The sequence below is a fragment of the Gossypium arboreum genome, chromosome 13 (genome assembly GCF_025698485.1).
Source record: "Gossypium arboreum isolate Shixiya-1 chromosome 13, ASM2569848v2, whole genome shotgun sequence".
NCBI lineage: Eukaryota > Viridiplantae > Streptophyta > Magnoliopsida > Malvales > Malvaceae > Gossypium > Gossypium arboreum.
The window spans coordinates 19,539,166-19,611,254 of NC_069082.1; positions in this window are offsets into that span (position 1 = coordinate 19,539,166).

Below are 72,089 nucleotides of genomic sequence, written 5' to 3' on the forward strand. Positions count from 1 at the left end.
TGAAATCCCTACTATATAAAAGGTACAGTCAGTCATATAAAAGAATTAAAAGTCTGGCCCCAGCCCTACTTACAGTTTCAGTATCAACTGGGCCTTAACCCATTATAATAGACAGTACCAGATAGGCTTTAGCCCATTACAGAATAAGAAACATTATCAGAACTAGAATCAAACCACAGAATCAAATTCAGAATGAAGCCCATAGGCCCATAACAGATACAGAACAAATATTTCATGTATACAGAAAACCCAACCCATGTCCAGCCGTGTACACCCCAGTACCAACCTTATACCATGTGGGGAGACAACTCGACCCACCCATCCGCTACATGCCACAGAATTTGCAGTATGGCTGCCAGAACTGATATTTTGACAGAGTCACCAGATACAGATATTGTGGCAGAGCCACCAAAATCAAATAATGTGGCAAAGCCACTTAACAGAATACGTGGCACAAAGCCATCGATAACGGGTCTATAATTGGGACGAAGCCCATAATATTGATACGAAGCCCACAATAACGGCACACAGCCTTTGGTAACATGATCGGCACTCAGCCATTGATAATGGGTCTATAATCAGCATGAAGCCTACAATAACGGCACACAGCCTTCGATAACATGATCGGCACTCAGCCATCGATCAGTCAATAGATATTGTGACAAAGTCACCAAATACAGATATTGTGGCAGAGCCACCAGAACAGATATTTGTGGCATAGCCACCAGAACGCTTCCTCCATCAATATAACCCATATCCCATGCAACAGATATACATGTCATGGCAAACAACATACAGAATCAGAATATCATGCCCATATTTGAATCAAACAATCACAGTCAAGCCATTCATATCACCAACAAATATTCACAATCAAATCCGTCAACCACACTGTAACACCCCGTACCCGAGATCGTTGCCGGAGTCGAACACGAGGTGCTAACAGACTTAATTCATTTATTTTCTCATCCATTTTAAAATTTCGGACAAGTGGCTAATCTGCGTCCTTGTCACCTTAAAAATCATATCTTGAGTTCCAAAACTCCAAAACCAGTTTCGTAAATGTTTCCTGAAACTATACTCATATATCCATCTACAAATTTTTTTCTAGAATCTTTGGTCGAGCTAATTAGTACAGTTTATTAGTTAAAGTCTCCCCTGATTCAGGGTTCGACTACTCTGACCTTCATGCATTACGACTTAGATATCTCCTTGTACAGGCTTCAATACTTATGCAATTTGTTTCTAAAGAAACTAGACTCAAAAAGGAATCTATACATATAAGGCATGACTTCTAATTATCTCCGGTTGATTTATAGTGAATTTTCTAAGTCCAAACAGGGGATCCAGAAACCGTTCTGGCCCTGTTTCACGAAAACTTTAAAATCTCATAAAATACTGTTCATATGATCATTTCATTACTTTCCTATGAAAATATATTCATCAAGGTTCAATTACATAATTCATTCACTATTTAAATCCATCCCTACTATTTTTAGTGATTTTTCAAATCCACACCACTTCTTCTTGTCAAGATCTTTTTAAGGTAAACTTTACCTATTTCATGGTTTTCCATGAATCAACTAGAGTTTGTCATACATAGCATCACAATAATCATAATTAACCATTCCCAATGGCTAATCGTTACCAAACATTTCCATACCTCTCAATGAACAACATACAAAATGATTATAATGCTATGCTCAAAGTGTATATAAGCCATTTTCGCATGGCTATCCAAATTTATACAAAACCAAAGGGTACATGACCAACAACAAAAGGGTAGTCCTATACATGCCATTTTAGAGTTCAACCAAAAGTGTACCAAAAGGGCTTTGATAGTGTGGACGACTTCGACTTTGACAATCCCGAGTCCGATAGCTGACGAACCAAAATCTATAAAACAGAGAATCAAAGAAACGAAATAAGCATTGAATGCTTAGTAAGTTTTGAGCAGTGTCAACAGATAACAATCAAATTATAACCTAGTCGTTCGTATTTTTATTTCACTCTTACCGAATATGCCCATCTCATCATATATAATAGGCAGATAAATTCTCACTTGATAGTGATCTCTTATAAACATAGGTACATTACATATTTTCGCCTAACTTTCCACATTGACCAAACGCACAATAATCATAGAACAGTCTTATTGCTTTACTTACATATGCATCACATAACGACCTTGTGATTTAGTCCAAATCACGCTTAAATATAATCTCAAAATACATATATAATCTCAAAATACATACCTGACCAACTTAACGCATTGAACGTATTTATTACTAGTTGATACTGTGAAGTCGTATAATCCTATGCTTTACTCGAATCTTCAGCGAAACCTTTAGCTCGAATAGTCCCCACACGTAGTTATCGGGTCTTACCCGGACAAAATCTCCACACGTAGTCATCGGGTCTTACCCGAACAAAATCTCCACACGTAGTCATCGGGTCTTACCCGGAATACATTTCCAAGTTTCATGTACATTTAATCACATGTTACAACATTCACATTAGCCATTCGGCTTTACCACATATACATATCTCATACATATTTCACATTCGCCATTCGGCTTTACCACATATACATATCTCATATATATTTCACATTAGCCATTCGGCTTTACCACATATACATATCACACATATATTTCACATTAGCCATTCAGCTTTACCACATATACATATCTCATACATATTTCACATTCGCCATTCGGCTTTACCACATATACATATCCCATATATATTTCACATTAGCCATTCGGCTTTACCACATATGCATATCACACATATATTTCACATTAGCCATTCGGCTTTACCACATATACATATCTCATATATATTTCACATTAGCCATTCGGCTTTACCACATATACATATCTCACATATATTTCACATTAGCCATTCGGCTTTACCACATATACATATCACACATATATTTCACATTAGCCATTCGGCTTTACCACATATACATATCTCATACATATTTCACATTCGCCATTCGGCTTTACCACATATACATATCTCATACATATTTCACATTAGCCATTCGGCTTTACCACATATGCATATCACACATATATTTCACATTAGCCATTCGGCTTTACCACATATACATATCTCATATATATTTCACATTAGCCATTCGGCTTTACCACATATACATATCTCATACATATTTCACATTCGCCATTCGCCTTTACCACATATACATATCACACATATATTTCACTTTAGCCATTCGGCTTTACCACATATTCATATCTCATATATATTTCACATTCGCCATTCGGCTTTACCACATACACATATCACACATATATTTCACATTAGCCATTCGGCTTCACCACACATATATATATTTATCTTGTACATCAATTTCAGCCATAGCTTATAAGCAACTCAAATAGTTTCATCAATGTTTACAACAAATTCACATATTCACCACAAGCTGTTTTCCTGAGCAATAGTCACTAAATTATTTATAACTGGAGCTACAAAACTCAAAATCAATTTCCGTTAATTTTCCCTGAATATAGACTCATATATCTTCCATCCATAAAATTTTCAGAATTTTAGGTTTGGCCAATCAATACCAGATTTTTCTTAAAGTTTCCCCTGTTTCACTGTTTGACTAACCTGACCACTCTTCACTACGAATCAAATTTATCATTGCAAAGAATTCAAAATATGTTATATTTGATTTGCATTTGAAACTAGACTCATTAAGGAGTCTAAGCACATAAATTTTATCTTATAACCATTTTTTTACAAATTATAATGATTTTCTAAAAATAGAACAGGGGATTTCGGAGTCATTCTGACACTGTCTCACACAACTTTAAAAATCTCTTTATAGGAAGTTTCTTTGCTTACACGCTCTCTTTTATAAGAGACTAGACTAATTAAGCTTTGATTACATATTTTTTTCAGCCTATAATTCCACACCAACAATTTATAGTGATTTTCTAAAATCATGTTACTGCTACTGTCCTAAGCAAATTATTACAATTTGCTCTTAAATTTCCAAGTCCAAACACTTATGAACTTACCATTTGAGTTTAAGACATATCATGGCCACATCATATCTTATTAAATCAACTCATTAAGTCCTATTATGACTGAATTTACTCAACGTGTAATCACTTAAAACTTACCTCGGATGCTGTTGAACGATTTCAACGGCTATTCGATCACCCTTTTCCTTTTCTTTATCGGATTTAGTTCCCCTTTGCTCTTGAGCTTAATATCAACAAATAAATTGATTTAATCATTTTGAACATCAAAGAGGAATTCAAGGTACTTAGCCCTTATATATTAGGCATTAGAGTCATATATGCATGAAATCACGAATCAAATTCAACATATTAGCCAATATTCTCCTTAGCCGAATTTTCTAAGTCGAGATAAAGCCATCAATATGCTTACCTATGGCCGAACATACACATCAACCTATGTAATCATTCATGTGGACGAATATGCATGTCTATGTTGAGGCCGATTGTATACTTAATACATTCTACAAATATGGTCACTTGTATTGACTAAATACCATTTTGTTTCAAGTTCAAAACTCGACTAATACACATATATATACACTAGTAATCAAATACTAACATTTGCACTTCACCTTAATAGCTAGCTTAGCAAACCTTGATTTAACATATAATTGTTCATAATACAATTTAAGCATACTCTCCATTCCATCAATTTCAAAACACATACATTACTCAATAATGTTCAAAATTATATTCGGCCTTAGCACACAACTTGCTAGCCGATTCTTCTCCATCTAGCAACTAATGCACATATGAGCTCATTTGTTAGACTCTACTTCATCTAACAACAACCATATTTCTCTTCTACCTCCTACCATGGCCGAATACTCAAAATACCTCAATACCTAAACTTTTAACTTGGGTTGCTTAAAGAACTTGGTGATGAGTTCAAATTTATCTAACACCTCAAGCATCATAACACATCCATATAGCTAACATGCTAATGGTATCAAGGCTTCAACTAAAACTTTTGAAGCCTCTTAGTCGAATACTAACTCTCTAATAACCCCAAATCCATCCATAAGATAGTTAGAATTTAAACTAATCACCCAAGGGATGTATGAACTTTCAAAGCAACACTAAACATACCTTAATCTAGTGAACCACCATAGCCGATTTTCTCCAAGCTTTTTCCCTTCCTTTCTTTCCTCTATTCGGCCAACTTGAGCAACATGATAACTTTTTTCTTTTTTTTTTTTTAATCATTTTCCTTTTTCCCTTTCTTTATTACTAACTTTTTTTTATTTTATTGTTTCCTACATACCACATTAACACAAAGTGTTTATAATATGGTTAATCCCATAGCATGGCCGGCCACTAGTTCATTTTTTGGGTATTTTGACATGCAAGGACAACATTTTCTAACATGCATCAATAGGCCACTTTAATATTTGCCTAGCACATTTCTAAATTTTCTCACACAAGTCCTATTTAGCAAAATTCACTTACAATTAACAAAATTCAAACATGAAATTTTCACACATGCCTATATACATATAATAAGCATCAAATATAATGGTTAATTATTTTTATGACTCGGTTTTGTGGTCCCGAAACCACTTTCTGACTAGGGTCAATTTAGGGCTATCACAACTCTTCCCCCCCCCCCTTTAGGGATTTTCGTCCCCGAAAATTTCTACCGATGCATAGTTTAGGATAACGTCCTCTTATTGAATTATATTCATATAAACATTAGCTCATCGATAGCAATTGTAATTCATTTAGCACATTCAATCACCGTTAACAATACCCGTATACGATCGACTTGGCATAAAGCCTCATATAGTATACCGGCATGGGATTTATTTTAGCACATAACCCATATATCCAAAATTATCAGCATTCATCAAAAATTCTTACAGACTTTCAAGTGTCGAACTTAATCGAAATAATTTCTTGAACATGATCAACAAAAACAAAAAAAATGGGGGTCATTTAGCAATAGCACATATGACTTCATATACCAAGCATCCCATAAACTAAATCTGTAACACATTTATAACATGAATTCATTTCTTAACAACATATCCACCATCTTAAATCAATGCCTTCGTTCCATACGAGGTCTTACATGAATCTTGTTTTACTCACTTAATGTCTACTGACCGATCTCGCACACATAGTGCTCGGTTGAAGAACTCGCACTCTCAATGCCTCTAATCATTTGCACACATAGTGCCCCTATTCATTTGTTGTTACACATTGAAATGACTTAACCAAGTCTATAAACATCATGTATGTATACTTTTAAACATATCCTCTCATTTAAATTTGAATCCGTATAATAATGAACACTTAAACTTTGCTCAAATTACCGGCACGAAGCCTACTAGGCACGAAGGCCCGAATACACATCACCAGCATGATTGCTCTTTGGGACCTAGCCCTGATATAACACCAGCATGAATGCTCTTTGGGGTTTAGCACGGATATATCACTAGCACGAATGCTCTTCGAAACTTAGCCCGGATATATCACTAGCACGAATGCTCCTCGGAACTTAGCCCGGATATATCACTAGCACGAATGCTCTTCGGGACTCAGCCCGGATATATCACTAGCACGAATGCTCTTCGGGACTTAGCCCGGATATATCACTAGCACGAATGCTCTTCGGAACTTAGCCCGGATATATCACTAGCACGAATGCTCTTCGGGACTTCGCCCGGCTATACAACTCTCAATTCTCATGTGCATATACATATATAACAATACACATTAGTATATCATTTACATTACTTGAATACAAACACAACATGCTTATCGGCTATTCAACTTTTAGTTCCATAGCCACATACAAAGATCACATTTACAGTCGTAACACTCTTTCAAAATTGCATCACTTATACCCTTATAATTCAATCCAAATCAAAATTCAAATACGGGTACATGATACGTACCTGATCAACTTAATGATTTAAGCATATCCAAGTGAAGTTATATCACAAATTCTCATAGTCAGAAGCTTGCTACAGCTCGATCAGGATCAAAATTCATTACAATACAACAAACACATTTTCAATTGTCAGAAATCACCACACTATCAAATAATCACATAATGGCATGTATAGCTAGACCCAAACGTATTACGGTAGTCCTAGAATCGACTAAACCGTAGCTCTAATACCAATAAAATTGTAACACCCCGTACCCGAGATCATTGCCGGAGTCGAACACGGGGTGCTAACAGACTTAATTCATTTATTTTCTCAGTCCATTTTAAAAATTTCCAGACAAGCTGGCTAACTGCGTCACTGTCACCTTAAAAATCATATCTTGAGTTCCAAAACTCCAAAACCAGTTTCGTAAATTTTTCCTGAAACTAGACTCATATATCCATCTACAAATTTTTTTGCTAGAATCTTTGGTCGAGCCAATTAGTACAGTTTATTAGTTAAAGTCTCCCCTGATTCAGGGTTCGACTACTCTGACCTTCATGCATTACAACTTAGATATCTCCTTGTACAGGGCTTCAATAATTGTGCAATTTTTTCTAAAGAAACTAGACTCAAAAAGGAATCTATACATATAAGGCATGACTTCTAATTATCTCTGGTTGATTTATAGTGAATTTCCTAAGTCCGAACAGGGGATCCAGAAACCGTTCTGGCCCTGTTTCATGAAAACTTTAAAATCTCATAAAATACTGTTCATATGATCGTTTCATTACTTTCCTATGAAAATATATTCATCAAGGTTCAATTACATAATTCATTCACTATTTAACTCGATCCCTACTATATTTAGTGATTTTTCAAATCCACACCACTGCTGCTGTCAGCATCTGTTTTTAAGGTAAACTTTACCTATTTCATGGTTTTCCATGAATCAACTAGAGTTTGTCATACATAGCATCACAATAATCATAATTAACCATTCCCAATGGCTAATCGTTACCAAACATTTCCATACCTCTCAATGAACAACATACAAAATGATTATAATGCTATGCTCAAAGTGTATATAAGCCATTTTCGCATGGCTATCCAAATTTATACAAAACCAAAGGGTACATGACCAACAACAAAAAGGGTAGTCCTATACATGCCATTTTTAGAGTTCAACCAAAAGTGTACCAAAAGCGCTTTGATAGTGTGGACGACTTCGACTTCGACAATCCCGAGTCCGATAGCTGGCGAACCAAAATCTATAAAACAGAGAATCAAAGAAACGAAATAAGCATTGAATGCTTAGTAAGTTTTGAGCAGTGTCAACAGATAACAATCAAATTATAACCTAGTCGTTCATATTTTTATTTCACTCTTACCGAATATGTCCATCTCATCATATATAATAGGCAGATAAATTCTCACTTGATAGTGATCTCTTATAAACATAGGTACATTACATATTTTCGACTAACTTTCCACATTGACCAAACGCACAATAATCATAGAACAGTCTTATTACTTTACTCACATATGCATCACATAACGACCTTCTGATTTAGTCCAAATCATGCTTAAATATAATCTCAAAATACATACTTGACCAACTTAACGCATTGAACGTATTTATTACCAGTTGATACTGTGAAGTCGTATAATCCTATGCTTTACTCGAATCTTCAACGAAACCTTTATCTCGAATAGTCCCCACACGTAGTTATCGGGTCTTACCCGGACAAAATCTCCACACGTAGTCATCGGGTCTTACCCGGAATACATTTCCAAGTTTCATGTACATTTAATCACATGTTACAACATTCACATTAGCCATTCGGCTTTACCACATATACATATCTCATACATATTTCACATTCGCCATTCGACTTTACCACATATACATATCTCATATATATTTCACATTAGCCATTCGGCTTTACCACATATACATATCTTATACATATTTCACATTTCACATTAGCCATTCGGTGTTACCACATATATATATCTCATATATATTTCACATTAGCCATTCGGCTTTACCACATATACATATCACACATATATTTCACATTAGCCATTCGGCTTTACCACATATATATATCTCATATATATTTCACATTAGCCATTCGGCTTTACCACCACATATACATATCTCATACATATTTCACATTCGCCATTCGGCTTTACCACATATACATATCACACATATATTTCACATTAGCCATTCGGCTTTACCACATATACATATCTCATATATATTTCACATTCGCCATTCGGCTTTACCACATACACATATCACACATATATTTCACATTAGCCATTCGGCTTCACCACACATATATATATTTATCTTGTACATCAATTTCAGCCATAGTTTATAAGCAACTCAAATAGTTTCATCAATGTTTACAACAAATTCACATATTCACCACAAGCTGTTTTCCTGAGCAATAGTCACTAAATTATTTATAACTGGAGCTACAAAACTCAAAATCAATTTCCGTTAATTTTCCTGAATATAGACTCATATATATTCCATCCATAAAATTTTCAGAATTTTAGGTTTGGCCAATCAATACCAGATTTTTCTTAAAGTTTCCCCTGCTTCACTATTTGACTAACCTGACTACTCTTCACTACGAATCAAATTTCTCATTGTACAGAATTCAAAATATGTTCTATTTGATTTCATTTGAAACTAGACTCATTAAGGAGTCTAAGCACATAAATTTTATCTTATAACCATTTTTGTACAAATTATAATGATTTTCTAAAAACAGAACAGGGGATTTCGGAGTCCTTCTGACACTGTCTCACACAACTTTAAATATCTCTTTATAGGAAGTTTCTTTGCTTACACCGTCTCTTTTATAAGAAACTAGACTAATTAAGCTTTGATTAAATATTTTATTCAGCCTATAATTCCACACCAACAATTTATAGTGATTTTCTAAAATCATGTTACTGCTGCTGTCCTAAGCAAATTATTACAATTTGCTCTTAAATTTCCAAGTCCAAACACTTATGAACTTACCATTTGAGTTTAAGACATATCATGGCCACATCATATCTTATTAAATCAACTCATTATGCCCTATTATGACTGAATTTACTCAACGTTTAATCACTTAAAACTTACCTCGGATGCTGTTGAACGATTTCAACGGCTATTCGATCACCCTTTTCCTTTTCTTTATCGGATTTAGTTCCCCTTTGCTCTTGAGCTTAATATCAACAAATAAATTGATTTAATCATTTTGAACATCAAAGAGGAATTCAAGGTACTTAGACCTTATATATTAGGCATTAGAGTCATATATGCATGAAATCACGAATCAAATTCAACATATTAACCAATATTCTCCTTAGCCGAATTTTCTAAGTCGAGATAAAGCCATCAATATGCTTACCTATGGCCGAACATACACATCAACCTATGTACTCATTCATGTGGCCGAATATGCATGTCTATGTTGAGGCCGATTGTATACTTAATACATTCTACAAATATGGTCACTTGTATTGACTAAATACCATTTTGTTTCAAGTTCAAAACTCGCTAATACACATATATATACACTAGTAATCAAATACTAACATTTGCACTTCACCTTAATAGCTAGCTTAGCAAACCTTGATTTAACATATAATTGTTCATAATACAATTTAAGCATACTCTCCATTCCATCAATTTCAAAACACATACATTACTCAATAATGTTCAAAATTATATTCGCCTTAGCACACAACTTGCTAGCCGATTCTTCTCCATCTAGCAACTAATGCACATATGAGCTCATTTGTTAGACTCTACTTCATCTAACAACAACCATATTTCTCTTCTACCTCCTACCATAGCCGAATGCTCAAAATACCTCAATACCGAAACTTTTAACTTGGGTTGCTTAAAGAACTTGGTGATGAGTTCAAATTTATCTAACACCTCAAGCATCATAACACATCCATATAGCTAACATGCTAATGGTATCAAGGCTTCAACTAAAACTTTTGAAACCTCTTAGTCGAATACTAACTCTCTAATAACCCCAAATCCATCCATAAGATAGTTAGAATTTAGACTAATCATCCAAGGGATGTATGAACTTTCAAAGCAACACTAAACATACCTTAATCTAGTGAACCACCGTAGACGATTTTCTCCAAGCTTTTTCCCTTCCTTTCTTTCCTCTATTCGGCCAACTTGAGCAACATGATAACTTTTTTCTTTTCTTTTTTTTTCATCATTTTCCTTTTTCCCTTTCTTTATTACTAACTTTTTTTTATTTTATTGTTTCCTACATACCACATTAACACAAAGTGTTTATAATATGGTTAATCCCATAGCATGGCCGGCCACTAGTTCATCTTTTGGGTATTTTGACATGCAAGGACAACATTTTCTAACATGCATCAATAGGCCACTTTAATTTTTGCCTAGCACATTTCTAAATTTTCTCACACAAGTCCTATTTAGCAAAATTCACTTACAATTAACAAAATTCAAACATGAAATTTTCACACATGCCTATATACATATAATAAGCATCAAATATAATGGTTAATTTTTTTATGACTCGGTTTTGTGGTCTCGAAACCACTTTCCAACTAGGGTCAATTTAGGGCTGTCACACACACAGTCCAAGTCAGCCACTTGCCCACAAGGGCAAAACAGTCATTTAACACCCTAAGGGTAAAATGGTAATTTTACCCTACGAGGGTATCTAGGTAATTCTACCCTACAGGGGTATTTCAATAATTCTACCCTACAAGGGTATTTCGGTAATTCTACCCTATAGGGGTATTTCAATAATTCTACCCTACAGGGGTATTGCGGTAATTCTACCCTATAAGGGTATTTCTGTAATTCTACCCTACAGGGGTATTTCAGTAATTCTACCCTACAGGGGTATTTCGGTAATTCTACCCTACAGGGGTATTTCGGTAATTTTACCCTATAGGGGTATTTCAGTAATTCTACCCTACAGGGGTATTTCGGTAATTCTACCCTACAGGGGTATTTCGGTAATTCTATCCTACAAGGGTATTTTAGTAATTCTACCATACAGGGGTATTTCGGTATTTCTACCCTACAGGGTATTTCAGTAATTCTACCCTATAGGGGTATTTTGGTAATTCTACCCTACAAGGGTATTCAGTAATTCTACTGTATAGGGGTATTTCGGTATTTCTACCCTACAAGGGTATTTCGATAATTCTACCCTACAGGGGTATTTTAGTAATTCTACCCTACAGGGGTATTTTAGTAATTTTACAAATCGAGGGTATTTCAGTAATTTTACAATCGACAGTGCTTCGATAATTTTATAAACCAGGGGTACTTGGTAATTTTACAAGTCGAGGGTATTTCAGTAATTTTGTAAACTAAAGTATTCTAAATAGGGATAACAATACGAATGGGCCTAAAGCCTATTCCCAGCCCAAATGGGCCCACACGCTTGTGTGGCCCTTTTAGCCCAAATCTAGCCACAGATATGAGATTCACCTAGCCTAGTCCAATATTTACTACACAATCAAACAACTTATCCAATTGGGCCCACATGACCCTTTCAATTATCATCGGCCCAAAGTAGCAGATCCCCATACCTAGAGTAGTGAGAAATACACACCTGATAGGAGACTGGAGTTAATCCGCACTTCGAGCACTCTTAGCTGACGCCCAACCCAAACGAGCACGCCATAAAGCGAAATGGATCAGCCAAGAAAGGTACCCTTACTCTCCTCATGGTTCTCTCTATTTAAAGCCAGCTTCGTATCCACTCTTATGTTAGCTTCCCGATGTGGGATCCCTCCATCATCAGAGTTTAAATTCAACACCAACTCTTGCCTCCCCCTGTTAGCAAAATAAATGCTCTTTGATTGCCATGAGTTTCGAACCCTGGACCTCCTTGCCAACTTTATGACGCCATCTTCCTGCCTCTTATGTGGCGCTACTTTGCCACTAGACCACAAGGCTTTTTTTTCTGGCACAATTTCTCCAACAATATTCTTAAGGCCTACCTACTACACCCAGGGTTGTTATTTACCTTAAACCAAAATTTTTGCTAGAGTCCAGGTTTGAACCCAGGACTTCTCCAACACTTCTTAGCACACTTAACCACTAAAACAAGCCTTCATTAACAAAATTTACATGCACAACAAAATATTATAAGTTGCCTTCAACATGCTCAAGGCCCAAAACTTCTAGGCCCAAATTCAAGGTGTTACAGGTTCAGACTTTTTACAACGGTGTGAATCCCTCAACAAGGCAACTTATCGACGCAGTTACCAGTGGTACTTTAAACAACAAAAAACCTGAAGAGGCTTACGAATTTATTGAAGAGATGTCACTGAATAACTATCAGTGGCAAGTCATAAGAACGAAGCTGACAAAAGCAGCTGGTGTTTTCAACCTCGACGCGGTCACTATGCTATCCAACTAGGTAGAACTTTTAAATAAAAAGTTTAATGGTTTGTATGGTTCTACTCAGGTACATCCAGTGATAAGGTGTGATTCAAATGAAGGAAGAGTACACAACACAGATTATCCATCCTTTAACCCTAGCACCGAGGAGGAACAAATCCACTATATGGGTAACAATTCTAGACCTCAAAATAACCCGTATAGTAACACTTATAATGCAGGTTGGAGGAATCATCCCAATTTCTCGTGGGGTGGTCAGGGAAATCAAAGGCCACAACATCCTCTAGGTTTTCGACAACCACCATACCAACAAGATAAGAAACCGAACCTTGAAGATAAGCTTACAAAATTCATCTCGGTGTCAGAAACTCATTTTCAGAATACCGAAATAGCAGTTAAAAATCAACAAGCGTCTATGCAAGGGCTCGAAACTCAAATAAGACAGCTTGCTAAGTTGATCTCTGAACGACCATAAGGTGACCTACCAAGTAACACTGAAACTAACCCAAGGGAGCAACTTCATGCCATTACTGTGCACAATGATGAAGGGTTAGTTGAAGCTGAACCGAAATTGAGGCAAGACAATGTGAAAGATAAAGGTAAGATTGATATAAGCAATGATAAATAGAAACTGGTAATCAATGAGTATAAACCTCGTGTGCCATACCCCAATGAGACAAGGAACGACCACACAGACGAAAAGTTCGGTAAATTGCTTAAATTGTTAAAAAAATTACATATTAAGTTACCATCTATTGAAAATCTTTCACAGATGCCAAACACAGTGAAATTTTTAAAGGAGCTTTTGGCTAATAAACGAAAGTTAGATGATGCGTCGCATGTGGAATTAAACACAGTTTGATCAGCCATTCTACAGAATAAGATACCGAACAAGTTGAAAGATCTAGGGAATTTTACGATTCCTTGCTTAATTGGAAGTTTAAATATTAATAATACGTTGGCTGATCTAGGGGCGAGCATTAATGTCATGCCCTATAAAATGTTTAAACTACTAGGTCTTGGGAAACCAAAACAAACTAGGATGAGCATTCAACTAGCAGATAAAACAATTAGATTTCCTAGGGGTATCATTGAAAATGTACTAGTTAAAAATTGATAAATTTATATTCCCAATTGATTTTGTTGTTCTAGATATGAAAGAGGATAATGACATACCTTTGATTTTAGGACAGTCTTTTTTAGCAACTGCTAGGACTATCATTGATGTTGGCACAGGAGAACTAATACTTCGTGTAGGAGATGACACGATTACTCTCCAAGCTCGTGATTCGACTAAGTTATCTAGTAAGCAAGATGGCTATACAAGTTCTGTTGATATGAATAACATTTTGGCTCAAACTTCTTTTCAGGAAACCCCTAGGAAGAACGTGATGGAGCCACATTCTAGTACATGTGACAAAAACAGAACGATTCACGAAAAACGAAGACTACAAATTAATCAACTAGATGAATGGCGGACACATGTTAAGGAGAAACCAAAAGTACGAAAGGAGTCAAAGCAACGCCATGATGAGTATAGGGTGAAACAAAGAAATTTAAGGTCGGGGAAAAGGTATTGTTAGATGAAAAGGACCCTCAAATTGCAACTTCAGAGCATAATACAAACGGAGCGATTTCCTTCACGATATTGAATACTTTACCACATGGTACAGTCGAGGTAACACATACTGAATTCGGAACTTTCAAGGTAAATAATACTCGACTCAGAACCTATTTTAATAAAATTGATAGCAGAGGTGAGGAGTTTCAACTCCTCAGTCCACTGTGACCACACGAAATTGAAGTCGAGCTTAGACTCTAAATAAGCACTTCTCGGGAGGCAACCCGAGCACTAACACTACTAACTAGTTTATTTTTAGCCATTTTTTGTGTTTTTTTTATGCAGGAATAGTGACCCACACTACTTGGACACACGGGCGTGTCCTTGGCCGTGTGGAAACAGGGCTAACAATCTCCAAGTATCGAGTCACACGGTGATAAATTCGATCCACACGGTCGTGTGAAACACACGGCATGGACACACGAGCGTATCCTAGGCTATGTGAAAACTGGAGAAAATTTTTTAAATTAGTCAGAGAGGTACACAAGCAAGGCACATGGCCGTGTGTTCAGACACACGGGAATGTGGGATACCACACGGGCGTGGAAGAAGCGAACAACGAAGAACACAGCCGTACGACACGACCGTTTGAACCACACGGCCTAGACACATGGGCGTGTCCCCAGGCCATGTGACGATTGGGCATTCAATTTTTCAGACAAACATAGGCTAAACTCGAGCCACACAGCCGTGTGGCCCAAAACGGGCCTCACACGACCGTGTCCCCTTTTTAACCCCCAAAACCTAACATTTCCTTCACTTTTTTTCTTCTTCCTCAAAGCCTCCCCTTAGCCACCACAGCCCTCAAACAACCCCACCCTGGTGCCCCCAAACGTCGACCCACCAGCAGCCGCCTCCCCCGCCGGCCGACCCCCTTCCCCCTGCCCTTTCCTTTCTCTTTCTTTCTTCCCCATCCTTTCTTCTTTTCCCTTCCCTTTCTTTTCCCCTTTTATCTTCTTCCTCTACCCCTAAACTTCCACCTCCATCACACGCACACCATCTCCGTCCACTGTCGTCCACACCTCTGACCATTGACCGTGGTTTCCTGTTTTACCTTTACCTCTATTTTATCTCATTTTACTTATTTACTCCTCTATTTCTTTATTTTTTTGTTATTTCTTAATTGTTATTTCATTTTGAGTTTAGTATATTTTTCGTTAATTATTTAGTTTTTGATAGTCTTCATTATTATTACTATTACTATTTAGGATTATTATGATTTTCACTTTTATTATTACTACTTTGTTTTAGTTTTCTGGCTTTTTCAATTTTTGCTTTAGCCTATTTTATTATTATTAGTACTTATATTCTCCTATATTTGCATCCATCTGTTTAGTTAGGTGTTGTCTTATTCCTTACTGTTATTGCTATGTCCCTATTACTCTAGTTTTTACTTTCATTAGTGTTAGGGTATACACATTTTATAACTACAGTTTTATTTTTACTTAGATTCTATTTTTTCCTTTGTCTTGTTTACTTTCATTAGTGTTAGGGTATACACTTTTTAGAACTATAGTTTTATTTTTACTTAGATTCTATTTTTTCCTTTGTCTTGTGGTTAAATACTTGGTGCTATTTGACTTATGTTATTTTCAAGAACACCATGATAAATACACGAGGCAAGAAGATTGCCATCCTCGCTTTGAAAAACCGAAAGGGTCCTAGCGCAACCTCCTCGAGCGCTTCGACTTAAGCTTGTCAACCGCTGCTTCAATTCTCCTCCAGCCCACAGAACGACTTGTTTCAGCTTTTGCGCGTGTGACCACTAGGTGTGGGCTGTTGTATTAATTGGGCCGCTTTGGAGCAGGTTCACCTTGCTCACCTTGTTCGATTCCATCTCGATACTGCCATGTGGGATCGGTTCTTTTCAATTATCGAGCCCATCTATTCGGAGCTAACCTTGGAGTTTTGCACTACGTTCCATCTACAGCATGTGATGAATACACATGACGAGGCTGGTACTATCATTTTGAAACTTGGTGGACTTGTAAGGCACATGAGTGTACCAGAGTTTGGAGCTACTTTAGGCCTTCACGAGGAGGAGTTCATGACTTCCGAGAATTTTTTACAACTTCACCGTCACATACACTACTCGCCCTCTTACTGTTGGACCAACCTTACGGAAAGTACTATTCCCTATAATGCAAGTCGCTCAAAGGTGACTTCTCTTCCTCTAGCACTATGCTACATCCATGCTATTTTGGCTCATACCTTGACTGGGAGGAGAAAGATCACCGGCATCGTTAGCACCACCGATGCTTACTTCTTATGGAGCATGGCAACTGGTCTTGTATTTGACTTGGCATATTTTATCGCCCTCGCTTTTCGCCACCAAACAGATCACCATAAGAGGGGCCCTATTTGCCTTGGTCCCTACGTGACTCACCTCGCTCGCCACTTTGGCCTCTTCGACACTCCAGAGATGTCATCGACACTCACACTAGTAGGCCAGATGTCTCCTCAAGGAATATCTAGCATGATTCACATGAGGATGATAGAGCGAAGCCGTGGATTCGACCCTCCTCAGTACAGACTCGATCAGTCTGATGATCAGGAAGAGCCAAAGGACATTACTAATAATGTCCCTCCCCTTCATGAGGACCCACCTCCACCATCATCACAGAGTCACCACCCCACTGCTGCCACTTTGATAGATATATCCGAACGACTCACTCGATTTGAGCAGCAGTGTTTAGAGCAGTTCGACAGCATCGATGCCACTCTTCGACAGATTTGCCACCACCTCCACATCTCTCCTTCAGCACCATCGACCCACGAGGCATCTAATGATGAGGACCTTTGAGTCTCTTTATTTATTTATTATTATTATTTTCATTTAAATTTTATTTTGACTTTTATCTATTTTTTAAAACTTATGTTTTATATTTTGAACTATATTTATCTTTATGGTTTTTCTTGAGTAACCCCTTGATCCTCTTCCACAGTTGTGTTTATTTTCTTACTATTAACTCAGACTCATGCCTTTCATTAGCCTTCTCTACAACTCTCGCTTTCGTTATTCCAAGAATTTCATCCAAAATTCAGGGCAGTTTCGCTTCTCTCCCTCTCTTTTGATATTATGCTTATATTGTTATTATCTATCTTTGTACATTGAGGGCAATGACATTTTATGTGTGGGGAGGTTATTTATGTGATTATCAGAAAATTCCTGAATTTTTATCTTGTTCTCAAATAATCTTCTCATATCACTATTAGAATGAATTTTGATTGATTTATGATTTTTATTGATGTGTTTTGAATTAAATCATAGGTAATTATGCATTGATTGTTTAAACTTTAAGACATTAGAGGATCAAGCATGATAAGTTGACTTTTGAGAATTAAAATTGCTAGGTTATTTCCCTGAATTGAGGTATTATCTTGAAGTTTTGAATTTACAAGATTGATATCAAATACCCATAATTTTCGTGAGACTTTGAGCCTTTTAGAGCATATATTCTTCTTGCTCACTTATTTTATTGGTTATGAGTGTGTCAACATTGATTTGCTATTATAGAACTTGCATCGATTATGCATGTCAAGACCACATCTTTGACTTGATATACTAAGATGATAGAGGCACTTATGTTTTAATCCACTTACTCCATCAAAAGCCTACCCACATAATTGATCCCTAGTGAACCCCTTTGAGCCTTAACCATTATTTCTTGATGTTCCCTTAATATTAACCCACAATTTAACCCTTTTTGATTCCTTAAGATTTCTCCCTTTTCATTGACTCCTTTTTATCGAGATTTGATTTGACTAGTTACCTAACTATGTTCGTTCATTCTAGTTGTTGAATTATTTCTTATTATGTATTACCCATTATTTCACTTGTTCTTTTTCTTAAAAAAAAAGTATATTTATATTCATTCAAATACATATTGTTCTAAAGAGATTGGATAAGTTAAAGTCATTATATTGAGAGAAAAGCTCATTTCATTAGTTTTGGTTAGTGTTAATTCTGGCACTTGTTTGTAATTCAGTAATTAGCTTTGTTTTTCTAAGTTTGGTAATTTATTAAATTAATCTTGATTCTAACCTTCTTTTTCAGCCTTCATCCACACCTTTAACCCAAGCCCCATTACAAACTTATTAAAGACCTTTTGATTTGTGTATCATCTCATTTATAGTGGTGGAGATTTGATTTTCATGCAAGTCTATGGTAATAACTTTTCATGTTTGACTATTGAGTGCTTAATTATTGAACCTTAAACACTTTGAGTGATTTGAGTGAATCATTAGTGAAGATGTCAATCTTGTCAATTTGGAATTAAAGGTGATTACTTAGACAAAGGGGGATAACTATGATTTTATGATTGAAATGCTTAATTTGGATTGTTTGAAACTTTAATGTTATTTTAGTTAAGCTCTTAACGTATGATTACTTGTGGATTATTTCGAACACTATTGATGAGAATTGTAAATGGAGAAGAAATTATTTTAATTGTGAGTTAAGGAGTTTGTTTGAGTACAAGCAAATGCTTAAGTGTGGGGATATTTGATAAACCATAATATATACATATTTTTACCCCATGCTTGGCATATTTATGGATGATTTTTCCTTGGTTTCATTGAATTTGATGCTTCTATTCCTTTAAATTCATGTTTTATACTTAGGCGAGCATTGGAAGGCGAAAAGAGCAAGAAACGGGCCAAAAAAAGACAAATTGGGCCTAATTCAGTGTTTTACATGGCCTAGGCACTTCCACATGGATGATCTACACGCCCGTGTGTGACACACGGATAGACCACACGCCCATGTGTCATGGCTGTGTCGACTAAAAACCAACTCAGAATTGCACACGGCTTGTGCACCTTCACACGGGCGTGGCACACGATCGTGTCCCTATTAAACCCAAGTCTAATTCTATTCGGAAAAGGCAAATTTTGGCCTATTTTGGGCATTCCAAAGTCTATATAAACACCCTAGAAGAGGATTAAGAGGGACACAGAGAATAGAAGGCAGAAAATACTTAAGAACAGCCATTGGGATCAGCTCAGAATGAGGATCTACATCAAGGCTGAAGTTTTTCATCCAATTTTTTAGAAGTTCTTTGGGTTTTTTTATGTTTTATTGTTTTCCAATTTTTGAGATGTTTTCCATTATTATGAACTAAACTCCCTAAATATCTAGGGGAGATAAAACCTAAGACGAATCTTATTACTATTTGAATTATATGATGAATACTTGTTCTTATTCTTAATTATGATTTAATCCTTGCTTTAATAATCCAGGATATTAATTCAGGTTTTTGATGTGCTTATTCAGTGGAGGAAAAGTCCCTGTTTAAGAGTAGATCATTCATAATTAAGCGGAGTTGCATACAATTCTCTTATATGAACTATGTTTCAATATTTAAGCATTTCAATTCCTTTTGCCTATACAAAAATTTTGAACCAAGCTATCAAATATCAAAACCAATTTGAACATATTTCATAATTACAAAATTCAAACCATATGGCCATCATTTCCATAACATTCGATTACCCAAGTCATAATCAAACATATTTCATTTCATATGCCGAGCATATATCAAAACATCCATTTGTATACATCTATTTCATAACAAGTTAATGATCATACCATTTTATAAACCTAAGTACAAACGCATACTAAGCCGTTTCAACCCATATCATTAGCTAAATAGCAAACATAACATTTAATAAACATTATACATGCGCTTGTTAAATCAATTTGGCCATATCTCACAGCTTAATATTCATTTGCACATAAAACATTAGGTAACTTTATAACATAACCAACTATACTTTTAACATTATCATATCATGCACATAACACCCAAAAGCCAAAAGCCAATTCTAAATACAATTACAAATCATAGCATTTTAAACATTATCACCTTATATGTATTATACCAAATCAAATTTAACCCTTTTTGGACACAAATGTTAAGTCATACCATACCTAATTCGCAAGCTAAATAACATATTTTACCATGTTATATTCATATCATAGTCAAACATCAACATTAAGTCCCTTTCTTAGGTCAATGAGACCATAAACATGCATTAGGAAGAGGTCGGGACTAAATCGAACACTTACAAAATTTTTTTGAAACTTAACAATTTCTCTTTAAGTTACAAAGATCACACGCCCGTGTAAACAGGCCATGTCCCTTACACAACATTTGACATGCCCGTGTATCTAGGCTGTGGCAAAACAGGGCATACATACTACTTATCCACACGGCCACAAGACACTTCCGTGTGTCTAGCCCGTGGTCGAAACTGACTTGGCCACACTGCCTGGCACACATCCATGTGTGTGCGACCATGTGGTCTGCCCAGGCTCATTTCAAAATGGCCCTCAAGCAACACGGCAGAGACACACACCCATTTCCCTGCCTGTATGGGCAAAAATAGGCCATTTACAAGACCAATATGCCACCCATTTGGGTCATCCCTACAATTCCAAAATCAAGAATCATATACCACTTTTTCAACCAATTTCAATCTCAAAACATACACCATTCAAGTCATGTAATCATCAATCTGTTTCATGCTCAATATCTATACTAAAACATACCAAAATCATACGCCAAATTCATTCAATCATACATTACCAACAACCCAATTTCTTATCCATCTTCTTGCCAAACTTATACCAAATTTAACAATTAAGCACATACCAAATTGACCATTTCATTTAATCATTCATATGCATCAAATCATACCATTTTCTCATCACATAAACCATAACAAAACCAAACTATATTCACATCCATTATCAAGCCATATCACTTGGCAAAACATATATTTACATCTTAAAATGTACTCACATACTTATAGCCTATACATGCCACATAATTAAATTTGAAAGCATTTATTTACCGAAGTGAAAACTGGATAGTGTGATGAGATATCCTACGACTTCCAACCTCAGAAAGTCTCTAAAACTCTATAAACATAGGAAAAACACACATAGTAAGCATTATAAGCTTAGTAAGCCATAAGCAAATAAATCAACTCAATGATATATATAATTCAATTTAACTAGGCTAAATTTAACAAAAATTAACCACATATACCTTCATCATACTCATAAATTCATATGATTACATTAAGTAACCTCACTTACCTCATTTCTCAGTGAACATATAAATCTCATACATACTTGATTCATCTAGCTCATTTTTTCATACTCACTTGCACAAAAGCACATCCCAATCTCATAAATTACATCTATTTTACTTACTCATAATTCATTTTCATACAGTCATCATTCATTGTCATGTATTTCACATATAGTCAATTAAAACATACTCACTTTTCAATTCTGAATTACATAAACAGATCACACGTACTTGAATTGGATACATTTTTTACATAATCATTCATTTCTCGATATTGCCTTTCAAACCATTTGGAATCAATAAGGATACTCGGATAACTCGGAAAGCTCGTACAATGCCAACGTCCCAGATCTGGTCTTACATGTAATCAAATATGGATGCCACTATCCCTACAGTGTCTTACACGAACTCATATACAATGCCAATGTCCTAGACATGATCTTACACGTAAATCAAAAATCGATGCCAACGTCCTAGACATGGTCTTACATGAAATCACATATCAGAATCCTATGTAATGACATATGTATCCTAACTATTCCTAAGGTTCGTATGGACTTTCGGACATCGTAACTTGATCGATTCGAGCTCGTAAATATTACTCCCATGCTTAATTCAATTCGGCATATGCATATACACAAGTAATAATTCAATTTGGCACTATTAAAATATATACAATTGAATTTACCGACATTTATTTACTTATGAACTTACCTTGTACAAACACGAACAGACCGGAATGATTATTCGATAATTTTCTACTTTTCCCGATCCAAATCCAATTTCCTCATTTCTTAATCTTAATTTGATCTCCAAGGTGCCAAACCTTAAACAAAGAAAATAGCTTCTTATTCTTTCTTACATTCGGCCAACAAGATGATAAACATGCATATTTACTTTATGTTTTATTTAATTACATATTAATGCATCATTTACCTTTTTAACCTTTATAAATTAATATGAAAATTTCATAATGGTTGTCCTTTACAGTCCATATCATTATTCAATGGCCAAATTTAACTTTAAGTACTTCAAAATTAAGAAACCATAGCAAATAAGCACCTTAACTTATAGCATGCTAATTTTGCATTTAACGCGATTAAGTCATTTTATCAAATCGGACACTCAAACGATAAAATTTTCATACGAGAATTTCACACATATCAATTCACATACTTTAAGCATGGAATATAATATCAAAATATTTTTCTGACTCAGATTCATTGCCCCAAAACCACTATTCTGACTAGGGTCTAAACCGAGCTGTCCCCGAAAATCTTACCAAAAAGTAGATTAAGGAATTGCTTCCACACAATACATTTCAAATTCACACATAACTTCGGATTTCAATCTCTTTAATCTCACAATTGAAATTTTGATCTGTCTTCCACTATATTGTATTGAATTACTTTCATTTTCTGCTTAATTTCTCTGATGATATTAATCCCGTGAATCATTTTCTCAGAAAGTTCGGTCCAGAAACAACGAAGTTCGAAAACTACAACCATACAATACCTCATACAATGTCGTTTTTATAATCACATGATAGCTTATCAAATAGCAATAATCTTTCTTAGTTGCTTTCAAACTCTAAAACATAGGGACAAATAAATATTTTGAGAATTTTCAAAACAACCTCTTACTCACAGCTTACTATAGTTTCTCCCAGAATTACCATATAAATTTTTAGATTTTAATCTGAAACAATGATGACTGGCACTATGTGCAAACTGACAGTCTCTGAAACAATAACTTAGTTGATTTAACAAAAGAGAAATCTATGCATACAGAAAGACTTATTCAGATAGTTAACAATAATTTAGATAACATCTATCCTTTTTCAATGATAAGAGATAATCTCGATGCAAAATTCATCAAAATTCTATTTCCTTATTACTTAGATATAAAAACATGCTGAAATAGTCCTGAAGACGCTTAATAATTAACTTTAACTTGTTTATATCTCAGACATTTAACACGAGGACAGAAGTATTACGTTTTATACCCATTTATTGATACCACTTTCTCAAATTATCATGCATCTTGTTACTCCTATATGAACAGCCTAACTGACACTGTGAGCCTCTTACAATAATGGTTATACAATCTTAGATTTTCTTGGTTTACACACTCTATTTCAAAGTAACAAGCAATCATCAATTTCACATATGAAATTCTGAATCAGAAATCAATTTATGCTGAACCCCTTTTTAACTTATAATTTGATAACACATTTCTAAGTTTCATGAATTCACTTAATAAGCATCCATTTAACTTCTAATCCAGCTAACATATAATCATCCACTGATAAGATCAATCACGTATTCATCGCTCGTAAAGCACACAAAAGTTTCTTATTCAGATCATTCGAAACTATAATAATTTCTCCCAGATAATAATAGTTACTTACAGACTCAAAAGTTTTTCGACGATTCGAACTAGCTCAGTTGTGCCAAGTTCGAATCTAGCTCTGCAACGTCAAACATTTTAAACTTTTGTAATCATCAAATATGTTACATAACTCTTTTCATGTAGCTTTAACCGTATGGAATTACATGATATCTCTATACACTCTATTATTAAAACACACTTCAAATCGTTCATTGACACAAGACTAAAGATCATAATTTTTTTTCATCAAATTAGACTGAACCAGTATTGATGTTTCGGTTGACAATATCTCCGTGCAAAAGGAAAAATTCAACAATCGAACTAACTTTAATTTACCACAACATTTTCTAGATAGAATTGTTCCGATAGATATAATTCTGTATCAAGTCTTCAAGAATACGAATTCTTCCTCCAGAATATCCCTCAATTCACACATGTGCGTTCAAAGTTTATTTTCAATCCAGTGGATAGATTCAAACGCACCTAATTAACTTTTCAATCAAATAATTTAGATTAGACTAAACTACTGAATCGGTCTTTTTGAAGAAATATTTTCCTCTTGTTAAAAGGATAACCTAGACATATCATTATACAAATGCCACAATCATTCAATAAAGATCATAATGTCATAATAAGACGACGTCTTACACATAACAATAGATAATAACCCAGCTGTTAATAAAGTATTTGAACCCAAAAGAAAATCAAATATGATTTGAACAGCCACCAATGTAGAAGCACAACTTTTATAACTCTGATAACTGTACTGCAGTACTTCCCAAATTTTAGAATAGAAATTATGATTATAGCAGATATAGCCATTTCTGTCAAATAAATATCTCTTATAGATAATCATATAGAATCATAAGAAAACCAGAATAGTGAAATTTTCAACACCTGTAGCTACACAGAATATCAGAAAATTACAACCCATATAGAATGATATCAACTCTGATGATATCCCAGAAAATGTCCAGAAAGAATAATATCACTCATAAATACTGGAATCCACAGTAACAGAAGCGATATAATCTTCACATATTTTTGATAGAACAATAGCCAGCAGAAACAGAGTATTAGCATCATACAGATTTCACTGTCGACTTTCATGTCGACACAATGGAATAAATACTAGAGAAAGACATAGCAATGTTGAACATAACTCAAATAGACCAACGGTACTTTCATCTGTTAGCATGTTTAGCTAATGTTGTCATACGATAAGAATTCCTTCTGAAACTAAACAGTCACATATACTTCTGCGGATAAATGTACACATAGATTGTCCAGAAGAAGTCATAGTAACTGGCCGACTATAACCACTACACTCAACCATCAATATAATTCAAACATTATTCAACTATCTAATTCTATCATGATTAAGTTCATATTATCCCATCAATAACAAAAATCAATCTAGAGAAGCTTTCAGTTAATACATTCCTTAGATAACTTACCTGAATAGGTCATTTAATCGAAGTTAACTTCTTCTGTAACAGTGACTTTACATAATCTGAATAGTCTCCAGAGCTATCCAATATCTCTTTTAATACTGTTTTCATTTGCTGATTCATTCACTTTTTTGACCACATTATTAATCTTCCAAACACGTACTTCTGTAACTCCACACTCATAAACTTATTCAACAAATCTTACAGATTTCATTTTAACATTTCACTAATAGGGGGTGAGGGTAGTAAAGCCTCAAATTTAACTTACACATAAATGCACATAACACATACTATCATAAATAGCCAGTTCATTTCTAGTTTCACATTCTCAAAGCATTTAATAAGCTTTTACTCACTTTTTTACTTATCACATAGTTCATATGTCAACTCAAATTACTAATTCACAATCAAAGTATTTCAGATAGCACTCATAACTCAAAAATCATATATCATATGCTCATATAATTATAACATTTATCAATAACAAAATGTCATACTCTTAACATTTATCAATAACAAAATGTCATACTCTTTGATCCATACCTTTATGATTTTCAACTCATAATCAACATATTTTTATTCAAACATTTGAGGATACATTATGTACTATCAGAATTAGCTCGGATGGAAAACTTTTCTGTCTCATCAAAATAATTTTTTTCAGAGTCGAGAGATATCACACTATCGCAAGTTAAATGTGGCATGTATAGTTAGACTCACATACGCTATGTTAGTCCTAAAACCAACTAAACCATAGCTCTGATACCAACCAAATGTAACACTCCTAACCCGTGTCTGTCACCCAACTAGGGTTAAGAGGCATTACCGGACATATCGAAACATAGTTCAGAACTGACATTCTTTACAATTCATGCACCCAGTAATGCATTATCCTTTATAATTTTTTTCTAAAATAAATTAATAAAGCAACCTCTTATTCATAAAATCAAATTCGTATATTTGAATCACATAGCCAGCCACACAAATCATGCTTTATCGAACATTCTCTTATATGAACTATGTTTCAATATTTAACCATTTCAATTCCTTTTGCCTATACAAAAATTTCAAACCAAGCTATCAAATATCAAAACCAATTTGAACATATTTCATAATTACAAAATTCAAACCATATGGCCATCATTTCCATAACATTCGATTACCCAAGTCATAATCAAACATATTTAATTTCATATACCGAGCATATATCAAAACATCCATTTGTATACTTCTATTTCATAACTAATTAACGATCATACCATTTTATAAACCTAAGTACAAATGCATACTAAGTCGTTTCAACCCATATTGTAACACCCCTAACCCGTGTAACACCCTAAACCCGACCTGGACGTTTTGGTTGAATCTGGTGATGTCATATTGAAGTGTTTTTTGCAAAGTACGATATTGTAAAAACCCATTCTCAAGTTATCCTCTTTTTGTGTTCTTATAGAGGCTTGTTTAGTTTAAAACTCAAGTCGTTTAGCAAAATGCTAATCATATTAAAATTTTTATTACTTTTTAAAACATTGTTTGTTGCGGAAGCTTTTAAAATATGTCGCGTAAACGTGGTGTTTTAGGAAAAACATTTATCTTTTTGAAAACACCCGTCTTATCCTATTGCTAGTAGTTATAAACCCAAGAAAATAAAAACCTAAATTTAAGATAAAATCCATAGAGGCCTTATTACATAAACAAATACCTAAATTAAATTACTTATAAATTAAAAATCAATAAGAAAGCAAGTGCAATTGTGTGGCCACCATTGTAACACCACAAACCCGCCTAGACGTTATGATGGATCGATGCGCCACATCAAGCGCTCAAAACATTCCAGACACTTAGTTGGAAAACTTAGTTGGTGTTGTAAAGACACTTTTAAAAGTAGGTTAAAGTGAATGGAAGTCGTGCACCGTGTAGGAAACCAGAAGAAGAGGAGGTGAGTCCGCTTGACCGCTAAGTACCAAGCTCCCTTCGGATCCAATCCTAGACATGCATACCGCCATTGCCACACTCTAACATCTCGTATAATTTTGAGAAAACCGCTTGATTATGTCCATCTTAAGAAAGTGATTAAGGTTGAAAACGCTTGCTTAGCGGAAGTCTTGCTCAGATTCATGTTATTTTGAAATCACTTAATGTTTTTGAAAACGCGTCCTAGAGCTAATCCATTTCGTTAGTTATCATAGTTCGTTTTATCATAATAGAATGAAATAATAAAGAAACAACCCAAACCATAAAAAGAAATTAAGCGGCCTTATTACAAAAAACCCAAAACCATAAACGAAAATATGGAAAATCTAGTTCACCGAAGAAAACGAATTTGCGAAAATGTGTGGCCATCTCGAATCCCGCCCACTCAAGTCCACCAACTAGGGCTCACCGCAAGGATGGAAGGAAAAGGGGTGAGTTTGGGAAAACTCAGTGCATACTGTAAACCCATCCAAAGCCCAAATCGGCTTGAGCCCATTGGGCCTAAGCCCTATTCAGAGATAAAGACACAATGGACCAAAGCCCTTTTCGAACACGATAGCAAGGCCTTAGCCCTTTTTAACATAACAAATGTGGCCCATAGGCCCGATTCAAGAACGTAAGTAACAATAGTAGTAATGAATGCAAGCCCAACTGGGAGACTACTCAACCCACCAACCGTTATAATCGCCTGCATCAAATTTCTACACTCCACACATTGCAAAGAACGCCGCTCAAATATCGAGAAGTTGAGGCAAAGCCTCCAAGACGTGGATGAACCACTTTCAATACTTCCTCCATCAATACCCCAATCCCATGCAATGATATTAATAAAGCATATCATGTACAATACAAGATTAATCAATCATGCGCTTTAGCCAATTTAAACCCTAGGGGTATTTCGATAATTATGCTCTTTAGGGGTAATTTCGTACTTACGCAACTACACAAGCTATTTTAGTAATTTTTAGCAGTTTTATGCAATTTGGTTCCACCATCTAACTAACAGGCTACTTTGCCCATCTCTTCCCCATATTGGTCCGTAAGCCCATTGGGCCCAGTTTTGGCCCATCTAGCCCCTTTTTCCGAAGTACGCTAAAATGTCACACAAACTTACTTACCACTTTGCGGTGCCAGATCTAACAATTACTCAATGTCTTGAGAGCATTCGCATACTCACAAGCCTATGAAATGCCAGAATTTCGACATTTCGGCTTTTGCCGAATTGAACTAAGGAAGGGTGTTCGGAGCACATGTTTCGCGACGACTGCTACTGAGATCTCTTCCGATGTCCTACAATTGATTAGCACAGTTCTTATTTAAAAACCATAATCACTAAACCCCAAAACTTACTCATCCATGCTCAAACCATGTCCCTAAAAGCCTTTGAAACCTTACCTTTTTGCCAAAATCGATAGCTAGCTCCGAATCCGATTGCTCTAACAACCCACGCCTTCAATTCAACACTTAAGAAGACACTAATCATTGACAAAAAACGTCAGTTAAAAACCCTTAGAGCCACATGCCCAAGTAGACAGCCTCCCTAGATTTTAGGGACTTCGGCTTTTCCTAACTTTGTAAAATATGACCAGATCTGAGATGATGAACACTTACCCCTTACTCCTTTTTGATCTCCACGCAATCTGATGCAGATTTATCTTTCAAACGACGGGAGAACTCGACTCCCAAAGTCTTGAAGTTTCAGCTATAAGCCCCCAAATCTATGGTTTTTCGACTTTTGGGGTGATGAAGGAGATGACAATATGGAACTATTACCTTGAAGTAAAATTGCCGTCAGGTAGCTAGGATTAAGAAAAGAAAATCGTAGATTAATAAAAACAAAAGAATGTAGAAGGACCTGGCTTTGAAGAAATCGGCACAAGCAATGATCACAGATTTCGCTTTTATGACTTGACAAAGGTGCCGATGAATAGGTGTTTGATGAATGGTTTTGAAGAAGAAAAATAGAAAAAGAAGAATAGGGAGGTGGTAGTTTTGCTAGAGAGGAAAAAGAAAAGAAAACCTTAAGGTGTTTAAGAAGAAAACGGCACCACTCAATACCCTAGGTGCCGAAATACTAACCTCATAACCTCTGCCGATTTTTCCCCTTCAATTCCCAATATTCGCCAACTCCTATCCTCTCTCCTAATCCCTTAAATCTCTCCCTTATCACTCCTTAATCCAAGCGTTTGGACTAATCCAAACTCTCCTTTAGCGTAATCCACTTGACTCCAACACTTACCCTCCCGCACTTAAAAATAAATGCATCTATTTGTCAACACAGGAATCGATCCCATGCCTCCTCAAAGCTCCACACGCCACCTTTTTAGGAGCCTAGTGGCGTCACCACCGCCACTTTACCAAGGCTCTTTTGTGATGCAATTTACCCATCACTCCACTTAAGGCCACTTAGCCGTAACCCCTAACCTTTAAGTCCAAAATTCAAAAATTCAACCGGTTTTGGCCAACACATGGGCCTTCTATAAGCCCATTTACCTACTCAAAATATTAATTCCACATCCAAATAAAAATTTTAAAATCTTTACAAAATATTGAAAACCGCTGAATAAATCCGAAAATCGGATGTTACAACTCTACCCTCCTTAAAGAAATTTCGACCTCAAATTTTACCTTATTAGAACAGTTGAGGGTACTGCTGACGATAGCCTCCTCGATCTCCCAAGTAGCTTCTTCTTTGCCATGGTTTCTCCAAAGTACTTTCACTAGTGGAACGATTTCCTTCTCAACACCTTGACGTCACGATCAAGTATTTGCACAGTTCCTCTTCGAAAGTTAAATCTGACTGTACCTCGATTTCTGCGACTGGTATGATATGAGTTGGGTCAGATCGATACCTCCTCAGCATGGATACATGAAAAACGTCATGGGTACGCTGCAGTTTTGGTGGTAACTCTAGCTGATAAGCCACTGGTCCAACCCGTTTAACAATTCGATAAGGCCCAATAAACCGTGGGGAAACCTTTAAGAAAACCATATCCCCAACAGCGAACTCAATCTCTTTGCACTTCAGATCCGCATACGACTTCTGTCTATCCGATGCCTTCTTTAACCGATCCCTTATCAGCTTAACCTTGTTTTCGATGTTCGCCACCAATTCCGGTCCAAGCACTCGTCGCTCACCCAACTCGTCCAACACGTCGGCGCATCGACATCTTCGCCCATAAAGCGCTTCATATGGTGCCATCTGAATACTTGCTTGGTAGTCTGTTATTGTAAGCAAACTCCGCCAATGGCAAGTAGTCCTCCCAACTTCCACGAAAATCAATGATACAACCTCTCAACATATCCTCCGAACTCGAATAACCCTTTTCGATCGTCCATCTGTCTCGTGGGTGAAAAGCGATGCTAAAATCCAATCGTACCCAACGCTTCCTCGCAACTTCCGCCAAAATCGAGATGTAAACCTAGGGTCTCGATCGAAATTATCGACACGGCACCCCATGCAACAGTATTTACTTCCGCCACATATAACTTGGCCAACTTTTGCAGTGAGTAGTCGGTACAAACAGGTATGAAATGAGCAGATTTTGTTAACCTATCCACAACCACCCACACCGAATCTTTCTTAGTGGGTGTCAAAGGTAACCCACTCACAAAGTCCATTGTCACTCTTTCCCACTTCCATAGCAGAATTTTCACAGGTTGCAGTAATCCCGAAGGCAATTGGTGCTCAGCCTTAACCTGCTGGCACGTCAGACATTTCCCAACAAATTTAGTCACCTCTCGTTTTAATCTGGGCCACCAAAGACACTTCTCGCAAGTCTCGATATAACTTATTCCTCCAGATGCATGGCACAGAGTCCACCATGAGCCTCTTTCGTAATTAATCGCCTCAATTCGTGGTCCTTTGGAATACCAACCCTTCCACGAAAGCACGTAACTCCTTCAAGATGTTCAACCCAAAATCCTCGTTCTCACCACTCTTAACTTGCTGGAACCGGAGAGCTAATGAATCGTCCTTCAACTGTTTTTTCTTAATCGCTCGGTCCAAGTAGGCCTCACTTGCGCTTCGCCAACAAGCTTCCATTGTCGTACAGACTTAAATCGTATAACAAGGCTCTCAAATCGGTGACAACCCTTCGACTCAACGATCCGCCACCACATTAGCCATTCCTGTGGTACTCTATCGAACGATCGTAGTCTTTAAGCAACTCCACCCATCTTCGTTGCCTAAGATTCAACTCCTTCTGAGTCAACAAATACTTTAAGCTCTTATGATCTGTGTATATAATGCACTTCTCCCCATATAAGTAATGTCTCCAAATTTTAACGCAAAAATCACCGCCGCTAGCTCCAAATCATGCGTAGGGTAATTCACCTCATGAGCCTTAAGTCGTCGAATGCATAAGCGACCACCTTGCCCTCTTGCATCAAGACGCTAACCTAACCCCACATGCGACGCATCGTCAGATACAAGAAAGTCCTTCCTGCACACCGTTGAATCAATACGGTGCTTTGGTCAATACCTTTTTCAACCGATCAAAAGATTTTTGTTGTTTCTCGGTCCAGACAAATGGTACTCCTTTCCTTATGAGTTTTGTCAAGGGTGCCGCCATCACCGAGAAACCTTCCACAAACCTTCTATAGTAACCTGCCAACCCTAGGAAACTCTGAATTTCCGATACTGACCTAGGTGGCTTCCATTCCAGAATCGCTTTAATTTTACGAGGATCCACCTTAATCCCCTCGGCAGAGACCACATGCCCTAGGAAGGTTACCTCCTTCAACCAGAATTCACACTTGCTGAATTTCATATAGAGCTCCTTTTCCCTTAACACTTGCAGCACAATACGGAGATGCTCATCATGCTTCGCCTCCATTTCAGAGTATACCAGGATATCATCGATAAAGACGACTACGAACCGATCCAAGTAAAGTTGGAATACTCGGTTCATCAGATCCATAAAAGCTGCAGGTGCATTCGTCAGCCCAAACGGCATGACCACAAACTCATAATGTCCATATCGAGTTCAAAATGTTGTTTTATGAATATCCCTTCTTTACCCTTAGCCGATGGTATCCGAATCTAAGATCGATTTTGGAGAATATCAAGCTCCCTCGATTGATCGAATGCATCGTCAATCCTTGGTAGTGGATACTTATTCTTAATCGCCGTTTGTTCAATCTGGCGATAATCGATGCACATGCGCATCGTCCGCCCTTTTCTTCACAAAGTGACCGTGCTCCCCAAGGAGACACACTAGGCCTAATGAAGCCTCTATCTAACAACTCTTGAATTTGAGCCTTCTCCACTAACTCCTTCTTGCCATCCTATAGGGTGCAATAGATACTGGAGTGTTCCAGCAACAAATTGATTCCAAACTCAACTTTCCGATTCGGAGGTAATCCAGAAGCTCTTCCGAAAAACATCCACGAATTCCTAACAGATTCGATGGTCTCCACAACAAATCCTCGATTTGACTTGGCTTACCAAAGTCGATATGCCTCGCACCCTTGCACATCGGGCCAAATTTCTCGCCGATACTACATTGGATAAGTAATCCTTCCGTTCTCCAATAATCATTACGTCTTCATCATTGACAGTCTTTAACACCATCCTCTTAGTTGCACAATCCAAAGTTGCCTTATGCTTGGTCAACCAATCCATCCCTAGTATCAAATTGAATTCTTCAAACGGTAACTTCATCAAATCCCCACAGAAAACCCTGCCTTGAATCTCCAGAGGCACCTCCTTGAAGAGTTTCTCTACCTTAACCGAATGACCTAAAGGACTTATCACAGACACCCCACATATAGTCTCCTGAGTGCATACCCAAAGGCCCCGTAAATGTTATATGCCACATATGAATGGGTTGATCCCACATCAATCGAGCAAAGACAAGATACACCATATACAAAAATGTACCGCTTATGACATCAAAAGGCCACCCTCCTCGGCGACGACGAGCAAAGATACACCAAAGTGGCCGACGAGCATCCGCGTTATTAATACCCTCTTTGGGTGCCCCACGCCCACGGCCATTACCACCGCGACCTTGTCCACGACCTCTTGGCGCGGCGATCCATCCTCACAAAGTTGAGCGGTCGCCCGACCTCTTGTTCGCCACCGAGCCCGAGTGGCCCTCCTAGGACAATCCTTAATCCTATGCTCCTTAGACCCACAACGAAGACAAGCCCGAACGCTTTCAAGACTCTCCTTGATGCATTCTCGCCGCAATCCCCACATGCTTGCGGTCTACCGTGTTCACCAAGACCGCCGAACCGGTTCCTCCATCCTAGCTCTCTTAACATTTCGATTTGCAAAGATCCGCTAGTCCAAAGATCCCTCCCGAATCGATTCCGATCCCTATCACGATTCTTCCGTTCGGTTTGTTTCACCTCCTCGGCAATCTTAGCCTTCTCTACCAGTGCAGCGAAATCTCACTCTCTCTGCAGAGCTATGAGCACCCTTAACTCATCTCGAGACCATCCTCAAAATGAACGCTATGCCAGATTATTCGGTGGAAATGATGCCTTTAGCATACCGACTCAATCGTAGAAACTCCGCCTCATATTCAAAGAATGGTCTTATTTCCCGAGTCGATTCAACAACTCCTTTTCGTGCATCCACATAGCTAGCTCCAACATATTTTGCCTTAAAGGTCCTGTTTGAACAGTTCCCATGTTACCCTCTCACCGGGGTACCTCTCTCACAAGAATCCACCATCGACACGCTTCATCCCGAAGCAACGACACCGCCCTTTTCAACTTCGTTTCTCTCGAAAGTCCCAGTCATCCATGATCCGCTCGTGGCTTCCAACCAAGATTTCACCACATTTGGGGCCACTCTAGATACGCCTAAAAATCTCAAATTTGGTCGAAGTCGTTCGAAATAGACCCCTATTCATGGGCTGACGTTAGCTCCGCCCACCCTTTCCAAAACCCTCAACATGGCCTGAGACAAAGCGTCATCCCCTGCGGCCTGGTCATACGGCCCATTTTCATTAACCGGTGGTGGACGTACCTCGCCAGCTGGCATGTGTTCAGATGACACAGATCCAGCTTGAGTGCTACCTCGGCCTCGACCACGGCCTCTTCCCCGAGGAGCCCTTGTACTCATAACGATTTATCGACACGAATTTTATGACATCGTTCATTGGTTTCATTGTTTATTACGAATGTCTTATGAGCAGATAGAGTTTCGAGTTATTTTTCACAAGAATCACAATTTAGCTACGGTCCCAGCTTTGTAGCCCTAATACTACATCATCAATAGCACTATCTCTAAGGCTAAGTACTATCTACGATTATTTCCATCCGGCCCAAATAAATATTTAAAGCGTAAAAAGAACACTTACGACTTGGTGCCGGGATTCATGTGCCACTACTTTATCATCCATAAAACCCATGTTTTTGTTTCATCGAAAATAAAAAGATTTCATTTGAAAACACTTTTATTTTAAAACTATTGATTTAACCTCGCTCAATAGAAAACTTTGAACATCTTTGAAAAACCTATAGAAAAAACTTTTTTAAAGATTTTCGGACCGATCCATGTACCGAGTTGTTACAACCTAGGCTCGATACCACTAAATGTAACACCCCAAACCCGACCTAGACGTTATGACCGGATCGATGCGCCACATCAAGCTGCTCAAAACATTCCAGACATTTAGTTGGAAAAATTAGTTGGTGTTGTAAAAGACACTTTTAAAAGTAGGTTAAAGTGAATGAAAGCTGTGCACCAGGTAGGAAACCAGGAAGAAGAGGAGGTGAGTCTGTCGGACTGCTTAAGTACCAAGCTCCCTTCGGATCCAATCCTAGACATGCACACCGCCATTACCACACTCTAACATCTCGTATAATTTTGAAAAAACTGTTTGATTATGTCCATCTTAAGAAAGTAATTAAGGTTGAAAACGTTTGCTTAGCGGAAGTCTTACTCGTATTCATGTTATTTTGAAATCACTTAATGTTTTTGAAAACGCGTCCTAGAGCTAATCCATTTCGTTAGTTATCATAGTTCAGTTTTATCATAATAGAATGAAATAATAAAGAAACAACCCAAACCATAAAAAGAAATTAAGCGGCCTTATTACAAAAAAACCCAAAACCATAAACGAAAATATGGAAAATCTAGTTCACCAGAAGAAAACGAATTTGCAAAAAACGTGTGGCCACTCCGAATCTCGCCCAGCTCCAAGTCCACCAACTAGGGCTCACCTGCAAGGATGGAAGGAAAAAGGGGGTGAGTTTGGGAAAACTCAGTGCATACAGAAACCCATCCAAAGCCCAAATCAGCTCGAGCCCATTGGGCCTAAGCCCTATTTAGATAACAGTACACAGTGGACCAAAGCCCTTTTCAGAACACAGTAGCAAGGCCTTAGCCATTTTTAACATAACAGTGTGGCCCACAGGCCCAGTTCAGTAACGTAAGTAACAATAGTAGTAATGAATGCAACCCAACCGGGAGACTACTCAACCCACCAACCGCTACATCGCCTGCATCACTCTACACTCCATGTGGGGAATATCTCAACCCACCCAAATTTCTACACTCTACAGTTCAAAGAACGCACTCAAATATCGAGAAGTTGAGGCAAAGCCTCCAAGACGTGGATGAACCACTTTCAATACTTCCTCCATCAATACCCCAATCCCATGCAATGATATTAATAAAGCATATCATGTACAATACAAGATTAATCAATCATGCAGTTTAGCCAATTTAAACCCTAGGGGTATTTCAGTAATTATGCTCTTTAGGGGTAATTTCGTACTTACGCAACTACACAAGCTATTTTAGTAATGTTTAGTAGTTTTATGCAATTTGGTTCCACCATCTAACTAACGGGCTATTTTGCCCATCTCTTCCCCATATTGGTCCGTAAGCCCATTGGGCCCAGTTTTGGCCCATCTTGCCCCTTTTTCCGAAGTACGCTAAAATGTCACACGAACTTACTTACCACTTTGCGGTGCTAGATCTAACAATTACTCAATGTCTTGAGAGCATTCGCATACTCACAAGCCTATGAAATGCCAGAATTTCGACATTTCAGCTTTTGCCGAATTGAACTAAGGAAGGGTGTTCGGTACACACCTATTTCGCGACGACTGCTACTGAGATCTCTTCCAATGTCCTACAATTGATTAGCACAATTCTTATTTAAAAACCATAATCACTAAACCCCAAGACTTACTCATCCATGCTCAAACCATGTCCCTAAAAGCCTTTGAAACCTTACCTTTTTGCCAAAATCGATAGCTAGCTCCGAATCCGATTGCTCTAACAACCCACGCCTTCAATCCAACACTTAAGAAGACACTAATCATTGACAAAAAACGTCAGTTAAAAACCCTTAGAGCCACATGCCCAAGTCGACAGCCTCCCTAGATTTTAGGGACTTCGGCTTTTCCTAACTTTGTAAAATATGACCAGATCTGAGATGATGAACACATACCCCTTACTCCTTTTTGATCTCCACGCAATCTGATGCAGATTTATCTTTCAAACGACAGGAGAACTCGACTCCCAAAGTCTTGAAGTTTCAACTATAAGCCCCCAAATCTATGGTTTTTCGGCTTTTGGGGTGATGAAGGAGATGACAATATGGAACTATTACCTTGAAGTAAAATTGCCGTCAGGTAGCTAGGATTAAGAAAAGAAAATCGTAGATTAATAAAAACAAAAGAATGTAGAAGGACCTGGCTTTGAAGAAATCGGCACAAGCAATGATCACAGGATTTCGGCTTTTGCGACTTCGGCAAAGGTGCTGATGAATAGCAGGTTTGATGAATGGTTTTGAAGAAGAAAAAATAGAAAAAGAAGAATAGGGGAGGTGGTAGTTTCAGCTAGAGAGGAAAAAGAGAAAAGAAAAACCTTAAGGTGTTTAAGCAGAAGAAAACAGACCACTCAATACCCTAGGTGCCGAAATACTAACCTCATAACCCTCTACCGATTTTTCCCCCTTCAATTCCCAATATTCGGCCAACTCCTATCCTCTCTCCTAATCCCTTAAATCTCTCCCCTTATCACTCCTTAATCCAAGCGTTTGGACTAATCCAAACTCTCCTTTAGCAGAATCCACTTGGACTCCAACACTTACCCCTCCTGCACTTAAAAATAAATGCATCTATTTGTCAACACAGGGAATCGATCCCATACCTCCCTCAAAGCTCCACACGCCACCTTTTTAGGAGCCTAGTGGCGTCACCCTGGCCACTTTACCAAGGCTCTTTTTGTGATGCAATTTACCCATCACTCCACTTAAGGCCACTTAGCCAGAACCCCTAACCTTTAAGTCCAAAAATTCAAAAATTCAACCGGGTTTTGGCCAACACATGGGCCTTCTATAAGCCCATTTACCTACTCAAAATATTAATTCCACATCCAAATACAAAATTTTAAAATCTTTACAAAATATTGAAAACCGCGAATAAATCTGAAAATCAGGATGTTACAACCATTGAGTCCCTCGCAGCACTAATCCGCCTAAGGCTAGGGATCACCTATACAGTTAAACAAATGGGTGAGTTTACGAAAACTCAGTGTGTAATCCCATATAAGCAAACAGTCAGAAAACAAGCACATTTGGGCCTAAGCCTTTTTTAGTAACAATGACAATATCAGTTTGGGCTTTAGCCCATCTCAATACAGAAAAAGTCATATGTTCGGGCCTTGGCCCATTGCGAGAACGATAAACAATGCAAGAATAATAATAGCAGAAAGAATAAAGAAACAAGATGCAAGTTCTACCCATCCAGCCTCTACAGTCCATCTCTGCCCAACCCTACACTCCATGTGGGGACAAAATCAACCCACTCATCCTTACACACCATGTAGCACCGGTTGCGGCACTAAAGAGTATTTGCAGTAGAACTACCAGTATAATTCGCTTAGAGCCATCAGTGATTTGCAGCAGAGTTGCCAGTACAATACACTTCCTCCAATCATATAAAAACCCATCGCCATGCAATACATCATGCAACATGTCATAATATTATACATGTATTCAATACAGTTACAATAACATGCTAAAATATAAACATACATCACATAGGGGTAAAACAGTCATCTTACTATAAAAGGGCAAAACAACCATTTTACCCTATAAGGGCAAAAAAGTCATTTTACCTCAGAAGCGTAAAATAGTCATTTTACCAATTAGGGGTCCAGGCACACTTACCGACCCAACAGTAGGTCTACAGTCATCTCAGGTGACCCGTGCAACCTTAACAGTTAAACTGTGAAAATGGGCCCACGGCCCATATTGCATGATCATGTAGGCCCACACGCCTGTGTGGCCCACAAAGCCCAGATGTGGCCTTGGCCATGTGGATAACACAGCCTGGCCCAATAATCTCTACACATCCATGTGGTTTACCCATGTGAGGCCCATAGGCTCGTGGGGCTCATGGCTCATGTCAGCCAAACATGGCCCAAAACGGCCTAAGCCCGCGAAGTCACTCATGGTGCCCTTTACGATCAAACCCCCACGTTTATGCATTCAATTTACCATACGAGCGAGTGTACACCCGTGTAGCGATAATAGTCACATTTGTCGGCTTTTGTTGAGTAACGAATAAGGGTAGTGTTTTACATATATTATTTGTAAAGATCGCAACCATGAATACCCTAACAACTATAATACACAATAATGATTCCCTTACTGCTTCAGCACCGCTCAAATCACTACAGTCGATTATCAATTACCTAAAAAAAACTAGGCCTCCAAAATGCAAAAAGAAGAGACCATAAGCCAAAATCCCAAAACATTGCCTTCACTACACCAACAGGTTTCGCACAACACACACGATGATTAGAGATCACCAGTCCTCTGAAGAGAACCTATCACCAACAAAAGAACTAACAGTCATTTCTACAACTGAGTGATTACAATCAAACTTAAATAGCCGAAGAAGTTAACACAAAACAACATCAACCTACAATGGTACTTACGAACCCGTGATATCATATTAATAAAAACAATCCATAATGAATTCGTATCAAGGTTAACCCAAAAGCGACTAACCTCCCACCTTCAAAATATGGACTGAATCTTGCACCCAAATAAATCTCTGATTAATTCCCACGAGTGTTTGAAAACTTCTCCCTAATGTCATGTAAGAGACATATCAAAGGGAAGTCATCAAAAGAAATGAACTACTTACAAAGACTTACCAAAACTTAAAGATTGAAATTGGGAAGACTTGCTTTTGGAAAAACCTTAAGCAATGGAACGATGAGAAGAAAAGAACAAATACAGAAAAAGAGGACACGAAGAAAGAACTTAGTGCAACTTCGGCAAAAGAAAGTAACAAAATGATGAATAGTAGAGTGGAAGGCAGAAGAACTATCGTCAATTTCTTTCCTGGAAGTAAGAGGAGCTGAATTTCTTTGAAGCGAGATAACTAAAAGGAAAATAAAAAAATAAAATCCCTCTAAATCTTCCTAAAAATTAGCAACTTCATCCCCCACACTTCTCAACCACTCCAACCGCCTACTAGTATTAGAATTTCACTAACACACAACCACTTACATGGTCACAAGTAAAAATAAATCCTTCGCTCGCGCAAAGACTCATACTCTTGACCCTTTGCAACAACAACACTCCACTTAACTACTAGACCAACAGGCCCATTCTGACATATTTTTATCCATATTTATTTATAAGCCTACTAGCTAAAGGCAAGGGTTTACTCCTTAAAAACAAAACTTTTTGCACATGCCTAGGCTTGAACCCAGGACTTCTCAGACACTTCCCAGAACACTTAACCACTGAAGCAGATACACAGTTGTGTCACTTTCTTGCACAACTAAACATTTATGTACAGTCTCCTAACTATTCCCATGCTTAAAATAGAATACTACTAGGCCCAAATTTGGGCATTACAATTCACCCCTCCTTAAAGAAATTTTATCCCCGAAATTTCCAACTATCAAATCAGTCGCATAACATAGACTACACCATAACGCTCCCGCTGCACACTCTAATTCTAAAACACTACCACATTTAACCTGAATGATTCCAGTACAGTCTATAGATAGACTGGAACAATGCGCTCAGCCGCACGATCATGAGAACCAGCTCGAGCACCTCTCTGGCCTCCTCCGCAGCCTCTTGTACCCCTTTTGTGAGTACCTCCGTTGTTTATTATCAAATTGCATTTCTATCTTATTAACAGTTTTATCCATCAGTTTATAGTTCCAATGTTTATTAACAGATATTTTATGAAAAATATTATCAGTAATTTAGAGTTTTGTTTTCGCCAATCCCAGCTTCCTACAGTTTTTAGTATACACTACTAAAGAGTTTGCAGTACAATATACAACCTAAAGTAGTCTCAGTAATCCTACCTACGGCAGTTTCAGTCAAAAATCAAAAAACAATTTTTAGAGAGAACTTACAGGATCAGCGCAGAGACTCTGTGTACCACACATTCAGTATAACATTTCCAAATATTTCAAATCATTTGAAATAGTTCGTTTTCGAAATTTCAAGTTTTAAAGAAACCCAAATCCACAGCCGAGTTTTGCAACTTGAATCTATACCACAAAGTGTAACACCCCAAACCCGGCCTGGACGTTATGGTCGAATCTGGCGATGTCACACTGAAGTGTTTTTCGTAAAGTAAGATATTGTGAAAACCCATTCTCAACTTATCCTCTTTGTGTGTTCTTATAGAGGTTCGTTTAGTTTAAAACTCAAGTTGTTTAGCAAAATGCTAATCATATTAAAATTGTTATTACTTTTTAAAACATTTTTGTTGCGGAAGCTTTTAAAATATGTCGCGTAAACATGGTGTTTTAGGAAAAACATTTATCTTTTTGAAGACACGAGTCTTATCCTATTGCTAGCAGTTATAAACCCAAGAAAATAAAAACCCAAATTTAAGATAAAATCCATAAAGGCCTTATTACATAAACAAATACCCAAATTAAATTACATATAAATTAAAAATCAATAAGAAAGCAAGTGCAGTTGTGTGGCCACCATTGAGTCCCTCGTAGCACCGATCCGCCTAAGGCTAGGGATTACCTGTACAGTTAAACAGATGGATGAGTTTACGAAAATTTAGTGTGTAATCCCATATAAGCAAACAGTCAAAAAACAAGCACAGCCAGGGCCTAAGCCCTTTTTAGTAACAGTGACAATATCAATTTGGGCTTTCTCCCATCTCAATACAGAAACAGTCATGTGTTCGGGCCTTGGTTGTGACAGCCCAAAATTGACCCTAGTCGGAAGGTGGTCTCGGGACCACAAAACCGAGGCATAAAAATAATTAAAAATTTATTTTGATGCCTATAATATGTGTGTGCTCATGTATGACATTTTATGATGATTGATTTAGTGTTATAAGGGTGAATTCCACAAGAAAGGACTTAGTAATGAACTTTGAAAGTATGATAGGGAAATGTGTGATGACTAATTAAAGCATGCATGCAAAATAATGGACTTGCATGTCAAATTCCCCCTTTATAGGTGGTGGCGGCCATGACAAGGAGGATGGGCTAAACATGTCATGAAACATGTTTTGTTGGTGCATTAGGGTGAAATAATAAACAAAGGTGTATGGGTGATAAAAAAATGAAAAAAAAATGTGTGTGAGTGTGGTAATCCCCCCCCATTGCCGTGAGTTGTAGAGAAGGAAAGAAAAAAATTTTGTTCATCCTTTCTTTGAGCCAAAACTAAGGAAGAAGGAGGATTTTTGCTTCATGCTTGGTTTGGAAGAGATCTAGAAGGAGATTTGGCTAAGTCTGCATCAAGATTAAGCTCAAGAGCTAAGAGGGCCACAATTGGACAAGGGAAGGAAAAGTGATCGAATAGCCAGTAAAAGCCGCTCGACAACATCCGAGGTAAGTCCTCAAGAAGTGACCTTACTTGAATTATGTGAGATGAAATATGGATGTGTATGATTATTGATTATGTGTGTATGAGTATTCGAATGATACCCGGGCTAAGTCCCGAAGGCGATTATGTTAGTAATTATAATTGTGTTTGAGCCTTAGTAACGAAAATAAATATGTATGTCCAATGATTATTGATGTATGTGTGCATGAGAAATTGATTGATATCCGGGCTAAGCCCCGAAGACAATTATGCTGGAAATTATAACCGGGTTAAGACCAAGGCAATTGTGCTAGTGGCTACATCCGGGCTAAGACCAAGGCATTCGTGCGAGTGATTCTATCCGGCTAAGACCAAGGCATTTGTGCAAATCGTGATATCCGGGTTAAGTCCGTGAGGCCTTGGTGCGGGTTACCATAACCGGGCTATGTCCCAAGGCGATTGATCGAGTAGCGACATCCGGTTTAACTCAAGGTATGTGATTTGAAAATTATAAGCTTGCTGGAAAATTTCAGCTAATGCACTTGTGAAATTTCCCAATGACAAGGTAAGTGCGGTGTGTGCTTATGCGCTAGGAGTAAGAGCATGTGAATATCCGCTCCTATGATGGAACGAGTTATCGGCCTTAATGAAGCCGTTATTTGTGTATGAACATAAGAGTTGGGATGGTGAAGTAAGTATGATTATGTGAATGTGCATTAATGAAATGATGCATTTAACTATGTGAATGTATTGCTGTAATTAGAGTTGATTATATTCCTTGAGACTTACTAAGCATAAAAATGCTTACTCCACCGCTTTGGCTCTCGGTTTTCTAGATTTCGCTCGATAGCAATCGGATTCGGGATCGTTGAAGTCGAAGTCATCCACACTATCAAGCCCCCATTTTGGTATAAATTCTTGGTTGAACTTGAAATGGCATGTATAGGACTACCCTTGTTGGTTTAAATATGTTATGATGTATATGTATACGGCCATGCGAAAATGGCTCGTAATAGTGAAGTATCAACTTAAACTATTTGCGGTTTGTATATATATATATGGTGTCATGATGTGACTATGAATTGGAAATGGGAATGTTGGTCACATGATCAGCCATTGGCATGGTTAAAATGATCATATGTGGACCTATGTAAGGCAAGACTAGTTGGTTCATGGAGACTACAAAATAGGTAAGACCTACCTTAAAAATAGATGCTGCCAGCTGCAGTAACGTGAATGTGAAAAATCACCAAAATTTGTAGGAATAGTATTAAATAGTGAATCAGCTATGTAAATGAACATTGATGAGTCTATTTTCATATGGAAGAAACGAAATGGTCATAGGAGTTACATGTTAAGAGATATTAAAGCTATTGTGAGACAGGGCCAGAACGGTTTCTGGGTTCCCTGTTGCAACTTTAAAAATTTACTATAAATTATCCAGAAATAATTAGGAGACATACCTTATATGTAAAGATTCCATTTTGAGTCTAGTTTCATTAGAAACAAACGGCACCAGCATTAAATCCCTTTAAAGAGAGATATTCAAGTTATACCGCGCAAAGGTCAGAGCAGTCGATCCCTGTAACATGGGTGACTTTAACTAATAAACTGTACCAATTGGCCCGACCAAAAATTCTAGAAATAAATCCATGGATGGATATATGAGTCTAAATTCAGGGAAAATTTACGAAACCAGTTTCCGAGTTTTGAAACTCAAGATATGATTTTTAAGGCGACAGTGACGCAGTTTTTCCAGCCTGACTGGAAATGTCCAATGGATGGGCAAAACAAGTGAACTTGGCTTGCTAACCCCTCGTGTCCGATAACGGCGATGGTCTCGGGTTCGGGTGTTACAATTTTATTGGTATCGAGCCACGGTTTAGTCGATTCTAGGACTACCGTGAGGTGTTTGGGGTCTAGCTATACATGCCATTAAATGATGAATCGATAGTGTGGTGATTTCGACAATTTGACTTTGAGTTTGTTTATAGCAATGGATCCCGATCCCAACCGAGCAATAGCTGATGATGTGGAGGTGTGGCGCTGCTCCCGACAAGGGACAGCGCCGGCGGACTCTCAACCTATGGCCAGCAATCCGAATGATGAGGCTAGGCAAGCCTTTTATAGTGTGATGAACGAATGGTTTAATCAATACATTCGAACTAACACGGCTATCCCACAACCTCCATTCCCGACAAATGCAACCCCGCACCTACAATACCTCCGAGAATCGACCAAATAAGGTCAAGTAAGCCCCAATCGATAGGATTGAAAACATGGGGCCACTGAATTTAAAGCTACGGATGATGATGATGCCGAACGAGCTGAATTTTGGTTGGACAACACTATCCGGTGCTCGATGAGCTATCTTGTACACCGATGAGTGCTTAAAGTGTACCATCTCCTTGCTACGTGATTCCACCTACTATTGGTGGAGTACTCGACTTTGTGGTACCTAGAGAGCAAGTGACTTGGGAATTCTTTCAAACCAAGTTAGAAAAAAAAAAAAAAAGTATATCATCGAGATTCATCGACCAAAAGCGAAGGGAATTTCTTGATCTTAAGCAAGGTTCTATGTCGGTTCCGACTATGAACGAAAATTTGTGAGGCTTAGCCGATCTGCCGAGAATGCATTTCGTCCGAAGCTATTATGTGTAAACGCCGAGGATGGGCTGAATGATGATATAAAGATGTTCGTTGGCATTCTCGAAATACGAGAGATCGTAGTACTTGTTGAGCGAGCTTGTAAAGTCGAAGAGCTTAGAAAGGAGAAACAAAAAGCTGATGTGGGAACTGGAGAATTCCGAAAGAGGTCCTCGGGAAAGTCTCTTCAACAGGCACCGAAGAGATTTCGAGATGATGTGAACCGGTCTAGAGGCGCTTTGGGCTTTTCTAGACGAGGACGCGATCGACCCCCTGTGACCACACGAGTCACTTCGATCGCCAATGGTGGAAATGATCGCCGAGAGAGGGCGGAGTGTCAACATTGTGGCAAATGGCATTCGGGAACTGTTGGTTTCGTGATCGCTCCCGCTATAAGTGTGGATCGGCCGACCACTTTAGGAAGGATTGCCCGAGGATGCTTGAGCAGAATGTGAGTCGAGTGGAAACTCGGGTGCTACCTTCGCCGAGGTAGGCCACCTAGAAATATGGGCAATGTCGATGGCGGTCGAGAGGATCTAGAGATGCTACCATCGGATCCGAGGCTCGTGCTCCTGCGAGGACTTATGCCATACGCCGACGCGAGGATCTTGCCTCTCCGGATGTCATTACGGTGCTTTCACTCTTTTCAATACTAATGTGATTGCTTTGATTGACCCTGGTTCTACTCAATCTTATATATGTGAAACCTTAGCATCCAAGAAGACTTTGCCTATTGAGTCTCTCGAGTTTGTAATTGGTGTCAAACCCTTGGGTCATTACGTGCTTGTCAACAAAGTGTGCAAGAAAATTCCCTAGTGTTCCGAGGTTCTTGTTTCGGCGGACTTGATGCTTTTGCCGTTCGATGAATTGACGTTATTCTTGGTTTGGATGGGTTGACCATGCACGATGCGGTCGTAAATTGCAAAAGCAAGACTATCGATTTGAGGTGCGCGAATAACGAGATAATTCGGGTTAAGTCTACGGACTTAAAGGGTTGCCATTGTAATATCGGCAATGTTGGCCCGAAAATATGTAAGAAAAGAGTGCGGCGTACCTTGCGACGTGCTCGATGACAAGGAATCGAAAAGAAACCCGAATCTGTGCTCGTGGTTTGTGAATACCGGATGTTTTCCTCAAGAATTGCGGGTTTACCACTGTTCGGAAATAGAATTTGGCATCGAATTGGTACCGGTACCACTCCAATTTCGATAGCTCCGATCGTATGGCACCAAAGGAATTAAAGGAGTTGGAAGCTCAGTTGCAAGAATTGGTGGATAGAGGTTTTGCTCGCCCGAGTTTTTCGCCTTGGGGGTGCGCCAGTGTTGTTCGTGAAAAAGAAGGATGGAACCATGCGGCTGTGCATCGATTATCGTCAGCTTAATAAAGCGACAATAAAGAACAAATATCCGTTGCCACGTATCGATGACTTGTTCGATCAACTAAAGGGAGCCTCAGTGTTCTCGAAAATAGATTTGAGATCGGGCTATTATCAATTGCGAATCCGAGATTTGGACATACCCAAGACTGCCTTCAGAACGAGATATGGTCACTATGAGTTCCTAGTGATGCCGTTTGGGCTCACTAATGCCCCTGCGGTATTTATGGATTTAATGAATCGGATCTTTAGACCATATTTGGATCGATTCGTAGTCGTGTTCATTGATGACATCTTGGTCTATTCAAGAAATGAGACCGAACATCTTTGAACACCTGCGGTTAGTCTTTGCAAATTTTATGGGATAAGCAATTATATGCTAAGTTCACAAGTGTGAGTTACGGTTAAGAGAGGTTAGCTTCTTGGGTCATGTGGTATCTGATCGGTATTCGAGTCGACCGAATAAAATTTCAGCCATACTTAATTGGAAGCCTCAGAAATATTACCGAGGTTCGAGACTTTTTGGGGGGCTTAGGTTATTATCGACGATTTGTAAAGGCTTCTCAATGATAGCCACGCCGATGACGGCTACTCCAAAAGGATGTTAAGTTCGAATGGATTGAGAAATGCCAAAAAGTTTCGATCAATGAAAACTTATTTGGTGAAGCCCCAATTCTAGTGCAACCCGAGTCCCAAGCAAAGAGTTTGTCATCTATAGCGACGCCTCTCTACTTGGGTTAGGTTGCGTATTAATGCAAGAAGGTCGAGTTGTGGCCTATGCGTCGAGGCAATTAAAGCCACATGAGAAAAATTATCCGACTCATGATCTCGAATTGGCGCCATCGTATTCGCCTTAAAGATTTGGCGACATTACTTATTTGGTGAAAGGTGCCATGTATACTCGGATCACAAAAGTCTCAAATATTTGATGATCCAAAGAGACTTAAATCTGCGACAAAGACGTTGGCTCGAGTACGTTAAAGGATTACTGCTGGTCATTGACTATCACCGGGAAAGGCGAATGTGGTTGCGGATGCCTTGAGTCGTAAATCATTATTCGCTTACGAGCGATGAACGTGCACTTGTCATTTGATCCGATAGTGTATTAGTAGCTGAATTGAAAGCCAAACCACTATTGATACATCAAATTCGAGAAGCTCGTAAAGTCGACGATGAGTTGGCGCAAAACGAAATTTGAGTGTGTTCGAACAAGGATTCGAGTTTCAAATCGATGATGACGATTGTTTGAGGTTCAAAAGTCGTCGTGTGTTCCAAAGAATTGAACTCATTTCGATAATTCTGAATGAAGCCCATTGTAGCCGAATGGCAATCCACCGGGAGTACGAAGATGTACAATGATTTGAAACGTCGGTTTTGGTGGCATGGTATGAAGCGAGACATCTCCGACTTTGTTTGAGATGTTTAATATGTCAACAAGTGAAAGCGGAACATCGGTGCCTTGAGATTACTTCACCAATCACGATACCCGAGTGGAAATGGGATCGAGTCACAATGGACTTTGTATCCGGACCGCCATTGTCGCAAGTAAGAAGGATGCGGTTTGGGTCGTGGTAGATCGATTGACTAAGTCGGCCCACTTTGTCCCCATACGCACGGATTTTTCAATGGACAAATTAGTGAATTGTACGTTTCTCGATTGTGAGATTACACGGGTGCCTATTTCCATCGTGTGGGATAGAGATCCGAGATTTACCTCGCGATTTTGGAAAAAGTTGCAAGAAGCTTTGGGTACCAAGTTGCATTTCAGACCGCCTTTCACCCCAAACCGATGGTCAATCCGGCGGATAATTCGGATACTTGAGGATATGTTAAGATGTTGCGTCCTCGAGCTTAGTGGTTCATGGGAACGGTATTTTCCGTTGATTGAATTCGCTTACAACAACGACTTTCAATCAAGTATTAAGATGGCACCCTACGAGGCCTTGTACGGTCCTAAATGCCGTACACCATTGTTTTGGTGAGCTCGGTGAAAGCAAGATTTTCGGGTGGATTTGATTAGGGATCTGAATGAAAGTGAAAGTAATCCGTGAAAGTCGAAGATAGCCTCCGATCGTCGAAGTCGACGCGGACTGAAGCGTAAGGATATCGAGTATCGTGGGTGATAAAGTGTTTCTCAAGGTATCGCCTTGGAAAAAGATACTCGATTCTACCGTAAGGGCAAGTTGAGCCCGAGGTTCGTTGGGCCATATGAGATATCCGAAGCGAGTCGATCCGGTGGCATATCGTTTGATTTTGCCCCCGAACTCGAAAAGGTTCACGATGTCTTTCACGTTCGATGCTTGACGCTATAGATTCGATCCATCGCACGTGATTAGTCCATCGAAATTGAAATTCAAGCTAATATGAGTTATGAGGAAGAACCGATTCGTATCCTATCACGAGAAGTGAAAGAGTTGTGAAACAAGCGGGTTCCGCTAGTAAAAGTGTTATGGCTCAAGCACGGGATAGAAGAAGCTACTTGGGAGACCGAGAACTCTATGAAAGAGCGATATCCAAACCTATTTACGGTAAGATTTTTGGGACGAAAATTTCTTAAGTGGGGGAGAGTTGTGACCCAAAATTGACCCTAGTCGGAAGGTGGTCTCGGGACCACAAAACCGAGGCATAAAAATAATTAAAATTTATTTTGATGCCTATAATATATGTGTGCTCATGTATGACATTTTATGATGATTGATTTAGTGTTATAAGGGTGAATTCCACAAGAAAGGACTTAGTAATGAACTTTGAAAGTATGATAGGAAATGTGTGATGACTAATTAAAGCATGCATGCAAAATAATGGACTTGCATGTCAAATTCCCCCTTTATAGGTGGTGGCCGGCCATGACAAGGAGGATGGGCTAAACATGTCATGAAACATGTTTTGTTGGTGCATTAGGGTGAAATAATAAACAAAGGTGTATGGGTGATAAAAAATGAAAAAAAAATGTGTGTGAGTGTGGTAATCCCCCCATTGCCGTGAGTTGTAGAGAAGGAAGAAAAAAATTTTGTTCATCCTTTCTTTGAGCCAAAACTAAGGAAGAAGGAGGATTTTTGCTTCATGCTTGGTTTGGAAGAGATCTAGAAGGAGATTTGGCTAAGTTTGCATCAAGATTAAGCTCAAGAGCTAAGAGGGCCACAATTGGACAAGGGGAAGGAAAAAGTGATCGAATAGCCGTAAAAGCCGTTCGACAACATCCGAGGTAAGTCCTCAAGAAGTGACCTTACTTGAATTATGTGAGATGAAATATGGATGTGTATGATTATTGATTATGTGTGTATGAGTATTCGAATGATACCCGGGCTAAGTCCCGAAGGCGATTATGTTAGTAATTATAATTGTGTTTGAGCCTTAGTAACGAAAATAAATATGTATGTCCAATGATTATTGATGTATGTGTGCATGAGAAATTGATTGATATCGGGCTAAGCCTCAAGACAATTATGCTGGAAATTATAACCGGGTTAAGACCGAAGGCAATTGTGCTAGTGGCTACATCCGGGCTAAGACCAAGGCATTCGTGCGAGTGATTCTATCCGGCTAAGACCAAGGCATTTGTGCAAATCGTGATATCCGGGTTAAGTCCGTAGGCCTTGGTGCGGGTTACCATAACCGGGCTATGTCCCAAGGCGATTGATCGAGTAGCGACATCCGGTTTAACTCGAAGGTATGTGATTTGAAAATTATAAGCTTGCTGGAAAATTTCAGCTAATGCACTTGTGAAATTTCCCAATGACAAGGTAAGTGCGGTGTGTGCTTGCTGCGCTAGGAGTAAGAGCATGTGAATATCCGCTCCTATGATGGAGCGAGTTATCGGCCTTAATGAAGCCGTTATTTGTGTATGAACATAAGAGTTGGGATGGTGAAGTAAGTATGATTATGTGAATGTGCATTAATGAAATGATGCATTTAACTATGTGAATGTATTGCTGTAATTAGAGTTGATTATATTCCTTGAGACTTACTAAGCATAAAATGCTTACTCACCGCTTTGGCTCTCAGTTTTCTAGATTTCGCTCGATAGCAATCGGATTCGGGATCGTTGAAGTCGAAGTCATCCACACTATCAAGCCCCCATTTTGGTATAAATTCTTGGTTGAACTTGAAATGGCATGTATAGGACTACCCCTTGTTGGTTTAAATATGTTATGATGTATATGTATACGGCCATGCGAAAATGGCTCGTAATAGTGAAGTATCAACTTAAACTATTTGCGGTTTGTATATATATATATGGTGTCATGATGTGACTATGAATTGGAAATGGGAATGTTGGTCACATGATCAGCCATTGGCATGGTTAAAATGATCATATGTGGACCTATGTAAGGCAAGACTAGTTGGTTCATGGAGACTACAAAATAGGTAAGACCTACCTTAAAATAGATGCTGCCAGCTGCAGTAACGTGAATGTGAAAAATCACCAAAATTTGTAGGAATAGTATTAAATAGTGAATCAGCTATGTAAATGAACATTGATGAGTCTATTTTCATATGGAAGAAACGAAATGGTCATAGGAGTTACATATTAAGAGATATTAAAGCTATTGTGAGACAGGGCCAGAACGGTTTCTGGGTTCCCTGTTGCAACTTTAAAATTTACTATAAATTATCCAGAAATAATTAGGAGACATACCTTATATGTAAAGATTCCATTTTGAGTCTAGTTTCATTAGAAACAAACGGCACCAGCATTAAATCCCTTTAAAGAGAGATATTCAAGTTATACCGCGCAAAGGTCAGAGCAGTCGATCCCTGTAACATGGGTGACTTTAACTAATAAACTGTACCAATTGGCCCGACCAAAAATTCTAGAAATAAATCCATGGATGGATATATGAGTCTAAATTCAGGGAAAATTTACGAAACCAGTTTCCGAGTTTTGAAACTCAAGATATGATTTTTAAGGCGACAGTGACGCAGTTTTTCCAGCCTGACTGGAAATGTCCAATGGATGGGCAAAACAAGTGAACTTGGCTTGCTAACCCCTCGTGTCCGACACCGGCGATGGTCTCGGGTTCGGGGTGTTACATTGGTCCATTGCAGTAACAGTAAACAGTGCAATAACAGTAACAGTACAATAATAGTAAACAGTGTAGTAACAGTAAATAGTATGCAAGTCCTACCCATCCAGCCTCAACACTCCACTTTGTCCAACCCTACACTCCATGTGGGGATAAAATTAACCCACCCATCCCTACACTCCATGTAGCACCGGTTACGACATTAAACAGTATTTGCAGTAGAGCTACCAATATAATAGGCTTAGAGCCATCAGTGATTTGCAGCAGAGCTACCAGTACAGTACACTTCCTCCAATCATATAAAAACCCATCCCCATGTAATGCATCATACAACATGTCATAATATTATACATGTATTCAATACAGTTACAATAACATGCTAAAATATAAACATGCATCACATAAGGGTAAAACAGTATACTATAAAAGCGCAAAAGAGTCATTTTACCCCATAAGTGCAAAACTGTCATTTTACCTCATAAGGGCAAAATAGTCATTTTACCAATTAGGGGTCCAGGCAAACTTACCGACCCAACAGTAGGTCCAAAGTTGTCTCGGGTGACCTGTGCAACCTTAACAGTCAAGCAGTGAATATGGGCCCACGGCCCATATTGCGTGATCATGTGGGCCTACACACCCGTGTAGCCCACAAAGCCCAGATGTGGCCTTGGCCATGTGGATAATACAGTCAGGCCCAATAATCTCCACACATCCATGTGGTTTATCTGTATAGGACCCACAAGCCCGTTGGGGCCCGCATGTCCTATGTCAACCCAACATGGCCCAAAACGGCCTAAGCCCACGAAGTTGCTCATGGTGGCCGCTACGATCAAATACCCACGTTTATGCGTTCAAATTACCACACAAGCGAGCGTACGCCAGAGTAACGATAATAGTAACATTTGCCGACTTTTGTCGAGTTACGAATAAGGGTCTAAATCGGGCTGTTACACATATCATTAGCTAAATAGCAAACATAACATTTAATAAACATTATAGAGGCGATTGTTAAATCAATTTGGCCATATCTCGCGGCTTAATATTCATTTGCACATAAAACATTAGGTAACTTTATAACATAACCAACTATACTTTTAACATTATCATATCATGCGCATAACACCCAAAAGCCAAAATCCATTTCTAAATACAATTACAAGTCATAGCATTTCAAACATTATTACCTTATGTGCATTATACCAAATCAAATTTAACCATTTTTGGACACAAATGTTAAGTCATACCATATCTAATTTTCAAGCTAAATAACATATTTAACCATGTTATATTCATATCATAGTCAAACATCAACATTAAGTCCCTTTTTTAGGTCAATGAGACCATAAACATACATTTGGAAGAGGTCAAGATAAACCAAACACCTACAAAATTTTTCCAAAACTTAACAATTTTTTCTTAAGTTACAAAGGTCACACGCCAATGTAAACAGGCCGTGTGCATTACACGGCTTTTGACATGCCCGTGTGTCTAGCCCATGGCAAAATAAGGCATACATACTGACTTATCCACACAGCCACAAGACAGTTCTGTGTGTCTAGCCCGTGGTCAAAACTGACTTGGCCACATGGCCTGGCACATGTTCGTCTGTGCACGATCATGTGGTCTGCCCAGGCTTATTTCGAAATGGCCCTCGAGCAACATGGCAGAGACACTCGCCTGTGTCCCTGCCCGTGTAGGAAAAAATAGGCCATTTGCAAGACCAATATGCCACCCATTTGGGTCCTCCCTACCACATTTTCAACCAATTTCAATCTCAAAACATATACCATTCAAGTCATGTAATCATCAATCTATTTCATGCTCAATATCTATAACAAAACAAACCAAAATCATACGCCAAATTCATTCAATCATACATTACCAACATCTCAATTTCTTAGCCATCTTTATGCCAAACTTATACCAAATTTAATAATTAAGCACATACCAAATTGACTATTTCATTTAATCATTCCTATGCATCAAATCATACCATTTTCTCATCACATAAACCATAACAAAACCAAACCATATTCACATCCATTATCAAGCCATATCACTTGGCAAAACATATATTTACATCTCAAAACATATTCACATACTTATAGCCTATACATTCCACAAAACCGAATCTCAAAGCATTTATTTACCGAAGTGAAAATTAGATAGTGTGATGAGGTCTCCTACGACTTCCAACCCGAGCAAGTCACTGAAACTCTATAAACATAGAAAAAACACACAGTAAGCTTTATAAGCTGTGAAAGCCATAAGAAAATAAATCAACTCAATGATATATATAATTCAATTTAACTAGGCTGAATTTAACAAATCTTAACCACATATACTTTCATCATACTCATAAATTCATATGATTACATTAAGTAACCTCATTTACCTCATTTCTCAATGAAAATATAAATCTCATACATACTTGATTCATATAGCTTGTTTTTTCATACTCACTTGCACAAAAGCACATCCAAATCTCATACATTAAATCTATTTTACTTACTCATAATTCATTTTCATACATTCATCATTCATTGTCATGTGTTTCACATATAGTCAATTAAAACATACTCACATTTCAATTCTGAATTACATAAACAAATCACACGTACCTGAATCAGATACATTTTTTACATAATCATTCATTTCTCGATATTGCCCATCAAAGTGTTCGAAATCAATAAGGATACTCGGATAAATCGAAAAGCTTGTACGATGCCAACGTCCCAGACGTGGTCTTACATGTAATCAAATATCGATGCCACTATCCCAGACAGGGTCTTACACAAACTCATATACGATGCCAATGTCCCAGAAATGGTCTTACTCGTAAATCACAAATCGATGCCAATATCCCAGACGTGGTCTTACACGAAATCACATATCATAATCCTATATCATGACATATGTATCCTAACTATTTCTATGGTTCATACGTGACTTTCGGATATCGTAACTCGATCGATTCAAGCTCGTAAATATTGCTCCCATGCTTAATTAAATTCGGCATATACATATACACAAGTAATAATTCAATTTGGCACTATTAAAATATATACAATCAAATTTAACGACATTTATTTACGTATGAACTTACGTCTTACAGACACGAACAAACCGGAACGACTCTTCGATAATTTTTGACATTCCCCGATCCAAATCCAATTTCCTCATTTCTTGATCTTAATTTGATCTCCAAGGTGCCAAACCTTAAACAAAGAAAATAGCTTCTTAGTTTTTCTTACATTCGGCCAGCAAGATGATAAACATGCATATTTACTTTATGTTTTATTTAATTACATATTAATACATCATTTACCTTTTTAACCTTTATAAATTAATATGAAAATTTCATAATGGTTGTCCTTTACCGTCCATATCATTATTCAATGGCCAAATTTCACTTTAAGTACTTCAAAATTAAGAAACCATAGTAGATAAGCACATTAACTTATAGCATGCTAACTTTGCATTTAACGCGATTAAGTCTTTTTACCAAATTAGACACTCAAACGATAAAATTTTCATACGAGAATTTCACACATATCTATTCACATACTTTAAGAATGGAATATAATATTAAAATATTTTTTGACCCGAATTCGTAGCCCCGAAACCACTGTTCCGTCTAGGGTCTAAACTAGGCTGTTACAGCTGCTTTTGCCCCCTCACTTCGGACTTCAGATGCGAGCTTTTTACTACCACTAGATGTAGCTCGCTGCACGGAAGCTTGAGCAACGCTTTCAACTTTCTCAGTCTCAGCTCTAGCTTGGTTGGAAGACATTACTATATGAAAATACATTTAAAAGTGGTCAAGAGATATCACACTATCAGAATTTATATAATGGCATGTATAGCCGGAGTCGTACTCACTACGTTAGTTCGAGAATCAGCTAAATCATAGCTCTGATACCACTACATGTAACACCCCTAACCCGTATCTATCGTCAAAATAGGGTTTCAGAGTATTACCGGAACATTCAGAATATTTTTCAATTAATTTACGTAAATTACTATTCATTTACTGATATCATACATATTGTCCCTTATACGGACCCTCGAGGCCCAAAAAGAGTGTTGGAATCAAACCAAGAACTCAGGGAATTTTTTTCAAAATTCTAAAAATTTTCCTAGATACAAGGATCACACGCCCGTGTGGTCTAAGGACACGCCTATGTGGTAAAGCCGTGTACTATACACACCCGTGTCCCTAACCGGTGTAACTCTCTGACTTTTAAAGCATGAAGAAATTGAAGTCACATAGCCAAGCCACATGCCCCTGAGCTAGGCCGTGTGATGAATTTTTATTTTATAAATTTAGGTAAAGATTTCACACGGCTATGTACCAGGGGGCACACGGCCAAATTCGGCCTTTTCTAATTTTTCCATGGATGAGGCATTAAAATATCTACTAACTACTCTTCACTGGTCTAATTACCATATAAGGACCTTATGTTTTGGATTCTATAACTATTTGATACCTATAGCTACTAGAATCCAACTTTTGCATTTTATGCAATTTAGTCCTTTACCTAATTAACCACACAATCGATAAAATTTTCGTATCAAAATTTTCATGTGACCTTCCTATCATGATGCCAACCATTTATTTTATTTTTAACTCGGATTTGTGGTCCCGAAACCATTTTTCCAACCTCATTGAAATTGTACTATTACAGTGGAGAAAAATATCCATGCTTAATTTTTCTAATCATAGCCCGATGTTGTGACACTGCCTTCATATTTTGGATACTTAAGCTTTGAAGTCCAGTGTTGTGACATACTTCTTAGAGTCACGACACTACAGTCATCCTTCACCTTCTTAGCCCAAAAATAATGTCCTACACACTTGATAAAGCCATTAGATCCTAGGCCCATAGTGGCCCATTAGGTCATAACATAACACAAAATTGTGTAAAAACACTTATTTTGCATAAATTAAACATAAAGTAATAAAAATGAAGACTGAAATAAAAAACATATAAAAATACTAGAAAACAAGCTTCTTAAGTACCGAAAAGACCTTAATTTACCACAATAAATTGTGGCAGATCATGAAATTACTAAGCATTCAAAATGCTTACCTAGCTGTTATTCCTTTTCTGTAGATTATTAGTTTGCAGAACACATTGTTTGGATCTGTAACGCCCCGAATTTGGATCTGTAACACATTGATTGTAGAATTTGGTTTTGAGTAGGGGTGCAGTTAGGAGACTGCACATAAATATCTAATTGTGTAGAAAAGTGACACAATTGAGTGTTTGGCTTAGTGGTTGTGTGCTCTGGAAGTGTTTGAGAAGTCATGGGTTCAAGTCTTGGCTTCTAAAAAATTTTGGTTTTTAAGGATAAAACCCCTATCTTTGGTCAGTAGGGTTGTAAATAAAATTTGGCAAGGTATGACACAAGAAAGCATATGGTCTAGTGGAAATGGCGTTACAAGTGTGGCAAGGAGGTCTAAGGTTCAAATCCCTGTTTGCGCAAATGGGGATTATTTTTGCTGGTGGCTTTGGGAGGAAGTTGTGTTTGACCGAAACACCAAGAATTTGAACTGGTTTGAATAGTATTGTTGTTGGCCGAATTTAGGGAGTAAAAAGGGGGATTTTTCGAATGTTTGAATTGGTGGACGGGAGAAAACTTAGGAGAAATTCGTGGAAGGGATCAAGTAGTAAGGGAGAGTGAGTTGGTTGCCAAAAATAGGTCTCTTCTTATGCAAAATTTGGTCACTTGTGCTCTTAGTGCCATAAGAGTGTTGTAGTTTTAGGGGTTCTCTGAACGATTATCTTTTACCCTTTCTTTTTCGGGTATTGTTCTTTTTGTGGCCGAATATCAATTGTGACCACTCGGGAATTTTGGATTGCTCTTCTTTATCGTGTTTTCTTAGACGGCTTCTCCTCTTTTTCCCCTTCCTTCTCCTCTTGAATATTGACGTTGTTCTTTTCTTTGTTCACATTGGTTTTATGTGCCGAATACTTTTCCTTCTATAGCCAAACTTTGTTTCGTTCTATCGATCTTCTTTCTAGTCTCTATTGTGGATTCTCTTTTACTTATCTCTCTCCCTTTCATACAATCACTTTTGTGTTGGAAAGGCATCAGTTCATAAGTCTCTATTGACTTTGTTTTTCGACTAGTTTTCCTTTTCTCCCTAAATGTCACTTTTACTTCTTCCTTTGATCACGGTACTTGCTGTTTTGGGTTGTAGTATCGCTAACGGAGTGAGGGAGTTCGTTTGGATTCTAAGAACAATCATAATATTCCTCTCGTCTTTCGTTCTAAGGTAACACTGTTCATTGGTGTTTTATTAATTGAGGCACTTTGGTTTGGGGTTCTTGAACTTGGCCGAATATCCATGTCTCTTAGGGTGGTTGTGCGATGTTTAATCCTTATATAAGCAGTATGTTCAAGAGTTTGCTGTCTGCAGATAATCATCAAGTGACTAATATCGATTTTTTTTGGTGTTCTAAGCAGGCTATAACCACTTTTGTTCAAGCAAGGCATTAGTAAGTAGTCTCTTGGAACAAGTTTCAGTTAGGGTTTTTTTAAACGCGTATATTAGATTTTAACCAAGGTTTCTGTTGTGTTAGGTGGAGTGTATGGGCTAAGTCATTCGTTTTCGCAACCAGGTGTGTACATACACCACATTAACTCCAGATCAGCAAATCTCGAAATGTCGAAATGCCGAAATGCCAAAAAGCTGAAAGAACGGCAAGGGGTACCACACGATCGCGCGAACGTACGTGTGGAAAATCTGATACAATAGTAGAAGCCACCATGAGCGAACTCATGGACTATGGTCGTTATGGGCTGAGTTGAGCCGTTCGGGCCCAATGGGCCTGCAGGCCCTAGATGTGTAAAACTTACCAATAGGTGGGAAAACGTTGGATCAACCGTGTCACTCACATGGCTTGGATCAAAATCGAGCTTGGTGGCCAAATGGGTCGTGTGGGCCTATGGGTCTGCTTAAATGGGATTTGGGCCCAATCGCACTATTTGATTGCTAAAGGTTGCACGGATTTTGCGAGACGACTGTGAACCTACTGATGGGTCAGTAAATGTACTTACATCCTGATTTACGAAATGACTGTTATGCCCCGAAAGGTAAAATGACTAAAATGCCCCTACATGTTGTATAAATGTTATTATATGTCATTTATGATATGTTTGCTTTCATGTGATATTATGCTACATGAGGGAACAGAATCATTGATTTGGAGGAAGTATATGATTTGTTCGGGTCGCATGGTTGCTTGACAACTATGGGTCCACCGACAGCTTAAAGCCATTATGTGATTAGCAGCTTGGCTACGAAATTGGTTAGCGCTGCAACCAATGCTACAACAGGAGTGTAGTGATAGGTGGGTCGATTAAATCCCCATAGGAGTGTAGGGTTGGACAGGATATAGAGTGCAGGGTTGGTTGGGTATTTGTGCATTGCATAATCTAATTCTGATTGTGACATGGGCTCAGGCCCAATTGAGGCTACTATGGGTTAAGGCCCAAGTGCCACCTTCATTGTAATGGGCTTAGGTCCAAATTGATGTGATGCATGCTTTTTGATTGATGAGGATTGTACACATTGAGTTTTCGTAAACTGACCCCTCTCTTTTAAATTTTTTTCAGGTAATCTTCAGTAGACGGTTCGACACATGGGAGGACTCGAAGGTGGCCACAATACGAACAGCTTTAAATATTCGTATTTTCTTTTACATTACTTAAATTACTTTCTCTTTGGGTTTTGATGTAATAAGGCATTTTCTCTAATTTTCCAGCTTTTAATTTTGGGGTTTTTAACTATTATGATTAATTTATGTTAAAAGTAGAGCACAGTTTTCCAAAATGATATTTGTTTTCATAACATCATGTTTTCACAACATTGTTGAAATGCTTCCGCAACAAACATGTTTTTTTTACGGACAAGACTGGTTTAAAATGGTTAACAAATAATTAAGTTGACTTTAGAATTAAACAAATGGGCTTTTATCTTTCAAGCGAGATTTATTAATCAGGCTAAGTTTTTTTAAAAAGCATTTAATGTGACACACCAAATTCAGCTATAACATCTAGGCTAGGTTTAGGGTGTTACATTTAGTGGTATCAGAGTCAAGTTGTAAAACTCGGGCTATGAAATGGGCTTTTAACTTTTTGGATTTTAAAGTTTCCTATAAATGATTTTGAAGTAAGGATTTTATTGTGTGGTTCACCGAGTCTCCAGCGTCGAACCAAGTAAGTTCTCCTGATACTGAAATCTATTTTAAACTGTTATACTATAGATAGCTACTGGGCTTACTTTAGATGATAACTATACTAAGACTCTTTAGATAGATTAAACTGAAAAACTATACAAAACTAAAACTGTAGCGAGCCTACGATTGTGAAAACAACTCTTAACTACTACTGTCATAAAACATCTACTTCATTACTGAAACTATGAGTTAAATTATACGCGAAGTAATTATGAGCACTAAAAGAGGTGCAAGAGGCTGCAGCAGAGGCCGTGGAAGTACTAGCGTTGGATCTTCGGCATCAGGTCACATGCCCAACGTTGAGGCAAGAGAAGCATCGGCTTCACCGGTACCCAAAAAATGGTCATATGATCGAGCAGCTGGGAACAATGCATTGTCCCAAGCAATGTTAAGGATTCTAAAAAGGGTCGCTAGGCCCAACACTGGTAATAGGAGCCGAGGGTCGATTTCTGAGAGACTCCGATTGAATAGAACCGAGATCTTCAAGGGTATCACGGGAGTAGCACCGAATGTGGCCGAATATTGGTTGGAGCAAAAACTGAAAGGATCAGTGTTGCTGCTGCGAGAGGAAGCTTACCAGTGGTGGCTTACCGTGAAAGAAGGCACTCAGCTTGACCGGATAACATGAAAGTTCTTCAAATCGGCATTTCAAGGGAAATACGTTGACGGAAGCTACGTCGATGCTGAAAGAAAGGAATTCTTGAACTTGAATAAGAGAGATCGATCTGTGGCGGAGTACGAGGTAGAGTTCTTATGACTGAGTCAGTATGGTAAAGAAAGAGTGGCAATAGATTATGAACATGTGTTCGGTTCGAAAACGGCCTCAAAGACAGTCTTCGGGTACTGATTGCTCCCTAGAGGGAGTGGGAATTCGCAGCATTGGTAGAGAAAGAAAAAATCATTGAAGATGTAAAGCGCACTGAGTGCCTAAACTGGGAAAGAGAAAGGGGAAGAAATAAAAGGGATTCTAAGCCCTCCAATTACGGTCAGAGGCCTAAGAGAAGGGCCAGAGTGGATGGGTCAGTCAGAGCGGGGCCCCCTATTGCTACTACTGGGTTACAATCTTGTGTTATTTGTGAAAAAAGTCATGCAGGAGAGTGCTGGAGGAGAAAGGAGCCTGTCTGAGTTGTGGTTCCATGAAGCATCATCTCAAAGAGTGTCCCAGAAGACCAGATCAAAGGCAAGTCTTTGGTAAAGATAATATATAGCCACCGAAGGGTGGGCAGCAGTCGCATAGAGGCCGTGGTTAGGCCAGGGGTGGAAATAGTTTGGGTCGTGGAGCACCAAAAAGAGGTGATGATCGTGTTGAGGCGAGGCAGATAACTTTGGTCTTGTAGCATGCCACCGAGAGGACGAAGATGCTCCAAATGTAAATACTGGTATGTAGTTTATCCATAGTATGCTATTTATCTATTTTGAAATTAGAATTAGAGTGTGCAGTAGAAGTATAGTGGTGTAACCTAGGTTGTGCTACTATTGGATAGTTGGAAATTTTGAGGACGAAATTTCTTTAAGGGGGTAGAGTTGTAACGCCTTGAATTTGGGCCTAGAAGTATGAGTTTTGAGTAGGGGTGCAGTTATGAGACTGCACATAAATATCTAATTGTGCAAGACAGTGACACAATTAAGTGTTTGGCTTAGTGGTTATGTGCTTTGGAAGTGTCTGGGAAGTCATGGGTTCAAGTCCTGGCTTCCACAAAATTTTGGTTTTTAAGGATAAAACCCCTAAATTTGGTCAGTAGGGTTATAAATAAAATTTGGCAAGTATCTGAGTTAATTCGTTTACTTCTAAACTCTATATAGCTAGGTAACTGGCTTTGTCATTTGTCTCTATTGTTCATGTCTCAGAAAGCTTATCAAAGAGTCAGTGCATGCAAGGCTATAAACAGTTAAATAGACCCAGAAAATCTGATATATATATATATATGGTTTGAGTACTCCTTCCTTGGTGCACAAACTTTGTATCCAGATTAGTGTAAGGAGATATCAGAGGTATATTATGTATAATGACAAAGAATACAAAGAATACAATGTTTTGCCTCTGGTACAGAACTTCGATGCAAAATGTGATTGGTGTAAACCCGGTCTTGTGAGAGAACACCTATGTGTTCAAACAAGGAGCGGAGTTAGGAGGATATAGAGATGATGCTTTTTATATAGCTCTGATGAGTGGATATGAAGATATAAGAAAAATTGATTCTTCGGGAACTAAAATCAAAAGCTAGCACAAGGAAAGGAGTACGTGAAAAAAAATGTACATGTGGTAGTAAACATAAATAGTAAGCCTGTTAGTAATAAATGTTAATCCACATAAGTAGTGTATTCAAGGAGTAGATATGCCCATGATTATCACATACGAGTTTAGAAACCAGTGTGATTCATCAATAGGTTAAGTTTGATGCGGTAGTGTCTGCTAGCTAGTCTACAGACCAGAGTAATGTATCCGCGGAATATGGTAAACTAATCTAATGGCAAACTAATCGCTAGTCTAAAGAAGTTTAAGGAAAAGTTCATCAACAGGCTCTTTGCTGAACAGATGGACTTTTTGGAATTCAAACAAGGAAAAATGGAACTATTTGAGTATGAGAAGGAGTTTATTAGGTTCAACAAGTACGCTAAGGATTTGGTGCCAAACGAGGAAGGTTTGTGCATCAGGTTTTAAGGAGGCTTGAATGAGGAGTTGAGGGTGCTACTGTCAACCCTCGAGATTAAAGACTTTGTAGCCTTGTCAGCTAAGGCTCAAAGAATGGACGTAGTCATTCAAGAAAGAAATAAGGTCAGGGGTAGGGAAAGGAGCAAGCACACAGCTTCCGGCGCAATGTCTAATGCTGGGTTCAAATGACTTAGAGATGTCAAAGGGTATCCTACTACCCCAACAAATAAGTCACAAACTGTGGGCTTCTAATGAGAAAGAAGTGTATGCCAAGTGACATCATGGAAGGGTCCTAGATAATGAAACTTCCCATTTGTAACAGTTGTGAGAAGAACCATTGATCTGTCGTAATTCGGTGTAGCAGATTAAACTAGTTTTAGCACTTTAGGAGCTTGAATACAAGCACTTTTGTTAAATTTTAGTTAAAGTTTTTGTAATATTATCTAAATTCAATAAAATGTGCAATTTGAGTGTTTTATTGACCTTAAGTGTCGAATAACGCCTAAGGGTGAACTAATATACTTTGCAAGTGTGCAGAAGACCATTAGAAGGTGTGCTAACTCAATATTGGTCACTATGTTGCAACACAGAGAGCTGGATGTCATAACATAGGGAACAGAATAGAATAATTCCAAGACTACCTTCGATGTCGTGACATAGTCTGAAGATGTCGTGACACACCCTTGAAGACACCCTTAAGATAAAGCATACTGGCCTCGATGTCATGACACGAGACCTGGTGTGTCGCACTATCACCTCTGTACGTGAAATAATTACAAGCAATAGGAATTTTGTTTCGCAGAATCAAACATGAAGCAAGAAGACGGCAACTGACCTAGGGTTAAAGACGACAACCATTCCAAAGTCTATAATTAGGCTCAATTAACACATGTTATGGACAGCTTTCAGATTGTATAATTTTCTTCTTAGATTTAGTCTTTCGTCTTTTTCTCTTCTTAGGCGTTAGGTTTTATTTCAGTTTTTGTTATTTGCTTTTGTAGAAGAAATCAGATTTGTGCATTTCATCAAACTCTGTGAGGATTCTACATTACAAATCAGGCTTCTTCTAAAGTTTATACTCTTGAATTATTATTCCTGTCTATTCTTTCTATCAGGTTTATATTGTTTATGAGATCCATGAGGAACTAATCCTCATGTGGGGGATTAGTAAGTGGAGGTATGATTAATTAACTGTTCTGTAGGGTTCTTTTAGCGGATTAGCTATTTACAAAAGGAAGAACCTAAACCCTAAGCCTGACAACCCTAAAAAGTCATTAAGGTGGGAATTAACCCAAAATTGGTATGGTCTATCTGTGAACACCCTAACCCTGAACTGGTCTGAACTGTGAGGTTGAGAGATAATTAGTTCTTACTGACTCATTATTTAGTGAAAGATCGGAAGATCTTGTTAAGATATTGACTAGTTGATTGAATAGAAAACCTGAAGCAACAGTTGGTTATGATTACTGAAGCAAGTTAATTACTCATATTCAAATTTGATACATTCTATTATATGATTTCTCATGATTTATTTATTTCTTTTCTTTCTCTTATTATTATTAGTAAATATCAAAAAAAACCTTTCTTTTTATTTTATCTTAATATAATTCATCTAAAGTACTAATTAGATCTATTTATGCTTAGTTTATAATTAATTTAGTTCTTGCCTCCCTTAGGTACGATCCTCAGAGTACTCATCTACTCCGTTGTAACTATATTACAACCTGACCTTTATACTTGCGGATACCACCTTTTTATATATTTTGTGTAGGATTTCTACTCTGGACATTGGTACATCCGGAGGCAGTCAACCATACTGGCATATGCTGGAGGCCCACTAGGGATGTTTTAATTATGGAGCCTAGGACAATTACAAGAGAGATTACCCTGTAAGAGTAGAAGGAAATATTGAGCAATCTATCCAAGTGGGTCTGATAGTGAAATTGGGGACGGTGGTTAAATCAAGGTCAGTCTAGGGAGATCCAAGAAGGAATACAATCAGAACTAGACTGAAAGCCTTAGCCAGTGTATACATCAAGCAGGCAATGGAAGATGTTGAAGCTCACGATGTTATTACGGATAACTTTTTTTTTTATTTGACACCTGTGTATATGCATTGATAGACCTTGGGTCTAACCATTCTTATATTTGTGATAAGTATGTGACTAGGTGAAGTCTTAGAGTTTTCCCCTCAGAGGTTAGTATAATAGTCACAAATCCTTTTGGCCAGAGTATTGTAACACCCATTACCTGAGTTTAATGCCAGAACAGGATACGAGGTCTTACCATACTTAAATACATGCTTACAAAAATTTTCGTTCCACAAATTTTCGTCCAAATTAGAACTTTTAGAAAACTAAACATAAAGTCCCTAATACAAGCCCACGAGGCCCAAAACACGCTTTGAAAAAGAATCGAGACTTAACTGAGTACTTTAGAAAACTTTGAAAAAATTTTAAGGTAAACAGGGCATACGCTTGTGTGTCATCTTAACATGATCGTGCTGAAGGCTCGTGTAGCTCACACGACGTGGGCATATCTGGACACGCCCGTGTCCCTAACCCGTGTGAATTTATTTTTGATTTGAACCTACAGGGGTTTTCATACGGCCTGAAACATACCCGTGTCCATGGCCTGTGTCCCTCACACGGCCATGACACGCTCGTGTTTCAGCCCGTGTACAAAAACCTCGACATTCTGTTTCTGACGTCATCAACCAATTAAGGGCACACGGCCAAGGCACACACCCGTATGTTAGGCCATGTCCTCCACACGGCTGTGTCTCTGCCCGTGTCTTTACTACCATTCATACTGACTTATAAAATTGAGGTGCAGGGGACACACGGCTGGACTACACACCCGTGGGGCAGATCGTGTATCACACACGGCCTAGACACTCGTCCGTGTGGATAAAAGTAAGGCTATTTACCAAGCCTTTTTGCCACCCTTACTTACACCAACCTACACAATATCAACCAAAACCAAACACATATAACAAAATCAACCACAACCATGAGAAATTTGCATCAAATGCATTTAATATTAATCAATATTATCCAACATTAATGGCCTATACAAAATGAATATCACATCCATCATATGAGCCAACTCTTGTGGCTAAACTAACAAGACACTAAAAAAAAGATTCAAGTCCCTATACATGCCAAAATCAAAATATTAAACTAGCTATACCAAAGCTTCAGGTGATAGTGTGATCGATGCCTCTAACATCCCTTGATCCCCGATACTAGCTTGGTGGCACTATAAGAAAATGGAAAGGAGAGGTAGCAAGCATAACGCTTTGTAAGTTGCATATACATAAGTAACAACATCAACCATGCATATTATAAATCAACACAACATTCTTGAGTGAACATGGGCAAATATCACTACATGCTTATGTATATCACAAGTATAAACCAAATATTTCAATACCGTCCCAAGATCATTTTCATATCTAGAACTTACTCATGTCATTCTTACCATCAAGGCAGTATAACTAGACTCATATCTCATGAGTTCCGAATAAGAACCTGTACAACTCATAACGTGATTATATCATTCCATATCATTGCCATAAGCTTTTAAAATAACCCATGAAACCTTTTGGAATACTAAAGGATATCTGACAAGCTTTACACAAGAAGGTGAATTGTCGATGCCATGTTCCAAACATGGTCTTACACTGGCTCACATGTGGAGGCTGACGCCATGTCCCAAACATGGTCTTACACTAGCTCTCGTCTCAATGCTGATGCCATGTCCCAGATATGGTCTTACACTGGCTCTCACAACATCACTGATGCCATGTTCCAAACATGGTTTTACACTGGCTCACATGTCGTGGCTGATACCATGTCCCAGACATGGTCTTACACTTGCACACATATCACCCAAATATCATGGCATGGATATCCAATCTATTCCTAAGTTCAACCGAGAATTTACCGCATTAATTTCATCATGCATTATTCATAATCATATTCAACCATATTATGCAAAATAAATCATTCCACACATAATAATGATAAAGTTACTTTACTTACATATACCTTACCTAGGTATACAAAAAGTGGACGACTAATTGGCTTTAGTTTACTAGCTTGGCCTTTCCCCGGTCTAGGTTCGAATTTCATATTTCTTAATCTAAAATGATAAAAAAATCACTAATTTAATCATCATATTAACTAATGCATTTCATAAATCATATTTTGGAAAAATGACCATTTTACCCCTAGACTTTCACAAAATTACAATTTTACCCTTAGGCTCGTAAATCGATTTTTATCAAATTTTCTAACTAACCAAGCCTATCTGAATTCTTTTTATACTAGAAGTATCCCACAATTCCCATCATTTCACACATTTACCCCATAATTTATAACTTATGCAAAATGGTCCTTAGTTAGGGTTTTCATGAAAACTACTTCACAAAAGTTGTTTGTTTAACAACCATGATTCATTTTATTTCATAAAAATTCAGAAAAAACATGAAAAAGCCTCATGGAAAAACCCTATACTTTCAAACATTTTGCAAAATAGTCCCCTCATTAGCTAGATTATGCTACAAGGGTCCCAAAAGTACAAAAATTATCAAGAAAGGCCATCAAAATCACTTACTTGTAAGGGTAAAGAGTGGCAGAAATTTTAAAGCTCTAAAACCCCTAAAATGGCTAAAATTTTTTATGGTGAAAGAAGGGATGAAAAAGATGAAGTCTTTTGTTTTATTTAATCTCATTTTCTAGTCAAAATAGGCTACCTACTTCACCAAATTTGATTTTTTTTATTCATCTTTGTCCCTATGGCTGACCACCCCTATTGAAATGGGTCTATTTACCCTTTAAAGACCCTTAATTATGAATCTCTAGCTATTTAACACCATTTGCTAGAAAAACAAAACTTTTGCTCTTTATGTGATTTAGTCCTTTTTCGTAATTAAGCATGCAATCGCTAGAATTATTTCACCAAAATTTTCATGTACTAATATAAACATGCTATAACACATAAAATTATATTAAAAATAATTTCTCTAACCTCGGGTTAGTGGTTCCGAAACTACTATTCTTACTAGGCCAAAAATTAGGCTGTTACAAGTATTATGGTAAACAAAATGGTAAAGGACTATTCATTGAGTTTCGACAGACATGTATTTTTGGTTGATTTGATGCTTTTGAGTTTTCATGAGTTCAACTCCATATTGACACTGGATTGGCTGAGGAGGCATAATGCTGTAGTTAGTGTAAATCTCAAGGGGTATGGTCAGTATCTGCCAATGAAAATAGCGTGTTTGTCTCGAGAATAAAGTGAGATAGTAGGAACAATTTAATTTCAGCGATTTTAGGCCAAAAACTGATAGTTAAGAGTGGAGATACCTATTTAGCATATATCACTGACTCTAGGTTAATGAGGGAATACTTTGGACAGGTACCAATTATAAACAAATTTCTCGATGTCTTTCCAGAAGAATTATCGAGGATTCTACCAAACAGAGATGTGGAATTCTTTATTAATGTGATGTCAGGAATTGCTCCTATCTCAAGTACCCCTTATAAAGAAGCCCCGGTAGAGTTGAAGCAATTGAAAACTCAACTGCAAGAACTATTGGATAAGGGGTTCATCAGACCAAGTATTTCACTTTGGGGTACGCCAATACTGTTCGTTAAGAAGAATGATGGGATTTTTTGGTTATGTATTGATTAAAAGAAGCTAAATAATGTAACCATAAAGAGCGCCAGGAACTAATCTTATATCAAGTGCGTCTTATAGAATGGCCCTAGTAGAGTTGAAGGAGTTTAAAACTCAACTACAAGAACTGTTGGATAAGGGGTTCATTAGAATAAATGTTTCGCCTTGGGGTGCACCAATACTGTTCGTTAAGAAGAAGGATAGGACCTTTCGGTTTTGTACTGATTACAAGCAAATAAATAAGGTAACCATAAAGAACAAGTATTTGTTGCCTAGAATTGAAGACTTGTTCAATCAACTCAACGAAGACAAGGTGCTTTCAAAGATTGATCTGAGGTCTGGATATTGTCATAAATATTAAAGGGGGTGATATCCCAAAAATCGCATTTAATACGCACTATGGCCACTATAAATTTTTAGTGATGCCCTTTGGTTTGACCAATACGCCAACAGTATTCATGGACCTGATGAATGGAGTATTTCAGCCTTACTTCAATCTTGTGTCATTTTCTTCATTGACGACATTCTAGTTTACTCAAAGAGTGAGGCAAAACATGAGGAACACTTATGAATAGTTTTAAGTGTTCTTCAGGAGAATAAATTGTATGCCAAATTTAGAAACTAAGAATTCTAGCTGAAAGAAGTCCATTTCTTAGGCCATATTATATTCGTAGAAGGAATCAAGGTAGATCTTGAGAAGATATGAGTTATACTTGAATAGAATCCATCAAAAAGTGTTACTAAAGTGTGTAGTTTCCTTAGACTAGCGGGTTATTACAGAAGGTTCGTGAGAAGGTTCTCTATAATGGCAACATCATTAACACAGTTTCTAAGGAAAGATGAGAAGTGTCACTGGTCTGAAGAATGTCAATGCAGTTTTGATGAGTAAAAAAAAAGCATTGACAGAAGCCCTAGTGTTGAGTCAGTCAGAATCGGAAGTAGAATATGTTGTCTTTACAGACGCATCCTTGAATGGGTTCGGGTATGTACTTATGTAGAAAGGAAAGGTGATTACTTACGCGTCAAGAAAAATCAAGCCTCATGATAGGAACTACTGAACTCATGATTTAGAACTAGCAACTGTAGTGTTAGCCCTAAAGATTAGATGTATTATCTTTACGAGGAGAAATGTTGTATATTCTCTACCCAAAAAAGCCTAAACAATCTTCTCTCTTAGAAAGAATTGAATCTACGTCAATGATGATGGATCAAGCTATTAAAAGATTATGACTTAACCATCGAATACCATTCAAGTAAAGCTAATATGGTTGTTGATGCTTTGAACAGGAAAACTGTACCAACTCAGGCTTCTTTGAGAGCAAGAGTATGCCTGGAGAATGATAGGCTGATTCTCACTGAATTAAGGGCATAACCCGTATTCCTATCTCAAATTTTGGAGTTTCAATTGAAGGGCACACGATGTAAGGAAATAAAGGAGTACATTAAGTCTGAGAATGCTAATAATTTTAGCCTGAGTAAAGAAAGAGAATTACACTTCATGGGAAGGCTGTGTGTTCCGAATAATGGTAACCAAAGGTAAGAAATTATGAAAGAAGATCACCAAAGACCTTATTCCCTTCATCTTAGAAGTTTAAAGATGTATCGAGATTTAAGGAATTTATTTTGGTGGCCAAGAATGAAAAAGGAGATATCAAAATTTATAATGAAGTGCTTAACTTGCCAGGGGGTCAAGGTAGAACATCAGGTTCCTTTTGGTAAATTGTACTCACTAAAAATTCCAGAATGGAAGTGGGACAAGATCACGATGGATTTTTTCTCAAGGTTTCCTATTAGTTTATACAAGAAGAATATTGTTTGGGTAATCATGGATCGATTAACAAAGTAAAATCATTTCATGGTGATACGAACGAACTACTCATTGGAGAAGCTAATAGAGCTATACATTTCATGAATAATTCTCCAGCATGGTATACCTTTTTCAGTTGTGTCTAATCGAGATTCTAAATTTACGTCGAGGTTTTAAAAATAGTTATAAACATCTCTTGGAACCAAGCTTCGGTTCATTACCACTTTTTATCCATAGACTGATAGACAATTAGAGAAAGTGATCTAAATCTGAAAAATATGCTCAGAAGTTGTGTGATCGATTTTTGGATTAATTGGAAAAAATATCTACCTTTGGGGGAGTTCGCCTATAACAACAGTTATCACCTCAGCTTGGGCATGTCACCTTTTGGCATGCTATATGAGAGAAAATGTCGATCATCGATATGTTGGGTGGAGCTTAGTAAGCAAAAGCAAGTTGTCCCAGACCTAGTCCATGAAACAGAAGAAAAATTAATGACCATTGAGAATCACTTGAAGATCAGGATCACTAAAAGGCATACGCAGACAGAAGGATGAAAGATATATCTTATGAAGTTTGCGACAAAGTGTTCCTTAAAGTTTCACCATAGAAAAAGATTCTTCATTTTAGATTAAAGGGGAAACTTAGCCTAAGGTTTATCGAACCTTTTGAGATTCTGGAGCGTATAGGGCCAGTAGCATATCATTTAGCTCTTCCACCAGAACTATCCAAAATCCACGATGTATTCCGTGTGTCAATGTTGCAGAGATATCACTCTAATCCAGATCATGTAGTTCAATTGGAAATTTTGGAGGTAGAACCAAATTTGTCCTACGAGGAAGAGCCTGTATATATCTTGGACAGGGAAATTACGATGCTCAGGCATAAAAAGATTCCTTTAGTTAAGGTGTTATGGCAGAACCACAAGGTAGAAGAAGCTACATGGGAGAGAGAAAGCACATGAGATATAAATATCCGCATCTCTTCATAGGTACGAAATTTTGAAGATGAAATGTATTTTTAGGGTAAAAAGTTTTCACACCCTAGTTTAGCATAACCGGATCGATTCAAGAGACTACGATGACAAAGACCGCTTAAGATGCAAAATTTAAACTGAATAAGATTGGTAACTTCGTGGCAGAGCACTACAAATAACTTTACCAATACTGCGGAACACCATTCTAAGTGATAATGAGATTATATTTAGGGCGAGGACCTTATTAAGCAAACTTTCCCACTAACAAGATCGTTATTCGTATTTCTAGTATCGTTAATTAGGTAAGTACGATGGATTTTAAGATACATTTAAGTCAATGTGTCAATAATTGGGACACTTGGAAGGCCTCGTAAGATGTGATTAATTAGTGGAAGTGTGCGGGAATGAGTAAAGATTAGAGATAATCCTGATTGGGATAGCGTGATAGTCGAGAGATGATTTTTGATTCATCTTCTCCACTAGACTTTGTTATCCTCGAAGATCTTTTTTGCTAACAAGCGTGTTAACTATAAAAGCTTAGGAGAACTTTTGTGCTAGTTGTCTACTGGTAAATTCTTGAACCTTCTTTTAAGCTTTACCAAATATATAAAAGCTAAGGTAAGAAAGGATTGGTAGGATTTCTTTGAATACTAGGTAGGAAGGAAACTTCTATCCAGAAATTATTTGCATGCTCATAGATTCTTGTTATATCATAATTTTTTGGTCATTTTTTATGATTAAAGAAGTTGTTTTATTGTTTTAGCTAAAGAAACGAGAAAAGGTCCCAATATTAAAGGGCAAGAACCAATAGAGTAGATAAAGCTCTCAGTAAAGTATTTTGGTAAGCTCTTTTATGCCTTATGTTTGGTATATGAGTTAATTCACTTGCTTCTATAATTTGCACAACCAAGTGACTTTGTCATTTGTCTTTAAGGTTCAAGTCTGAGGAAGCCTGTCAAAGAGTTAGTCCATGCA